The sequence below is a fragment of the Neovison vison genome, chromosome 2, assembly GCF_020171115.1.
Source record: "Neovison vison isolate M4711 chromosome 2, ASM_NN_V1, whole genome shotgun sequence".
Lineage (NCBI taxonomy): Eukaryota > Metazoa > Chordata > Mammalia > Carnivora > Mustelidae > Neogale > Neogale vison.
The window spans coordinates 171,650,752-171,722,840 of NC_058092.1; the positions used below are offsets into that span (position 1 = coordinate 171,650,752).

Genomic DNA, 72,089 nt, shown 5'->3' on the forward strand with positions numbered 1-72,089 from the left:
TCTGAGGCTGGCCTTCTAACTCAGTGCACGCTGTGTAGTACAGAAGGCCTCTGTGGCAGCCTTGAAAGAACTTCACCTCTACTTACAACCAAAAAGTAGAACATGTTACACATGAAGATGACGACTTTATCGCCAGAGTGAGACACAACAAGGCTGAACTAGCTGCAGTAAGTCACCCGTGCGAAAGAAGACTGAGATGGCGACATCTGGCAGGGGACATCTAAATGGCTGCTTCTGAGAACCCCAGACAGCTCATGAAAATAGGATGGCCTGGTTCTAGCATGTACTTTATCACCCGGAAACTTCTTTCCCAGTGGAATATTGGAAGTTTGGAAGAGCTTCATTAAGGTACAGCTAAGATGAGATGGCCGGCTTAGAAAAGACACCTGTGAGGTTGGAGTCCTGTGCATCTGGAACAGAAATACAAGGGTCAAAAAACCAAAGAGTGGCTCATCTCATGATCATTCTCAGTTACCCAGCACATACTCCATACTTCCTGTCCCTCTAACATCAGAGTCTATGAAGTCAGGGTCTGTCTTAGAGGAAGGCTGGGTGGGGGACATTCCTCCCAGAAGAGGCTTGAGTTCTGATAAACACAAAGCTGTGACAACAACTGAGTTATCTGAGCTTCTCTTGCCAGTAGAACCATAGGGGGCCAGGAGATACAACACTATACTACAGGAAGCAATGAACCCTTCAGGTCACGAGACGGGACTGTGGCAACCAAGGGCGAAGATGTGTCTATCTTGAGCTCAGGAGACTGAGGGGGGCACTCATTGTGACATCCAACCTTGGTGATGACCTTCGGTGGGCAACTGCAGAAATCATGGTCTGGAGGAGCAAAGACCCCAGATGTTCATACACTTGAAGGAGGCATATCTTGATTAATTTGCTGAGCAAGCAACCAAGATGATCAGATGTGTTGATGCTGGTTAAGGTAAATCTGGAATCTGGTATGAAGGGAAAAGTGATTATTAACAATATAATCTAAGCTAACTGCAGTTGGGAACAATGAGTGAAATATGGGATCTGTGTTGTTTCTTAAAAGTCCACAAAATTTTTTAAAATTACTATTTCAAACAGAAAAAATGTTTAAGTGTATATGTCAAATCTTGATGGGCAATGATGTTAAAGCAAAGATGAGATGTGAGGAAGAGAATGAAAGGCACAGATGGGTTGAGGAGCACGAGCAGAGGCCATAGAAGAAATCATGTTTTCATTCGTGTCCTCGCACTGATTTGTCTCGTGCTGGACTCTATCAGCTGCCTCCAGCTGGAAGCACATACTCTGTCCATGCATAGGGCAGAGGGGAAGCACCAGGAAGTTCATCCTCTAAACAACCTAACCCAGGGCAACTGAAAAATGCCCATCTACCCTGGCTCTCCTGCTGCCTAGGACAACTCTAAACAGGTCCTCAACCATCACCCAGGGATCACAGCAGTGGGACCCGATCACCTACAACAGTAATGTGCTCCTTAAACACTGGGTATTGACTTCCTTCCTTTCCATCGCTATGCATTTCACATTCAAAGCCGAAACTTCCTAGAACCACTTGAACAAACCACCTGTGCTCAGACCTTTATCACAAATCTCTTTCAGGGATTGAAGCAAAGACAAGAATGCAATGAAATACTCTGAGGGGACCTGGTTTTACCTCTAATACTTCGGGGAACATTTGCCGTATGAGACAAGCATGTTTTACTGCAAAGCACATTAGGAAACACAATGAGGAACACAGCACTGTGGCTTTATTCCTACGTCCAAGCAGGTGCATGGGAGTCAAGAGTACACCCGTCCTCTGTGAAAGGTCCCAGTTTTGTGGAGATTTGGGCCACTCTGAAATCTGCAAAGGGTCCAAACCCTCTGCCATGCCCCCCAGCTGAGCCACCCTTTATTCTCAGTCCCCGAAATCTTCAGTCACCATGACGGCGATCTCTGCTCTCTCTTGAGAAACCCACAGGCTGCCCAGGAATCACTTACTCTGTGGCCCACCCTCTACTGGAAACATGATCCCAAAGGTATCTCCAATGTTGATAAAGGGAATAGATCCTCATTATTTTTGCCAGCGTCATTATATTATCTCCTTCTTCTATTCTTTCTGTCCAGGCCAAAAAGCTCCTTATCGTGCAAAATCATTCCTTCATGAGATTCTTGTCCCACTAAAGTCCCGCAACTCTAAATATCTGCATCCATCACCATGAATTGGTTTAATTTCAAATAATATTTCATCAAATCCATAAAATTATAGGGTTGGAGAGACTACTGATTTCCCCAGCATACAGATGAGGAAGAGTGCAGTTCTGACCACCTGGTTTATGAATGAAGAGTCTGACGCTCACAGAACTTCAGGGACCTGGATAAGGTAGGACAGGAAGTTAATGATAGAGCAAAGACCTGGACAACTTGGTTTTGCTGTGTTCCATGGACAACAGACAGGAATGTAAAAACAAAGGAGTGAATGACATGGCACACACATGCAAAAATACAGTACTTTTTTTTTTACTCTAAGGCAATCAAGAAAGAGGACAGCTATTAATTTGTCAAGATGTAACATTTCTAGTTGCACTGGTTGTAAGACTCATACTGATTATAAAGACATTAAGCTGTACAAGGGAGCATGTTAGAACCATGACATCCAAGTGACACACATAGATTACTGGACCCTCACAACTCCTGTCACTCTGCTCTATTATGATATTAATTCCTTGTCCATACCAGTAACTCAATACTAAACTACTTGGGAATCGTTTCTTTACTCTTTTTAAAGAGTCCAGAAAAGTCTTACCTCTTATTTTGCTACAGGGGAAAACAAAAACAAAAACAAAAACAGAAACAAAAACTGAACTACTGGTTCACACATTTATTTTGTGTGAACATTACCTGTGGTATTTATTAAAACACAGATTCAGGGCCTTCCCTCAAAATATTTGATTCAGGGGATGCCTGGGTGGCTCAGTTGGTTAAGCCACTGCCTTTGGCTTAGGTCATGATCCCAGGGTCCTGGGATCGAGTCCCACATCGGGCTCCTTGCTTGGCAGGGAGCCTGCTTCTGTGCCTCTGCCTGCCAATCTGCCTACTTGTGCACTTACTCGCTCTTTCTCTCTCTGACAAATAAATAAATAAATAAATAAAATCTTTAAAAAAAAAATTGATTCAGTAAATCTGGGGTTGGGACCCAGAATATTCTTTGTAAGAACCACCTTGGGGATGCTGCTGGTCTTCAGACAATGCTAATGATGACTGGCGCTTCACTATCCTTTTATATATATATATTTTTATATTGGTATTTTAAGAGTTAAAAAGTCATATTGTATGACTAAATCATCTAACCACACGCTCTATAATTTATACAGAGTTTGAAGACATACCAATCTCTGTTTTCCTGCCATAGTAATAAAAGTTGTGCTACAGGCAATGGTTTTTGCAGTGTGAGTGGTAGCCTGAGTAGAATGGGGTATAAACTGATAAAAAGTGCAACCAAATTTGAGCCTGGAAAGTGCTGAAGCATGACCATGGAGAGGAACAACTCTGGAATGTCAACAGAGCAAATGAGCAATGCAGAGAGGAAAGATGCTATTGTACTTTTGCCACATTTCTAGAAGTAACTCCCAATACTTCCATTCATTCATGATTACTTACTGAATGAATACAACGTATTCAATAAGTTGCAAGTACGATAAGTAACTTTGTCTTATTTCCCACCTAAGATATGCAAAGGGAATTACATAGTGGAAACCAGGCTGTCAGTAGAATCACTGATCTAAGGGTGGGAAAGGGAAAGGGTTCACCTCAAACTCTAGGAGACCCAAAAAACAAAGAAGTCTCTCCTCCACAAGGAAAGATACCAGCACACTCCTTATGCCTTTTAGCCTCCCTGGACACCTGCCTGCACCTCCCCCCGCCCCCCCCACACTTTCCAAGACCACAGCAAATGATTTGCACTCATTACATTAGATGACTTCATTATTTTTTTTTTTAAAGTGACAAGTAGAATGCAAAATGGGTTTGAATAATTTGGTCATGTCTCCAGAGTGAACAGTATAACACAGCCTTTTCCATTTGCCATATCAACAACAGTTCCAAATGGTCTCCTATTTATAAGGTCCTCATAACTAGTGCATGAATAAGAGACTTAGTGACAGAAAGTTTAACAGTTTTAAAGTTAGGAATAAGATAGGAAGAATGGAAGTAAAGGAGGGAGGGGAGGGAGGAGGAAAAGGGAAGGAGAGAGGAAGAGGAGGCAAACACCTGGACTGAGTCCTAGTTAGGTCATATGTTCTACAGAAGTTCTTGAGAAATTGAAGACTCATAACTTCAGTCTCTGCTTCTTAAAAATAGCTGTTTTTCAAGTTTGTTTTAAACCTTAAATAAGTTCAACATAGCTATCATCTGGCGGCATTCTAACAAGAGCAATTGTTTCAAGCTTTATGGTAGCATACAAATATTAAATAATATAAGATATTTGGTGTATATTAAATACTTATTAGCAGAAGCCGTTCTAATTATTTGATCGGATGTCGGACCACTCCATGACTTTCATCATTTGTCTTTTTATGTAATCTAAGTGTCTCTTGTATATGTCACAGATCATTTTAAAATTCCTTCTCAGAACTTCTGTATTTTATCAAGTAAATTTAATCTATATAAGCTTTTATTAGCAATTATCCAGACTATTTCTACCTTATTTTATACACTCCTTTAGTACATATTTATTTTTCTTTTCAGGCTTCTATTGGATTCCCCCCCACCCAGGGACAAAGAACTTTAGTATTCATATCACACTGCATAGCAAAAGCATCATGCTTCTGTTGGTTTCCCAGGCCCTGCTGAGTCCCAGGGGGCCAGTAGGGAGGCATCGTCTCTATGCTACACATGCAGTGGGCTTGTGCCACATCTGAGGAGCACCAACCATGGGGAACCCACCTCTTTTATAGAAAGCAGTAAGCAAGTCTGCCCTCTCTCCTGGAGGGGGGCTACTAATTCATTTCTCAGGGTTGCCTGCTGCATATATAACATTGAGACATAGCCCCAAGAAAGAGTGGTTGGGTCTTTGTATTCTTGGCACGACCAGCAATAATGTGCAGGAATGCTCAGAGTCTACGGCAGTTTGCCTTCCCAATATCCGACCCTACATTTTCTTGGTTGAACTTGAATATCTACATGAGTACATCACTCCATCTGCCATTCTGATAAATCTGACCAACAGACTGAAGCTATGTTTAATTTGTCCTGTACAGAATATAATTAAGGCTACTCTCAACAGAACTTCAAGTAGCAATATGAGGCCAATGCATAGTATTGGCTTCAACCATGTTGCCCAGGGCCCCAAACTTCATCACTTGTGAATAAGCCTCCAACAGGGAGAGTTGGTCATATTTCAGACATCCCAGGATATAGCTTAAGTCAGCAATCAGTGATCAGAACACAGAAGACCCGTATTGAGAGGATGGGTCCTTATTGCTCACCCGGGCCTACAAGCTGTATGCAATGGGCTCCAGGAGCGTGTGCCTGGCTGTCTGCCCTGGGGTTGGGGCCCAGAGATGAAACTGACTGCAATTAATCACAAGTCACCATCAAAGCCATTGCCCGAAAGCTGTAACGTCTCCAAAGTTCCAAAAGAGTTACATTAGACAGATTCTAGCAGCATGACTGGTTGCATGGGTTGGGAGACTGTGTCCTGGCACTTCCTCTTCTGCCTTCTTCCCAGAATCCTCTCTTTGAAGTGTCTTCATCAGTGATATCTCACAAGGGCTTGAGGGAGTCATGCCTGACTGAAGGAGAGAGCCAGAACACCACGACCACCACCACATTCCTCCATACTTGGCTCTTTTGTATTTTGCCTGAATCCACTTATATAGATGCTAGGACCAAGTATCTTGACCAAATTTACTAGTTTTTAACTCACATTAGTGTACTTCATTTTTATGAAAACCTTTGCAAAATTCATTAACTTTCACCTACTTCTGAACCATTTTATTCACACTTTGATGGACTCTTCATCATTTTCATTATTTTTCAGGTCTCTTTTCTCTATCATTATTGACAGTCATGAGCAGAAAAAAATAACATAAATTAACAGTATCGTAAGTGTGAAAATGTGAACTGAAAATAATGGAAGATAGTGACACTGCACATTTTATTAATAGCATAAAGAACATCATATAAATAGCAATGCACATTAGACATTTATAAAGTGTAACCATCTTCAGTTATGTATAATTTATAAGCAAACAGAAAAGCATACTACCCAAAAGAAATATTTGTAGCTATTATTCACAAACATTACATTTTACCATCTAAAGTAAACTGTTTATAGAATTTTGTTTTTAGAAGCCTCCTCAAGTATATTTTGTTGTATTTTCCATGCTATGATTTCTGAAAATAAAGAAAAATCTCCTTCTGTGTACACAGATTTTCTTCATGGTAGTGTTAAACAGGTCTCAAGTCCTAAAATAGCCAATAATAATTTTTTAGGCAAAAAGCAATATTAAAGCAATCTTATTTTCTCTCATATTTGAATGGCCAGTTTGTGCAAGTTTTCTGGGTGGATCTTACATCCAAATACCATATGGTTTCTTCCATCTTTATGAACCAAAGTTTCCTTTTCCTTTTTTTAAAGATTTTCATTATTTATTTGAGAGAGAGCAAGCTAGAGAGAAAGAGAGATCATGAGCAGGAGAAGGGACAGAGAGAGAGAGAGAAGCAGACTCCATGCTAAGCAAAGAGCCCAATGCATGACAGGACCTTGAGATCATGACCTCAGCAGAAGGCAGACACTTAAACAACTGAACCACCCAGGGGTCCCCCAGTTTCATTTTCTATTGAAACTGAAGTTGTTGCTATTTTCTTTTTCTTCAATATTTTTTTTATATTTCAGCAAGGGTGGGCTTTTTCTGTCATATTCTTATAACCCCTTTTATTAAGAAACTTGAACCATATTCTCTTAGGACAAAATCAAAGGGTATTGGGGGTGTATCACACACCGCTATTCTCACAAACATCTTTCCTCCCGGAAAATATCCAGCAATGTGTTCTATTTTACCCCCAGGGTAAGGTTCACAGACAACCTACAACATTCTCTGAAAGGCTGGTGCAGGCACATCTTGATTTTAGAGTCTGATTCTGTTTTTTTAGGTCGCAATAATTTATCTCAGTGCCCTCTTCACTATTTTTGTAAGGGCTACCTGTTGACCTAATCCAAAGCATTTCAGATAGGTATACTCCTGAGTAGGTACACATAAAAATATTCTTGCACTCACTTACATTGTTTCAAAATTTAAATTACTATCTACATTACAGAAATAGAGAAGTAGATATAAAAGAACCTTTAAACAGCATTTATTTTAACATTCTCATTTTACATATAAGACAACTGAGTCACAAAAATACAAGTGCTGTTTATTACCAGATTTGGAACATGAATCCATGCTTCTCCAAAAGCAGGGTCATCACTCTCTGGACTAAGACATGTGCTTTCATGTGCTTTAATCATGCATGGCAAGGTCAGTGATATCCACTAAGCACTGATTTTAGTGATGCAATCGTACACATGTATCAGTGCAAAAGTGAGCGAGAACACTTGCTGGAAAACAAGAAAAGAAAAGCTCTTATTACATGAACCATTTTGTAATACCACTAATGATTTATAGGGCAGTAACACAATGTAAAAAGAATTCAACAGACAGTGATGCCAGCAAGATGGTAGACCAAGAAGTTCCAGGTCCTAATTCCTTAATTAAACATTAACACACAGACAACCAAGACTGAATCATGAAGAAATAAATCTGAATAAATCTATAATTAAATTTGATTCAATCAGTAATCAAAGCCTCCCAACACAGAACCACCCAGGACCAAATGGTGTCTTCAATGAATTCTACCAAACATTTAAAATAGGATTAAGTCAATCTTTTTCAACTTCTTTCAAAAAGTTGAAGAGGAAAAACACTGCTATAGACTGTTCGTATCCCCCCAAAATTCACATGCAGAAATCCTAACATCCAATGTGATGGTATCAAAAGCTGGGGTCCTTTAAAGGTAATTAGATCATGATGGTGGAGACCCTGTGAATGGGGTTAGTTCCTTTATAAAAGCAGACCACAGAGCTCCCTCATCCTTCCATTACGTGAGGACATACTGAGAAGGTGCTGGTTATAAACCAGAAAGAGGGCTCTTGCTAGGCACTGAATCTTCTGGCACCTTGATCTTGGATTTTCCAGCCTCAGGAACTTTATGAAATAAATTTCTGTTGTTTACAAGACACCAGTTTATGGTATTTTTGTTATAGCAGTCTGAACTGACTAACTCCTTCTATACAGCTAGCATTACCCTTCTTTCAAAGCTAGATAATGAAAAAACAGCAACAAAACTACAGACCAAATACTTCTCATGAACACTGATATAAGAATATTCAACAAAATACCATCAAACCAAAATTCCAGAGTATATTAAGAGAACTATTCACAAAACCAAGTAGGATTTAGTCCTGCAACGCCAAAATGGTTTAGCATATGAAAATCAAACAATGACATACATCACATTAACAGAATGAAAGCAAAAAACCCATGACTATCTCAATTGATGAAAAAAAAAAAAAAAACCTTTGCCAGAATAAAACAATCCTTCATGATAAAAGCACTCAACAAACTAGGAAGAGAACCTTCTAACATAAGAAAGGCCATATATGAAAAACACATGCAACCATCACATTCAAAGGTAAAAACCTGAAAGCTTTTCCTCTAAGATTAGGAATAGGGCAAGAATCCCCACTCGTTCCACTCTTACTGAACATAATAATGTAAGTCCTAGCCAGAGCAATTAGACAAGAAAAAGAAATAAAAGGCATCCAAATAAAAGAGGAAGAAGTAAAACTATCTTCGTTCACAAATGACATATCCTTATATAAAGAAAACCCTAAAGATTCCACACAGAAAATATCTGCTGGAACTAGTAAACAAATCTAGCACTGTTACAAAAACAAACAACCAACAACAAAAAACCCCTCACATGTATGGTAAAATATTTGACAATGGTGCCATGACCACTCAAAGGAAAAGGACACTTTTCAACAATTGGTGTTAGCTAACTGGATTCCCTCATGTGAAAAAGAATGAAGTTAGACTCTTAGCATGTACCACATACAAGATGACTCAAATGAATCAAAGGCTTTACCTAAAGAACTAAAACTATGAAACTTTTAGAAGGATACATAGGAGAAAAGCTCTACTACATTTGATTTGGCAATGATTTCTTGGATAAAACACTAAAAGCAGGTCAACAAAAGAAAAAAAAAAGATAAACTGGATTTAACAAAATTAAAAATATTTGTGTATCAAGGACATAATCAAGAGTAAAAAGGTACGGGGCAGCTGGGTGGCTCAGTGCGTTAAAGCCTCTGCCTTCGGCTCAGGTCATGATCCAGGGTTCCTGGGACTGAGCCCCACATCAGGCTCTCTGCTCAGTGGGGAGCCTGCTTCCTTCTATCTCTCTGCCTGCCTCTCTACCTACTTGTAATCTCTGTCAAATAAATAAATAAAATCTTAAAAAAAAAAAAAAGAGTAAAAAGGTAACCCATAGAATGGGAGAAAATCCCTACATATAAAATAAAGGATTACTACCAAGAATATAGAAAGAGCTCCTATAATTCAACAACAACAACAACAAAAACAACCTGGTTAAGAAACAAAGGACCGAATAGACATTTCACTAAAGAAATGATCAACTTGTGTATGAAAAGATGCTCAATACTGGTAACTGATAATTGATAGGGAAATGTAAATCAAAACCGCAATGAGATACCACTTCATACCCACTAGGGTGGCTATTACCAAAAACAAACAAACAAACAAAAAACAGAAAATAACAGGTTTTGGTGATGACATGGAATAACGGAAACTTTATGCTGGTGGGAGGTAAAATGGTGCAGCCACTGTAGAAAACCATACGGTGGTTTCTCCAAAAATGAAACACAGGCTTACCTAATATTATCCAACAATTTCACTTCTGGAATTTCAAAATAAGTGAAAGCAGGGAGTCCTCTGGATATCTGTATACACATGTTCATAGCAACATCATTCACAAGAGCCAAAAGGCAAAGCAACCCAAGCATCTGCTGACAGATGAACAGATAGACAAAATGTGGTATATTCATCCAGAATGGTTATTCAGCCTTAAGAAAGAAGATCTGACATTGAAAACACTGTGCTAAGAGTAAACCATTCCCTAAGAAACAGGTTTTACATGCTTCTATTTATATGAGGTGCCTGAAGTTGATCACTGGTTCATGGGGAAGGAGTTGCAGCCTGGGAACATGGAAACATTCTGGAGGTGGATGGCGGTGACGGTTGCACAACAGCATGAATGTACTTAATGGCACTTAATTGTACACTTATAAACAGATAAAATGGTAATTTTTTATGTAGGTTTTTCCACCAACAACAAAGAACTGCAACATCTATTTCAAAGTGTTACACTGTAGTGTGAAGGAGCCTCCTTCATGCATTTGGAGATTTCCTTGAAGGCTCCATGTGCCCCAGGTCATTTGTATATCTTGACAAAGTCCCTGGCTTGAACGAGTCCAAGCTCCTGAGACATAAGGTTCAAGAGTTATAAAAAGAACAAGCAAAGAAACAAGTCGTGGATACCTACCATGTAATAGGCACTGTTATTTTGTAGTAATGATACATAAATTCAAAGTGTTAGCACAAAATGAGCAATGTTAGCACTACTTTCCATAAAATATGGTACATGCCAGGTGGGACCCCATGCTCAGTGTGTGGAAGGAGAGGAGCAAATCTTGGTTTTCTGCTCTGAAAATGCCAAAGATAGCAGGTAAGTACAACTATTCAAAGTAGTGCAGATATATTTCATATTTTTAAGATGAAAACTATAAAGTTGTAATAGTTAAACTCTATAAAGCAACTTCTAACTGCTGATAAATATCTACTCCATTAAAGTGTTATAAGAACATCAAATGGAAATAGTGGAGATGAATGAGTACCAATTAGGAACAGACACGATTAAAACATTTCTTGTTTAAAGTTTTCTTGCATTTGTACATCTAATAGGTTACTATGGCAACTCAGTTATCTTGAGATACTTAGAGATTAGATTAAAACACCATACTGTTGAAAATCCACGTTTTCACTTTTACTAATTATACTTTTAAAAAAAGATGACAATTGTTGGAGACTAAATTTTTTTAAAAAGACAATATTAAAACATGTTCTTCACAGGTGAACAGTCTTCAAGATCAGTAAGTTCAGGTAAAGAAATGATGAAAAACGGCCTCCCCCAAACTCTTATCACCCTAAACAGCTCTCACCCCTGTGTGTGTGTGTGTGTGTGTGTGTGTGTGTGTGTGTGTGTGTTTGACTGGGGTTGGGGAAGTAATTACAAACTAAATATTACAATGTGAGATGTGACATATGGCTTCTGAAAATTAGAAAACAGGTAAGAGGAAATCATCACGGCTTTAAAAAAAACTTCTCATTGAAGCCCAGGAGCACTTGAATTCAGAAGAGCCACACGGATTTAGGCTGCTGCAGGTACCGTAAGAACACCTTCTGAGAACCGTTCGTAACAGCGGTCCCCCAGCCTCTCTTCGCTTCTCGGGCTGGGAATGAGACAGAAAGCCCCACAGCTGACAGCAGAAGCAAATGGGCACAAAGCTCACACAAGCACATGTGATCGTCTCGCAGCCGAGGAAATACAGCAACCGGGCCAACAGGAGACATGAGGCCAGAAGCGGACAGTACTCCCAGCTCCGAACGACATCCAGTGGTCTGCTGCTTACAGGCTACCGCTGGCATATTGCAAACTTCCTGCCTGGTGTTCAGAGCCACGCCAGCTCAGGGAGGACACATCAGCTGCTTGAAAACTCACGTTAGGAGGATTTATAATCTTTGGACTCCTTTCCAAGTGGGAGGCAAAATGATTCAAACTGTTCAGCTTTCCGAAAACACAGGGAAATGCAGGACTTGTAGGTTTTCTGCTCCGAACGGTTTAGCAGTCGTGTCTTCAATCAGGCAGGTCTTAAGGTTTCAGCACCAGCGAGAGACTGCTAGGGCAGTAACTATAGGGTGGTGAGTGAAGCTCATGGTGACACACCTGCACCTTTACTGTGAATGGTGGGCAACTTCATCAAGCTACTACCCTGTCCCTGACCAGCAACCATTTGCTGCCTACAAACTTTTATTTACTTGACATGAAGATCTTCCAAGAAGCCCCTTTTCTAGTCTAGCGAATGTTTAATTATCACCACCAAAACTTAAGGGGTTTTCCTGGCAAGTTTGGTGGCTGATCCTTAAGGTGTCAGATTCTAATAGAACCACCTCCAAGCCTCAGTGGCTTCTTCGAATATAAAAGTCTGTTCCTGACTCACAGCTGACCCCAGGAGCCAGGCCCCTCCAACTGTCATCTGCACCTTCCCCGCCACCTGCGTCCTTTTCAGCCAGTGCCAGGGTCTTCCCCAGCCAGGCCCGATGTCACACTGCTGTCCCCATCTTAGGTGAAGTCCAGACACAAGGGCCTCACCAAATGTGACAGGACAGTAAAATGTGCTCAGCTATGGGCCTGAGGCTCAATTCATAAATGTCTATTTATAATTAACTTAGGCAATTTATCTCTTCATAGATCAACATTTTCAGTTCCAGAGTTCACTTTCAGTTCCAGAGTTTACAAGAAGGGATATGTCTGCCCTCCAGGCTCGTGTGCTGGACCGCACAGGTAGGCTGGAACCCTTGACAGCACACGTTTGCCTTTAGCCCTCATTGCTCTCCCCTCTGCTGCTCACACCTCCCACTACAGACTGTGCCACAACACAGCCCTCCCATCCCCACATCACTTCCAGTTCATCCAGGTACCCAGCCCAGTTCAAAATGGGTGAGTCCACTGTTTCATGGTCTCCAGGATGACCTCCAAGCTGATAATACGATGAATGCTAAAGTCTTGGTGGGAAAGAGCAAAGTGTTCCTGATAAAATGGACCCTAAATCCATTGGATCATAATCACTGGAGGTGTTTGTTAAATTTGCAACATCTAAACCAGGAACTGGGAATTAGAAATCTTCAAAAACAACTGAAATCAACATTTTAAGAAACACCTCGAGGTGACTCTACTACACATCAAATTCTAAGAACTAAAGGGTTACCCTTACATCTTCCCTGATAACATATCTGGGTCTGATTACAGTGAGTCACTGTGTGTGTGTGTCAATGACGTGGGGGAAGAAATGGAGCATACTAGCCCCCAACACCACGGCTGTTGCTGGAATTGTTTTTCTTTAGGGATAGCACCCGATCCTCAGTTACTTAGTCTACAAACGGTAACAATACTATTTAACCAGTTACTACCTGAAAGCATTGAATATTGACCTATGGATTGACAATCTGTTTAAAAGTTGCAAACTGACAAAAATCTGCTTTTTCCACTAAGAAGATAACCTGGAAGGTGACAAAAATCAATAGGAAGACAAGCAGATAAAAATTCACAGTTTCAACATCTGCATCTCTAACCTTTGAGCATCTGAGGATGTCATTCAGTGCTCTCTGTCCAACCACTGGCCTCTAACATCTCCCGGGGACACCACATATACCACAGCCTTCCTGCGGCCCCACATCGGGCTGTCACAGCTCCTCCACACAGTCTCATGTTACACTACTTACCCTATGTGTGGAATTTTGCTTAGTCTACTTTACTCTAAAATTCCCTGACAAAATGTACCTTTTAAAAAGGCCTGGTTCCTTTGTACCAGGAATAAAGAACTATTTCCAAATATCCCCTGGGTTTATTCCAGGGAATTAGCTCCCTACCTCACATATTTCTGGAGCATGCTGATTTCAACCTATTTTAGGAGGCAGAGCAAAAATAGTTTTCTTACATGCCAAGGTCTATCAATCAGGAGTGGCTCAACAGGGTGCTGGGGTGGGGTGGGGGGTGATCTACCATATTGCGTGCGTCTGGGAAGAGCCAAGGTTGACTGGACGTCCATTCTGTGTAACTTCTACACAGAACAATTCAGACCCACAGGGCTCATAACCAGTTAGAATCAGGGACACCGAACAGTGAAGCAAGCTTTCATTTAAATTCACATCATAAAACCCACTGTCATAGATTGTCAGTGATGTCTGTGCTCAAAGGATACTTGAATTGTTTGTTATGATTAAACCACAGGAGTTTCATTTGCTTCTCTCAGTCCTTCATTCTCTTGGTCCATGAATTTCAAGTGGATTTTTGAAAGATCACTTCATGAAGGCAAATGCAATGTTCAAAGCGCCTCTGGGTGCCTTCACAGGGCTGTTCGCATGCCAGATATACTTAGGATAACAGAGGTTAAATAGAGATTAGCAGGTTCAGGTTTCTCTGTTTTCCCAAATTTCAGTTGTTCAGCAAAAACCATCATTAAAGAAGCAAGCAACCACTGCTGATGAAGTCTGAGCAGTAACAGTTTATAAGAAGAATAAAATCAATGAGACAGTTGGTCAAAGAAACATGTGAAGTTCAATGTTAATACAAACGCCGCAAGGGGTTAGAGACATTGCAATTTAAGGGACTGAGGACTTAAAGTATGAAACTTTTTTTAATTCTCTGGAGGATTTGTTACAAGGAAGGAGATTCCTCATGCACATTTCTGCCAGGCATATATACTTCTGTGAAGACAATAATGCCTGGAGGAAGACATTAGATTTTTAATTTTTCTATAATTTGTATTATATATCATTTCATATACTTAACCACCTAGGAAATATTAGATAGGCTTCAAATGACACTAAATAAAATAAGTGCACTGTTCTTGTCGCAGAACTTTAACACTGTCCAACTAACAACATCCAAGAAGCAAACATCTCTTGAGTTTTTTGACAGCGCTAAATTTGAACTCCACTCCTAATACAAAATTTAAAATGAGCCAGGATGTCCATTCAACTTCTTCATAAATAAACTGAACACTCATAAAAAACAGCAGACCACAAACAGTGGTCAGTACTGCAATAAACTGAGAAAGATTTCCCATAGTGTCCATGTGTCTTCATGACTCCAATAAATGACTCCTCAAAAAATAACAGAAAAGAAAATTAAATTATAAAGAGAGAATAATACCTGTTTTCACAGTTAAGAATATATGTAAATGCATATATATTTTACAAATGTGATATTCAGGATACCTAGCTAGAAAAAACAAAACACAACATTAAGCGGCTTTATAACTTAAGTTTTCAAACAAAAATTAAATATTATAACATATCTGATAGAAAATACATTTTGTGGAAGGGTCATTTAACAAAGGTATTTCCTCTAAGTGACCCCCTAGTGACTGGGAACTAAGTTCTAGAGATACACAGACTGCAAGGCTAAGGCCAACACCCTGTTACTGGTCAGGAGAATGACGTTTGAGGCAGCTGTCCAGGCTGCAGCAGGAAGGACCCCTTTCTCCCCAGCAGCACCTGGATTTCTGAGGAGGAACCTGTGACTGAGGGGTTGGAGAGGAAAGAGAAGGAGGCAGTCAAGAATACCAAATGGGGGGGAGCCTGGGTGGCTCAGTGGGTTAAGCCGCTGCCTTCAGCTCAGGTCATGATCTCAGGGTCCTGGGATCGAGTCCCGCATCGGGCTCTCTGCTCAGCAGGGAGCCTGCTTCTCTCTCTCTCTCTCTGCCTGCCTCTCCATCTACTTGTGATTTCTCTCTGTCAAATAAATAAATAAAATCTTAAAAAAAAAAAGAATACCAAATGGGGGCGCCTGGGTGGCTCAGTGGGTTAAGCCACTGCCTTCGGCTCAGGTCATGATCTCAGGGTCCTGGGATCGAGTCCCGCATCGGGCTCTCTGCTCAGCAGGAAGCCTGCTTCCTCCTCTCTCTCTGCCTACTTGTGATCTCTCTCTGTCAAATATATAAATAAAATCTTTAAAAAAAAAAAAAAAGAATACCAAATGGGCTTCCTATTGTCTGCTTCAGGACGTCAGCAGGACTGCCCATGGGCCTCTGGATATGTCACACTTGCTCTCACGCCAGGCCCAGTGACACCCCAAAACCCAGCTGCCAAGGCCAAAACACCCCCTACTCTGCCACCAACCAAATGCATCCACAAGAGTCAGCTGTTAGAGGAGAAACCACAAACGAGCTATAGCGCCACCTTCCAAAATAGAAAAGAAAGGCTTCTAATGGCCAGCCTGTTGAACAGTAAGATCCAAAGTAAACATAAAACGCTACCTCAAAGGCTAAAGCAGATCTGCATGTTTTAAAATACCACAATCAATCAAGGAAATACGGTATCACAAAAAAGAAACAAATTCTCCAGCAACCGAACTCAGAGGCACAGAATACCGCACTCTGACAAATAACTTGAAATAGTTGTCATGAAGAAATTCAACAAGCTATAAGAAAACTCAGAAAGGTCATTCAGGGAACTCAGGAACGAAATTAATGAACACAGCAGTTCTTTACCAAAGAGATTAAAATTATATGGAAGAACCAAACAAATGCTAGAATTGAAGAATTCGATAAATGAGATGGAGAATGAACCCTGAGTAATCAGGCAGACCAGATGGGAGAGAGGATAAGTGACTTGGAGGATAGAAATAGAGAAATAGTTCAGTTGATGAGGAGGGAAAACTAAGATTTTAAAATAGTGAAGAAACCCAGCAAGAGCTATCAGTTTCAATCAGAAAGGTCAAAAAGGCAAATATAAGAGTAACTGGTATACCAGAAGGAGAAAAGGGGGAGAAGCAGACAAAAGAAATAATAGCTGGGAACTTCCCAAACCTGGCAAGAAATTGGTATGATTCCACAAAACGACTAAAACAGCCTATTATCTCAATGCAAAAAAAATTTTTTCCAGAACACATTATAATGAAAGTGTTGAAAACCAATGATCAAGAACCTTCCGGGCACCCAGGGAAAGGAAAGTAATCTTGCAAAAAGGAACCCTAGTAGGCTTTCAGCAGATTTCTCAGCAGAAACTCTGCAGGCCTGGAAAGAGTAGAATGACACTCAAAGTGTTGAAAGATAGAGACTGCCAGCCAAATATACTTTGTTTGGCAAAACTACTTTTCAGGTATGAAGGAGAAATGAAGGCTTTCCCAGATAAAAGCTAAAGCAAGGTTACTACCATGAGGCCTGACTTGCAAGAAATGCTAAAGGGAGTTCTTCAAACTGTAAAGAAAAGATGCTAATCAGCAACCCAAAAACACACTCTGCTCTGCTATAGAACTAGAAAACAGTAACTCTGTATTAGCACTGTTGTCACTTAACTAAGGTATAAAGGTTAAAGGAAAAGAGTATTAAAACCTACAGCTACTATAATTTGTTAACAAATTAAGAGCATAAAATCAGTGAACTGTGGCATTAAAAACATAAAGGGGAGGAATAAAAGGGCCAAGCTTTTATATAGGAAGAAAGAGAAGCTGCTTTCAGCATAAAATGACCTGTTTTATCTCGGAGATATTTTACATAAACCTCGTGGTAACCACTGCAAAAATTCAGACTAGATTCACAAAACCTTCAAAATAGGGGTGGGGGGGAGAGAGCACAGAGCAAATCACTATGAAAAAGAATGAGAAGGCAAACAATAATATGGCAGTTGCAAGTCCTTACATATCAATAATCACTACAAAGTAAGGACTGAATTATTCAATCAAAAGGTGTAGAGTGACTTAATGGATTAAAAAAAAAAAACTAAACTAAAACAAGACTCAAGTTTATGTTGCCTACAGAGACTCATTTTAGCTCTCAACACATAGAGGTTCAAAGTGAAGAGATGGAAGAAGATATTCCATGTAATTGGAAATCTAAAAAAAAAGCAAGGGTAGCCATACTTATATCAGAGAAAATAAACTTCAAGCTTTGTCTCAATAAGAGACAAAGAAGGCTGTGATTGTAATGATAGAGGGTTTGAAATATCAACAAGATAAAACAATTGGAAACACATACCCACTTACCCCTGGGACACCTAAATACAGTAAGCAAATACTAACAGGTATGAAGGGAGAAAGAGACAACACTACAAAAGTACTAGTGAACTTCAATGCTCCACTGTCAGCAATAGATAGATGATCCAGACAGAAAATCAACAAAGAAACACTAGAATTGAAGCACATCTTAGACTAAATGGTTTAAATGACATATATTAATCATTCCAACAAACAGCAACAGAATACACATTCTTCTCAAGTATACATGAAACCTTCTCTAGGATAGATCTTATGATAGGACACAAAACATGTTAGCAAATTTAAGGAGACTGAAATCATACTAAGGGTCTTTTCTGACCACAATGGTATGAAATAGGAATCAGTAAAAGTTGAGGGGTGCGTGGCTGGCTCAGTCAGTGGAATGTGCAACTCTTGACATTGGGGTTGTGGGTTTGAGCCCTACTTTGGGTGTAGAGTCTACTTAAAAAAAAAAAAAAAAAAAAGTGAAAATTCTACAAATAGAAGGAAACTAAGGAACACACTTCTGAACAACCACTGGATCAAAGGAAAAATCAAAAGGGAAAAAAAAAATTATCTTGAAACAAAGGAAAAGGAAATATATCAAATCCTATGGGATGCTGAAAAGCAGTTCTGAGAAGAAAGTTTATAGTGGTAAATGTATATATTAAAAAATTAGAAAAATCACAAATTAAAAAGACTGATTTTATACCTCAAGGAACTAGAAAAAGATCTAAGTCCAAAGTTAAAAGAAAGAAGGTAATAATGATCACAGCAGAAATAAATGAAATACAGACCAGAAAAACAATGGAAAGGATCAATGAAATTAATAGCTCATTTTTCAAAAAGATAAACAAAATGGACAAACCTTTTGCTAGACTAATTAAAAAAGACTCAAATAGATAAAATTAGAAATCAACTTATACTACAGAAATATATAGGATCTTAAGAGACTATATTAATAATTATGTGCCAAAAAATATAACCTACAAGAACGGATGAATTTCTAGTAACACAATATATACAAAGACTGAATAAAGAGAGGGAAAAAATCTGAACAGACCAATAACTAGTAAAGTAATTGAATCAGTAATCAAAAACCTAACACAGGAAACTCCAGAACCAGAAGGCTTCACTGGTGAATTCTACCAAATATTTAAAGAAGAATTAATGCCAAGTGTTCTCAAACTATTCCAAAAAATTGAAGAGTGGGGAACACCTCCAAGTTCATTCTTTTTTTTTTTTTTTAAGATTTTTATTTATTTATTTGACAGGTAGAGATCACAAGTAGGCAGAGAGGCAGGCAGAGAGAGAGAGAGAGAGAGAGAGGAGGAAGCAGACTCCCTGCTGAGCAGAGAGCCCAATGTGGAGCCTGGGACCCTAGGAATCGCAGGACCCTGGGATCATGACCTGCGCCAAAGGCAGAGGCTTTAACCCACTAAGCCACCCAGGCGCCCCCTCCAAGTTCATTCTATGACACCAATACTACCATGCAACCTAAGCCAGAAAAGAACCACTACAAGAAAGTAAAATTATAGACCAATATCCCTGGTGAATATAAATGCAAAAAATGTCAACAAAATATTGGCAAACCAAATTCAAGAATACATTAAAAAAATTCAAAACAGATTAAAGCACATAATGATTATACACCATGACCAAGCGGGATTTATCCCTGGGATGCAAGAATGGTTCAAACATACACAAATCAATCAATGTAATAGAGCACAATAGCAGATATAAAGATAAAAAAATCATGTGATCATCACAATAGATGATGAAAAGGTATTTGACAAAATGCAACATCCTTTCCTGATAAAACCCTCAAGAAATTGGGCATGGAAAGAATACAACCCAACATAATAAAGACTGTATACAACAAACCCATAATTAACATTATACTCAACATAGAAAATTTGAAAGCTTTTCCTCTAAGATAAAAAAAAAAAGACAAGGATACCCATTCCCCCACCCCACCCCTTACACCATACACTACTGGAATTCCTACCTAGAGCATTTAATCAAGACAAAAAAGGCATCCAACGTGGAAAGGAAGAAGTAAAACTGCCATTATTTGCAGATGTTTTGATTTTGCATATACAAAATCCCAAAGCCTATCAAAAAACTGTCAGAACTTAATGAAAGTTGCAGGACATAAAATCTGCGCATGATGAACAGTTGCATTTCTGTATACTAATGATGCAACATCCAAAAATGAGATAAAGAAAACTATCCCATTTACAACATCTTCAAAAACAATAAAATACCTCGGAATAAATTTAATCAAAGGAGTGAAAGATCTGTACATTGAAAAGTACAAGACCTTGCTGAAAGAATTTGAAGAAGTCACAAGTAAGTGAAAAGACATCTTGTGTTCATGGAGTTCATGGACTGAACGAATAGTTACCATGTCCATACAGTATACTACTGTATACTACTGTGTATACACAGTAATAAAAACAATATGCCACTAGCATAAAAACAGACACAGAGACCAAGACAATAGAACATAGAGCTCAGAATTAAACTTCCACATATACTGTCAATTAATATTCCACAAGGGACCAAGAACACCCAACGGAGAAAAAGTCTCTTAACAAATGCTGCTGACAGCACTGAAAAAACACATGCAGAGCATAGAAATCAGACTGCTCTCTTAACAGCACTCACAGAAATTCACCGAAAATGGATCAAAGATTGAAACACAAGACCCGACACTGTAACAAGAAAATGTAGGGAAGAAGCTCCTTCACATTGGATTTGGCAATGAATTTCTGGAGATAACACCAAAAGCACAAACTCTGAACAAAAACAAAAATCAGCAAATGGGAGTACATAACACTTAATTAAAAGGTTCTGCGCAGCAAAAGAAACAAGTAACATAGTGAAAAGGCAACCTATGGTGGGGGTCATTTTTGCAAACCAGATATTTCTAACAGGAGTTAATATCCAAAATACATAAAGAATTCAGACAACTCAATAACAAAACAAACAACATGATTAAAAAAAAAGTAGATGGGCACAGGAACTGAACAGACATTTCTCCACAGACATCCGAATTGCAACCAGGTACATGAACAGATGCTCAACATTACTCATCATTAGGGAAAGTCAAAGCAAAACCACCATGAGGTATCAAGTCACACCTGTTAGACTGACCAGAATCAAGAAGAGGAAACAAGTACAGTGAGGATGTGGAGGAAGGAGAACCCGTCCCACTGCAGTCAAATGCTCTACCACTGAGCTATATTCCCTGGACCCTTCCCACTGTGTACTGGTTCAGCCAATATGTAAAACAATACAGATGTTCCTCAAAAAATTAAAAACATATCTACCATATGACTTGGCAACTCTATTGCTGTGTATACACCCAAAGGGAATGAAAACAATGTATCAAAAATATATCTGAACTCCCATTTTTGCTGCAGCATTATTCACAATAGCCAAGATACGGAAACAACATAAATGTTCATCATTGGAGGAACTGATGAAGATGTGATGCATATATATTACGTTCTATTTATTACCCATATGTATCGTATATATTCACGTATATACACATAAATATCATCCAGCCATGTGAAAGAAGAACATCTTGCCATTTGAGACAACGTGGATGGACCTTGAGCAATCATGTTAAGTGAGGTATGTCAGAAGAGAAAGGCCAAGTAAAATATGGTATACTTATATGCGGAATCTAAAAAAGCCAAACTCATGGAAACACAACACAATGGTGATTACCAAAGGATGAGGGGTGGACTCATCTAAGGACTGCTTAGAGTCCTATTGCTTAGTGGACAAACTTACAAGGAATAGTAAATAAGCCCTAGAGATATAATGCAGTGTAATACTGTAGGATCACCATCAAACTTGCTAAGAAATTAGAACTTAATTATTCTAACCACTAAAAGAAATAATAATTAAATAATGTGACAGAGGTGCTAATTATGGCACCTCTACATTACTATGGCGATCACAGTATATCAACTATCAAATTAACATGTTTTACACCTTAAATTTATGCAAGTCAAATATATTTACATGTCATATATTTACAAACATATTTATATGTCAAATATATTTTTATTAAAAAATGGAAGAGTAACTGGCACATAGGTGCTCAGAAAAGTTTGCTGAAGTGCACCATTAGTACATACTAACAGAAAAATTACCTGGTAGTTAGTACAATTCTGAATCTGCATGTAATTATCAACTTAACCTCCAACTATAAAGAAGCACCTTATATGAATATGACTGGGTATGCGCATGTGCACGCCCACACACACACTTTCAGAAAAAGAGCAAACAGGGCAAGAAATTTCCCAGAAACTGTAAACCTCATATGGAAATCCTCACTACTATCCACCAGACTATCCCCTGTTCGAGCTGGACAACATGAGTGGTAAATTACAGGTAGATTCACACCAGTTACACTGTTGTAGAATAACCAGTAGCAAACAGAACCCATTTCATTACTTAGAAAACAAAACTGCTTCCTTGAGGCACATGGAACCCCACAGTTTTAGTCATTCTTCAATACAAAAGATACTCAATGTATAACAATGATAATCAGAACTACATAAATATCTAATAGCCCTTCCTTTTTGTTGTTATAAACCTCAAGTTTGTTTCACTACCTACTTCTTCAGACCACCACCACACAACAGAGTTAAAGTTAGTGAATTAGTTCCCGAAAATTCCTGAGATGGGATAGAGATAGTGGAAGGGGTAAAACAGAATAATCTCTTAAGATCACAACCACTTTTTTTTTTTTAATTCAAATAAGATTTCTCGTATTCTTTTTCAAGAGTAAGAACAGCCTGTTGCTACCACCAAAGGTGATTTGGGAACCTCATGTAAAGCTCCTCTCATCTGTACATTCCAGTATCTCTGATACCTTTCAACATAATTATTAAAACTAAAGTTATTATGGTAGTCATATGGTATTTTTTAAAAAAATTACTCATTTTGCAAACTGATGGGAAGTTGGTCACCAATCCTTATCATAAACATTTTAAATCACAGCTGATTTTTTCTTTTTTTTTTTTTTTTTTTTAAGATTTCATTCATTTATTCGACAGAGAGAGAAAGATCACAAGTAAGCACTGAGGCAGGCAGAGAGAAGGGGAAGCAGGCTCCCCACACAGTTAAGTGTTCGGCCCTAAAACCTTGATAAGCAGAATATTACTCAGCACAATAATTCTGCATTGTTGTAAATGCTTTCCAACATTCTCAGGAAGTCACGAGCTTTCAGCGACTCACATACCAAAAAGCAGTGAGCTGCGGGAAAGGCAGTTCATCAGTTTCTAGTTGGTACACATTGTTCTGATGGGTAACTACCACCATCCGGGAATGCTAGTGTTACTGAAATGCTTTTATGATGGCTCTGGTAGGTATAACATGCACTTGCTCATAATTGTGATCACTGTTCTACCTATTTTTTTTTTTTGGAAGATTTTATTTATTTACTTTAAAGAGGTAGAGAAGGAAAACCAGACTCCCTGCTGAGCAGAGAGCCCAACATGGGACTCCATCCCAAGACCCTAAGCTGAAGGCAGAGAGCTTAACTGACTGAGCCACCCAGGTACCCATGGAATTAGTTTCTTAACAGAGTCATCCTTCCTGTCTTCAAATTTAAACTCACATTGTCTTTATCATCTTTTTTCTTTCTTTCTTTTTTTTCTTTTAATTCTCTAAACTTATGTTCAGGACATAGCTAACATTCAATAAATGATGAAATCAACCTCTGGATAATTTGTTTGAAATTGAGCTCAAGAGGCAGCTCTTTGGGAAATCTTCCCTGAACATAACCCAGTGAATATTTACTAAGTCCTTTTAAAGTATGAAGGCACTGCTGGGTGTTCACCTGGGGATGGAAGTTATGCATGCTCCTGGACAGAGGAGCTAAGAGTGCCAGTGGTGAGCGGCAGGATCTGGAGCTGAGAAGAGCAGTGTAATTCCTTCCTCCGTCCAATCTCCATGCTCTCTGCCTGGTTTATGTGTGTGTATTTTGGGGACTGAACTTGCCTTTCTCATGTTGATAATGACATACAAAGTGGCGTCTCAGTCATCACCAACAGCAGAGTCTCCAAACACGAAGCTGCACATGCTCTTCAGAGTCTGTCCTCATGGAGTGATCCAATCAAACAGCCAGAAATAAAGCCAAACTTCACTAAACACATTACTTTAAATTCCTCTTTTATTTCTAGAACATCTGAGCCAGATAATCCAGACCTCACAGATATGGAGAGGGTGGACTGGCCTTAGTCCCTGTATTTCTTTCCCTCAAAGCCACATAAAGCATAACTTCTTTTTTTTTTAAGATTTTATTTATCTATTTGACAGACGGAGATCACGAGTAGGCAGAGAGGCAGGCAGAGAGAGAAGAGGAAGCAGGCTCCCCACTGAGCAGAGAGCCTGATGCAGAGCTCAATCCCAGGACTCTGAGATCATGACCTGAGCTGAAGGCAGAGGCTTTAACCCAGAGCCACCCAGGTGCCCCTAAAGCATAACTTCTTGTCCACTGAAAAATTACATGAAAAACTGGATAATTTAATATACCTACTTTTTAAACTTGTATTTTAATTAATGAAACTGATATGCTTACTATTTATGATTGGTTATTAAGATTAGACCTGAAATCTTTGCAATACAATTTCATAACACAAAGAATCTAAAGCATAATTTAAACTCAATCCTTCTTTCATAAACAAACCCTACTTTGATGATTCCAACTCACATTGTTTTTTTCCCATCATTTTTTTATAGTATGGTGTAAATAGAATAAGTTCTTATGCACTGGATTACACATACATATACACACATATATATTTTTTCTTGGCTTATTTCTTTTATAATGCTTACGTGTGATAATCTCTTATTTCTAATAGTCTGGTCATCCTCTGAAAGCACAGTTCTGGGTTTACCCCTGTTTTCTATTTCAAAACACTATTTTAGGCATTTAGTAATTATCCATTTAAATAATTATCAACTCCTTCACTATGGTTTAATAACAAAGAAATGCAGGGTGACATGAAATCATGGATGCCTTGTATGTAGGCCTCTACGCTAAAGTCCACCGGACAATTTAAAATTTAGAAACATATGGGAATATGGTATCTGACAACTAATTTTTGTTTATTTCAGAGCTCCATGAACATTAACAGGTTTATTTTAAAAACTGCATCAACAGTTATATAAATTCAACTTAACAACATAAATAAAAGAATGTACAATCCCCCAAAAACTATTTAAAAAGGCCTGAAACAAACATAAAGGACACTAATTCCTGAGACTGACACTTAATGCCTAGGCTACCCTACATTTCAAGAACAAAGTATATCAAGACCCAAATACCAAATTCCTCAGTGTTCAAATTAGCGAAAGATCCATTTAAGTACTAGGCTAGGAATAATAATGAAATTATTTAATTTCACACTTTGTATTTCAAAATATACACAAATTGCCTCAAAGATACATACAAATTGAAATACGAAAAGGTGTATAAATTGTGTAAAATAAGAATGGGGTATACTACCATAGATCCTAGAATGGTTATAATAGCTTTCTTTTCCAATCATATAATTTGTCATACTAGAACACATATATTTTATATTATTCTTTTATTCTAGTATAGCTTTTTTTTCACAGTAGGGTAGAATATTCAAAGTGAAACCTTAATTTTATAAATCTTAGCATCGTAAAGAAAGAATGAGGGATTAACTTTGCTGAAACTATCCAAGGGTTAACAAGACTATCTTCCTGGAAGAAGTCAGTCACATAAAAATAGAATTCAATAGAGAATTGCAGGATGGTACCTTGGAAAGGAAAATAATAAAAGAACATTAAAGCAGTATTAAAATAATGCCAAAAGCTTGTGATTTTGAAAAACAGGAAAAAACATATCTTTGAGAAATACTAATGAAAAAGAAAAAAAATCTTCAAAGAGCAGAATGAAAATGAAGAAAGCCATAAAGAACATTAACATATATCTTGAAACATTTTTTTCTAAAGGTTGTATTGCTGCTATCTACAAGTGACTGACAGAAGTAAACACAAATATTCTCAACTCTATAGCCAGCCACAAGAATTCTCAATAGAGCTCCAGCAAATGTGACCATGCAAAGAAACAAGGAGTGTGTGTGATAAAGGATCCAGCCCTACAAAGATGGAAATCATGAAGCTTTCCAACACAGACAAAAGGCCTGTATATATTGTATTACGGTGAGAAAAGACAAACTCAAAGCGTAGCCCAGAATAACAACAAAAATCCAAATAACATAGACTGGGGTCACTGTATCTGCTTGAAAATTAAGAACAAAAATTAAGAAATGAATGATAAAACAAGAGATTAGTAACAAATGTATGTGACAAATGTAACAATTAACACACAAATTAGTAACAAAATAAAGAAAAGCATCTAAATGCATTATAGAGAGAAAAAATTACAAATATAAAACAAAGTTTATATAACATGAAGAATGAAGTTAAAACATCTAACTGATGTCTAATTGGTGTGGAAGAAGACTGTACAGAAGAGGTAATACCATTTTTTAAGCAACCTGAAAAAACTCCAGAACTGTTGAAAAATTGGGACTGGCAATTTCAGATTTAGCAAGGCCAACTAACTGTAAGCAGAACAAATGAATGAATGAATGAAGCAGAAGTATAGGAAGAGCCTTTAACAGGTAGCTGACTTCTGTCAGCAAAGTGAAAGCAGATAATCACAGAACAAGATCTTCAATATTTTATTTTTATTTTTCATTTAGATTTTATTTATTTATTTGTCAGAGAGAGAAGCGAGAGTGAGCACAAGCAAAGTGATAGGCAGAGGGAGAGGGAGAAGCAGGCTCCCTGGCGAGCAAGGAGCCCGATGTGGGACTCGATCTCAGGACGCTGGGATCATGACCTGAGCTGAAGGCAGCCACTTAACCGACTGAGCCACCCAGGCATCATGGTCTTCAATGTTTTAAATGAAATTACCTGTCTACTCAGCATTCTCTACATAACAAAAACATCCTTTCTTTTTTTTTTTTTTAAAGATTTTCATTTTATTCTTGGGAAAAAAAAAAAAAAGGTGTCACTGGTTATTCAAGTGAATATACAATCCTCTGATGTAGTTTGTGTTCTCTTAAGACAGCGCCCAACTCGAATGTAGGTGTGGTAAGTGATCCTGAGAAGTACGAATAGAGGAGAAAAACTGCATACAAATACACAGTTGTCAGTGTTGCCGTGGTAGGTAACATGGACTCATTTCCTCTGGAACCATTGGCAAGTCATGGCTTCCCCCCAGAATTGTTCATCTCGTGGATTGTGATCACCTCTCATTTCTCTTCTTTTTTTTTTTTTATTAATTTTTAAATTTTTTAAATGTTTGTATTTTTATCCCCAGGGGTACAGGTCTGTGAATTGCCAGGTTTACACATTTCACAGCACTCACCATAGCACATACACTCCCCAATGTCCATATCCCCACCACCCTCTCCCTCCCCACCTCCCCCCAGCAACCCTCAGTCTGTTTTTTTGAGATTGGGTCTTTTATGCTTTGTCTCCCTCCCAATCCCATATTCTTTCATTTTTTTCTTTTCCTACCCCTCAAACCCCCCATGTTGCATCTCCACTTCCTCATATCAGGGAACTCATATGATAGTTGTCTTTCTCTGACTTATTTCACTAAGCATAATACTCTCTAGTTCCATCCACGTCATCGCAAATGGCAAGATTTCATTTCTTTTGATGGCTGCATAATATTCCATTGCATGTGGTATATATATATATTTATCCCTTCATCTGTTGATGGACATCTAGGTTCTTTCCATAGTTTGGCTATTGTGGACATTGCTGCTATAAACATTCAGGTGCTCGTGCTCCTTCAGAGCACCATGTTTGTATCTTTAGGGTATATACCCAGTAGTGCAATCGCTGGGTCATAGGGTAGCTCTATTTTCAGTTTTTTGAAGAAGCTCCACACTCTTTTCCAGAGTGGTTGCTCCAACTTGCATTTCCACCAACAGTGTAGGAGGGTTCCCCTTTCTCCGCATCCTCGCCAGCATTTGTCATTTCCTGACTTGTTAATTTTAGCCATTCTGACTGGTGTGAGGTGGTATCTCATTGTGGTTTTGATTTGTAGTTCCCTGTTACCTTGAACTGGGCACAGGCTGGGTGAGCTCGGAGCGTAGCCAGAGACAAGGGAGACAGAGTAATTGAGAGCGCGGCTGGAGGCGAGGGAGACAGAGCAACCGAGCGCTCCTCTCCAAGCGCCAATGGCTGGAGGCTGGGGAGACAGAATAACCAAGTGCTTTTCTCCAAAAACATCTTTTAAGAATGAGAATAAAAGGGGCTCCTGGGTGGCTCAGTCAGTGAAGTGTCTGCCTTCAGCTCAGGTCATGATCTCAGGGTCCTGGGATGGAGCCCCACATCTGGCTCTCTGCTCAGCGGGAAGCCTGCTTCTTCCTCTCCCTCTGCAGCTCCCCCTGCGTGTGCTCTCTTGCTCTCTCAAATAAATAAATAAAGTCGTAAAAAAAAAAAAGAATGAGAATAAAATAAAAAATATTTCATAGTAAGAAATAAGTGTTATAGAGCCTCTGGACCCTAACTATAAAAGTCCAATACATGTATTTCACATGGGGCCATCATGCCATATGAAAGCTGACTTCTAAAAATCAAGTAGGAGGAAAAAGAAAAAAATCAAAATAAATGAGTGAACATTAACACAACACTGTAGAGAACAGGAAGTCTCATTTGTGAGAAGAGAACAAGCTAGAAGTAATAAACTGGACAAAAGTATCTTATAAAAGTTTATAGTATGATCAATGGTCAAGTCTTCTCAGCGTCAGTACTTGTTACATTTCACTGCAGACTTTATTAACAACCAAAGCTAAACTGGGATAATAATCAGGAAGAACTTCAGGAGAAAAAGATAAAAATAACGAGAACAAAATGATAATAAATAAGTAAATAAATAATAAACGAAACCAAAGGCAAAAAAGGAATATATAAGAAACAAGGAAAAGTGAATAAAAAAACTGACACAAATACACAGTCTTAGGCAAAATAATTATGAAACTGGATCTTTAAAAACACCTTTAAATGTGGTACAAAAGTGATCAACATAAGGGTAAAGAAATGTTGAAATTCAGAAGGTTGTAGGAGAGACGTAGCAGGCGAGGGATCAACCACGGAGCTGGCTAGGTTGTACCAGTATCCACCGTATCGCAAGCTAAGGAACACTCACCTGGAGATAAAGGAGGCCACTACGTGACTGTCCAGTTCCATTGAGAAGAGAGACACACATGTAAATGCATCGTGGCTTTAAGTAGCCACAGAGCATGTAAAGCCAACTTTACCAGAACTGCAAGGAGAAATAAACTGACCCACTGTCAACACTTGGAGACCTGAACACACCTCTCAGAAGGTAATAATCAGAAAACAAAAAATTAAGTATACAGAAGATTAACCAAACACACAACAAGTATCACCTAAAAGATATATAGAAAACACCAAACACGACAATTCCAAAACAAATATTCTATTCAAATCCACGTGAAACATAAAACAAAACAAACAAAAAAAAGAGACTACACTCATGACTGTAACTGCTCTCTACACCAAATTCCAAAGTTTTTATCATATAGATGACATTTTCTGACCAAATTAGAATAAACTTAGAAGGATTATCTTCCCACATAAAGTAGAAAATTTCAAAATTATTCTTCTAAGAAACTCAGGAATCAAATAATGGGAAACAGAAAATTCTGTGAATTGAATGACCATGAAAATACTTAGAGAAAACCAGAAAAAATGTATACCCTTACATGTTTGAGAAAATGAATGAAGAACGAAATGCACAAGCCTATCAACCGATACATATTAGAAGTTTACAAAGAAAGTACATCATCTTCACCGAAATACAGAAGGTAGGAAATGGCCAAGAAAGGACTACCAATCGATGAGTCAAAACAGACATATGACAGTGGGATCACAAAAGCCAATCTCTGACTCTTTTGATATTTGCAACTGAATGAACATCTGAAATAGGTCAGAGAGAAAATAAAGTAAGGCACAAAAATATCAGGAGTCCAACATTAGGCCATTCTACAACAGACTGCAGACATTAAAAGGGTAAAAAAAAATCATAACTTTATACTAATAACCTTAAAAAATTAGAAATGAAAAATTCTTAGAAAAATGTGACAGTAGCCAGGAAATATGAAATTACAACTCGGGAAAAAAGCAAAATGTATTTCACCACAAAAGAAAATTTTGTTTAAAAGGAAAACATTGTTTTTATGGATATCAGAGAGAGTGTTTCTGTAATCGGACTAAGCCTACCGTCCATTTTGTTTATCAAGGATACTCCTGGTCCTTACTAGTGTCCATCCCTCCCTGTGCCTTAATGGTCTCCGTGTCTCTTCACCAGATGTTAAAGAGGAAGAGGAAATACTCAGCAGGCAGCAGAGACCACAATTTTCCAGGGGGAGGCTCCCACCCTAAACAGGGGTGCCTGGTGCAAAAATAGTGAACAGGACAGTGTTTAGGGGAACCTAAGTGAGGACAGAGTAGCTATCCTATCTGAAAACAAATCCCAATTCCTGAGCTTGTCAGTGCAGAGCACCAACACCATGGACCACATTGGCCAACAGAACACTCGAGCCTCCCCTCCCCTTTGGCCTCATGTGTGCACTGACTCCTTCGTACTCCCTGAGAGAAAGCTGGTTCCCAGAAGTTCCTCAGATGTCTAAGTGGGATTACTGGTCATCTACCCAATCTCCTCCTCTGTCCCTTGACATGGAGCATCTCAGAACATTCCTTGACCTGCACATGCAGGCTCCACAGAGTATCCTGTCTCTACTGACTCTCTGGCAGCCACCATGTGTGCAAACACATGGTGAGTCCACGCCAGCCCAACCCATACCCCAAGCGCCCCCAGGAGGCCCTCCTTCCTCACTATGGATATTTCTGTTCTCCCCTACATACCGTAAAAATTTCAGGGTCTACAAGACTACAAAAATAATCCAGAATGCAGGGGAGGGGAGCCCACCCAGTGGGAAGCAGAGGAAGGACTAGACTGCTATGTGGGTTGCTAGAAGACTACATTCAGGACCGCGTGTGAGTGGCTAAATGGGCAGATGGAGAGCACCCCTTCAGGTATCTGTGTGCTCCTTGGAGAAAAATCCTCAATCCTCACCACCCCCCTCACTCTGTCGCTATGGAGTCGTCAAAGACCTCTGGTATCTGTCCCACTTCATACATACACAATGGGCAAACACATTCAAAAGAACAATTAGAACACTTGGGACCTCCGAAAGGCAGAGGAAATGACCAGCATGCCCAAGGATCTCAATCTCTACCTGCTAGGAGGCACCCTGGTCAGAGACACAGCAGAGAGCAACATCTCTTGAAACTCTCACCTCAAACAAAGCCTCACTGTCTCTTTCTCAGAGATGCTTGAGTCCTACTCACAGAGGGTCCTGTTTTCAATGGGAGAATGGGTTTCCCACTGCAGCTGTCACTGGTGCCCGTCCCTCTCTTTGCAAGCAGCCTTTCGCTCCCAGTCGGAGAGGTAATCTCTCCCAAGCAGCCATATCCCCACTGTTCCCATGCCCAACAAGAGACCCGTGGAGGAGAGGGGGAAAACAGACAGAGAACACACACCCCCCTGCAGACGAGGGTCTCTCTGTTACTACTGCTCTAAATTTACCATACTATTGTTTTCAGTTTGTTTTCCCATGTTTACCACACTCTGCAATCAGGTATTGACCTGTTTACTTGTTCATGATCATTATGTTCCCCACAGCCAGCCAAGGACTAGTCAGATAAGCCCGCTGCTATAGCTCCAGTTCATAGCAAGGGCCCTGGCACAAAGCATGGATTAAATCGTTATTTGGGTCAGCAATTAAAATTATCTTCCTGTATCTAACCACCTGCACAAAGCATTCTCCTCTTCACTGAATTAATCAGCTCAGCATGTTTGATTCATATGAATTTGGACGAGCAACCCATGAGGCTCCAGGCCAGGGCTCCTTTCCCATCTGCACCCTCTCTATTCACACCAGTCCCAGTACCTGTCATATTGCTGGCTTCAAGTGTGGCTCTTCCCACCAACACAGAACAGGAAAAAGATAACAGACCTCTAGGGCTTTTAATCAACAGAATCCAGAGCCCACCCCCATCTAGGTCATGGTCAGAAACCAAACTGGTCAGGAATTCCCACCTGCAATAGGATGGGACTAGGGAGTTAGGAAGAGAGAGGGGTTAGCCCAAGGCAGCTGGGTACAGGATGTAGCGATAAGCTTCAGCCATAGATTAATCCTTGTTCCTTCCCATCTTCTGCCCCTCTGTGAAAACAGAGCCCAGAGACAGAGACCAGAGGTCCTCCTTCCTTCCATACCTGCAGTCCAGGGACATCAAGAGTCCAGAATGTGACCTGCTCTAGGTTCCTTTCCCATGTTGTTGTCCCTCAGGAAGCCCAGGTGAGCTCGGATCTCCAGCAGGCTGTGGGCCATCAGCCTTGGGAACAGAGACAGGGTACGGGTGGTGGGTGAAGCCTATCTCCCAGCTTCTTTCTCCACCTCCCTGGCTCCCAGCCCATCTCTCATTCACCTTGGACAGCATACTCCTGTCTTCCCCTATGGTATCCCCAGGGTTCTGTTTCTGGGGCTTATCCTTAGAAAGATCCAGCATCTGTGGCAGCTCTGTCTCTGCCTCAGGAAACGGCAGCTGCCCCTGCAGAGTGTATAACAGCTGGAGGAAGGTTTGGTGCCTGGAAGGAGAGGGATAAAAAGAGTTGTAAAGAAGGGAAACTGGACCGGGCTGAATCTGTAGCTCACACTCCCAGACTCACCTGTGAAGCGTGTCCCGCTTCTGCTCTGCCTGCTGTTGCAGACTTCCAAGCTCCTGAGACAGTTGCACAAGCTCCTGCTGAGCTCCTCTCTGCCGCTGCCTCACCTCTGCAGAGGCTTCTGCCAGATGCTGCAGAAGCTTCTCCTACCGGGAATGAGAAGGCAAACGTGGCTCCTTGGATGTGCAGGTCTTACAGCCATTTTCTTAACCCCTCCAGGCTAGACCCGACTTGGGGCTCAGAACCACAGATGGAAAGGGGAACCCTAGCCGCTTTAGGCCAAACAGGGGCCCTAGAGAAAAAAGAGCTATTCCAGTGGAAAGCATTCTGAAGGAAAAGGGCACAGATAGGATAACTTCTCTAGCCTGCTAAGTGCCATGTGGCCATGTAAGCACTTGCTCTGCTAACGACTTCATCAACTGAGATCCATACGGTAGGTGCTAACCTCACTTCCACTCCAGACAAGACTCAGATGCACAGGACGTGAGGGAACTGCCCAAAGTCCTAACACCGGATGTGGTGATGCTGGCCCCTGTGCTATAATGCTTCACAAGAGAGGAGAGGAAAGGAGGTCCTCCAGGCAGATTTAGCTCATGCAATGACATGGTGGTGGGGAAGGGAGATTTTCCTAGGGATGTGGACCCACCTGTTGCAGCTGCCACTGCTTCTGGGCTGTTCTCAGTCTCTCCGTGGCCACTTGCTTCTGCAGGGAAACAAAGGAGAAAAACAAGAAGAGGAGGAGTGTTTTTCTGGTTGGATTCTGGGAGGTGGCCAGTAAGCTCAGCCCAGCATGTGTGCCCTTTCCCTCCTCTCTGCCTAACCTTCTCTCCCCTCAGCCTGGCTCACCTTGGCCTGGAGCTCTTCCAGGGCTCCAAGGAGCTGCGCCCGCTTCCTCTGGGCCTCCACCATCGTGGGCAAAGCCTGGGTCAGGGCACCTGTGATGGCTTCCACATGCTCCTGGTAGGAGGCCTTCAGCTCTTTCCACTGCTCCTTGGCTGCAAGTGCCTTCTTCCCTGAAAGGATCCACCAAAGATAAGAACATAAAGGAGACTAACCTGCCTGCCTACAACACTGAGGCCTCTGCTTTCCCATCAGCTGACGCTACTGACAGCTCCTTCCTTCCCCATCCCTCCCCCGCTCCCGCCCCCACTCACGGCTGGTGTCTTCAGAAGCCAAGGGGTCTAGTCCCTGGACAACGTCCTCCTGAGCCAAGAAGTTCTGCAGGAAGTCTACTACCTGAAGCTGGCTGCAGAGCAGTTTGTCCTTCTTCCGGGAGTCCTGTTTGGAGAGCAGGCAAAATCAGGGAACATCATTACCTGTGTGCCCTGGCAGGCTGAGACTGCCTTCCTGGGTGATCACCATCCCCACCACCCACTGGACCCAGGAGAGCCCCCGGTGGCCAATCCTGCACGTACCATCACAAACTCCGCCAGGATCTGGGCCGGCAGCTCTGCCTCTTCTTGCCGGCCGATGGGCTCCATGATGTCTGCCAGCTTGGCAAGGGCCCTGAGGGAAAGAAGACGAGGGAAAAGGGAGACTCCTTGGGTGCTAGTCCTGGCCAAATGGAGTGCAGACACATACACAGACCAGTACCAATGATGAGTCTTGCCCTGACCGGTAGGCCTGCAGAGCTGTCTGGAAGCAGGATCGGCGTGTGTATAAAGGCAATACACACCCTGAATAAGTTAAGCAGAGCAAGGGGAGTCAAGGCAGCACAGGGACAGAAAGACAAGGGGCCCCCGCTCCGACGCGCAGAGGGAGTCCCAGGCAGGTAGCAACCTCGGGCAGGTAGCAACCTCGGGCTCTCCCTGGACCTTCCCCCCTGGGGGCTAACGCGCCCCCAGGCAAGCAGGGGTGGGGAAGTGTGTGTGGACGGAGGGGACAAAGAAGCTAAGTGACCCTCCCACAAGCGTCCTGCGTGGACGCAGCTAACCGCGAGGGGACGTGGAGGTGCGCGGGGACAGGCCAGGGTGTGCGCGCGCGGGGAGAGGGAAGTCCTTCCCGCAGTCGCCGCGGCCCGCACAGCTGGATGCCGGGACTACCGGGGGTCCGCGTGGTGCAGCAGGTCCTCCCCTCCCACTCCCGGCTGTCACCTAGCTTACTCTAGCGCTGGGGCTCGCACCCCGGCTTCCGGCCCCTCCATGTCTGCGGCCGGTGGGCTTCGGCTCTTCCGCCGCCAGGCAGCTGTGCCCTTTGGATTCGCCGCGGCTGCGCGCCTGGGCAAGCGATTGGCTGCGGGGCCAAGGGGCGGGAACCAAGGGCCAGCGTGCACTCTGATTGGTAAGGGCTGACGAGCGAGCCGTTGGAACGCCGGATGTTTGCGCCGGCGCCCTGGTGGCCGGCGCACCGAGTTCTGCGCCTGCGCGCTGCGCGTAGTGGGTGCTGTAGGCTGCGAGTGTTCTGTGGGCGAGGTCAAGGGAGGGCGGCCGCTTCCTATTTGACGGGACGTGGATACTAAGTCTCTGAGTTCGGGGTTTAGGGGAGTCTTTAAGCCCTGAGTTCACTTTAAAAATTATATCGTGGTAGAGGGAGAACACTGGGCGTGCTTTCCCACGGACGCTTGGCATTCTTAGGAAAGAACAGGGATCCTAGAGGCGCAGGGGGCCGCCGATCGCAGCGCCGGAACGCGTCGCTGTCTGACTGACGTGTCCGAGGATCCGACTCCCGGCCCCACCAGTGCCTGCTCGCCACTCCGGGGCTCTGCCCGCCGGCCGGGATCCGCCCCGGATCGCGGCGGAGAACCTGTTCCGCGCGCTGCTCTGGGTTAGCTGAGTGCCTGGCACCGTAGGCCCCAAGGGGGCTGCGGGGAAAGTACGTAAGGAACTGGAAGATGCTGAGAGGCAGGAACCATGATTGGCTCCTCCCGGTAAGGCCGAAAGCTGCACCAGCTGGGGGCCCTGGGACCCGCTCAGACCCGCATGCCTGAACAGCAGCCTTCAACGTACAGTTTACAATGTCTGGCATCCAGTTAAAAACCACAAAGTTTGCAAAAAAAGGAGGAAAAGAAAAACCATAATGAGAAGAAAAAAAAATTACTGATCAGAACAGAAATAAATGTTAGAATCAAACAGGCAAGGAATACAGTTATGTTCAAAAAAATAAGCAGAGGTATAAAAAGTATTAAAAGGTTAGGATGTGCAGAGTGTGGAATGCTGATGTGGCTGGTGGGAATATAAAAATCATGCATCTGCTCAGGAAATGCCAGTTCCTCAAAATGTTAAACACCGGGTGACTATATGGACCCCACTTCCACTTCTAGGTATATATCCAAGAGAAATGAAAGCGTGTTCGCAGAAAACTTGTACACGAGTGTCCACAGCAGTGTTATTTACAAGGGCCAAAAAGTAGAAGCAACCCAAATGTCCATCAGCAGGTGACCTGGAAAACAAAATCTACATCATTCAATGGGGTATTCTTCAGTAAAAACAGAAAATGAGGTATTCTTCAGTAAAAACAGAAAATGAGCACAGATGAACTTTGAAAACATTGTGCAAAGTGAAATAAACCAGTCACAAAAGACCATATTCTATGATCTCACTTAAACGAAATGTCCAGATAGGCAAATCCAAATGAGAAAGTAGACTAATGGTTGTCCACGGCTAGGACGGGGATGGGAGCGGTGGTGGGGCACAGGTTGGGGGTGGCTAGGGTATGCAGAGGGTCTACAAAGGGACATGGCGTTTTTTGTAGGGGATAAATTAAAATGTCCTAAAATTAGATTATGGAGAGGTTACACAATTGTATACAAAAAGCAATTTGGTTTATACTTTAAATGAGTCTCCATAAAGCTCTTTAAAAAGTTAATCAGAGGGGCGTGTGGGTGGCTCAGTTGGTTAGGCCTCTGCCTTTTGTTCAGGTCCTGAACTCAGGCTCCTGAAATAGAGCCCCACATCTCTGCTCAGCGGGGAGCCTGCTTCTCCCTCTCTCTCTGCCTACTTGTGATCTGTGTCTGTCAAAAATAAATAAAATCTTAAAAAAGTTAATCAGAGTTATGAAACATATAATAAACACCTAAATCAAACTTGTGAAAATTACAATGACGAAAACTACAATGTGAAAGATGAAATAGGTGAGTAGCAGACTAAACATTACATAAAGAAAAAAATGAAATTGAAGACTTCAACTTAGAAACTAAGATAAATTATAGAAAGTTAAAATGAAATAAAAAGAACAAAATAACAGTAAGCTGTGAGACAGTTTGTAAAGCTTAATATACTTAAAAAGGAAGTCCCTGAAGGAGGCAAGAAGACAAAAACTAATAATGACCAAAGAATTTGAAATTTGATGAAAACTGTAAATTCACAGTAACATGAAGAAAACTAACCAAGACCTACATAATTGTGTAGCTTGAAACCATTGATATGAGAAAATCTTTTTACTTTTTTATTTTTGAAAGCAGCTTGGGTAGGGTGGGGGGCGGCAGGGAGCCAGGGAAAGGGCACGTTATAAAGAAAGACACAAAAATAACGATTATAGTAACTTTCCTATTGCAAATAATGCAAGAAACACCAGAGTGAAGCAACATATTTAAAGTACTGCTAGAAAATAAATTAGTAAACATACAAACAAATAAATAAATAAACTGTTGCAAAACCTTCCAGAAAACGAATGTTAACTAAAGACACATTCAGACATACACAAGCTGAAGGAATTTATCATTAGCAAATCCACAATACAAGAAATGTGAAAGAAGTCTATTAGGCAGAAGGAAACGACATTAGATTGAAATCTGAATATATACAAAAAAATGAAAAACACCAGAAATAGTAACTACATGAATACAAATGTATTATTTTAAATCTTAAATCTTTTTTTTTAAGATTTTATTTATTTATCTGACAGAGAGAGACATGGAGAGAGAGAGAACATAGGCAGTGGGAGTGGGAGAGGGAGAAGCAGGCTTCCCGCTGAGCAGGGAGCTGGATGAGGGGCTCAATCCCAGGACCCTGGGATCATGAACTGAGCTGAAGCCAGTTGCTTAACAATGGAGCCACCCAGGTGCCCCAATACTTAAATCTTTTTTAAAAAGATAATGAACTACAGGGGCACATGGGTGGCTCAGTTGGTTAAGCCTCTGCATTTGGCTCAGGTCATGATCTCAGGGTCCTGGGATCCAGCCTGGCATTGGGCTCCCTGCTCTTCAGGGAGTCTGCTTCTCCCTCTGTCCCTCCCCCTGCTCATGTTCTCTCTTGCTCTCAAATAAATAAATTCTTAAAAAAAAAAAAAGATAATGGACTACATTAATACAAATAGCAATAATGTGGGATTTATAGCATACGCAAAAGTAAAATGTAGCACACAAAAAGGGTGGGGGGGCTAGAAACAAAAGTAAATTACACATTTTTGTCATTTATGTAAAGCTGCATATTGGGTAAAAGTGGACTCAGATAAAATAAAGCCATGCATTATAACTCTTTTAGAAGTGGTGCTAATATCCTCCAGGGTGACCACCAATAAGTCAGTCTTGTGTAATCTTTCCCAGTGAAACCTAGGACTTGTTTCTACATGATAGAATATAGTACTGGCGGCGGGGTATTCATCTATTGATCAGGCTACATTAAACAAAACAGGTCACTCTGATGACGTCATTTCATGACATCATGCTCCTCAGCAAACCAGAGAGGGAGCCCTCCTGCTGGCCTTGAAGAAACAAACTGCTAGTAGTGAAAATGGAGGCGGGGCGGGGAGTGTCTAATAGATTCTAGTCCATGGCTGGTGAGCTGGGGCCCTCCCTTACACAACCACAAGAGGGTAAAGTGGTTCCTGGAAGCAGATTCTTCCCTAAATGAGTCTCCCGAAAAGACTCCAGCCAGGTTCACATCTTGACGGCCACCTTATAAGCCTCTGAAAAGAATGCAAAAATCCTGTCCTATGGAAACTGCCTGAAATCCTGACCCATGTGGGAGATAACAAATGAGTGTTACTTTAAGACGCTAAATTGTGTGGGGCGCCTGGGTGGCTCAGTGGGTTAAGGCTACTGCCTTCAGCTCAGATCATGATCTCAGGGTCCTGGGATCAAGCCCTGAGCTGGGCTTTCTGCTCAGCGGGGAGCCTGCTTCCCCCTGCCTCTCTGCCTACTTGTTATCTCTACCTGTCAAATGAATAAATTAAATCTTAAAAAAAAAAAAGACACTGAATTGTGGTGATTTGTGTGCAGCAATAGGAAACTAGTACAAGCAACTTCTAAAATAAGGAAGTAAGAGTTACAGCTAATAAGCCAATAAAATAGATAAAATAAAATCTGAGTAATAGTAACAAATCCAAATGAAGCAGAAAAAGGGAATAAGGAAGACAAGATGAGGGAAATAAAAAACAAATACCAAAATGATAGACTTTAAGCCTAATTATATGAATAGGTGCATTAAATGGTGCCTTAAGTACACAAAAGGCAGAGATTACCAGATTGGATCTAAAAGCAAAGCAATTACATTAAGAGAAGCACCAGGGGTACCTGGGTGCTGCAGATGGTTAGGCATCCAACTCTTGATTTCCACTCAGGTTATGATCTCAGGGTCTTGGGAGGGATGCAACTGGCCGGGGTCTGCTTGAGGATTCTCTCTCTCTTACCCTCTCTCTCAAACTCTGGCTCCCTCTCCACTTCTATGTGCTCTTTCTCTCTAAAATAAATAATCTTTAAAAAAGTGCACTAAATATAAAGACAAATTGATCAAGTAAAAGGGTGGGAAAAATTTTGTCATCCTGACGCTAATTAAAAGAATGTAGGGTGGTTATTTTGGTGTATATGTGTATATTCAGAGCAAAAAAATACTACCAGAAATAAAGAAAGTGATTTCATAATCATCAAGTGGTCAGTTCATCATGTGAACTTAACACTCATAAATGTTTATTCACATCAAATCAGAGACCATCAAAATATGTGAATCAAAAACTGGCTGATTTGAATGGAGAAATAAATTTATAGTTACAGCTGGGATTGCAGTAAGGAATTTACAATATTTGATAGAATACTACACAAAACAGCAGAATACTCATGCTTCCCCAGTGCACACCAAATGACCCAACAAGCCCTTATTATGGGTCATAAAATGCATCTTAATAAATACAAATGAACAGAAGCATACAAAGTGTGTTTTATGTCTGTAAAGGATCCAAACAATTTCCTCTACATGTTTTAAAAATGATGATGTGCTCTCATGGAGCAGTCTTTTTTTATTTTTTTAAAAAGTCAAGTTAACTGTTAAGCTGTCCTTAGATTTCTGCTCAAAATCCTTTACCTATAAGCCTAAATCAAGCCTCTTTATCATAGGTTCACAAAACTGTGGACTTTTTAATACTGATGGTAGTCGCATTTTTACATTCGATTATACAATTACTTTAATGATATATTTCTCCTTTTCTAATCAGTAAACTCATTGAGGGCACGAGTTGGATATATTTTTGCTTATAACCAATGGTAAGCAATTAATAATAATTTGTTATATACATGTTGTAAGAGAGAGAATTTTATGCAAGTTCTTAATAGGCCATTTTAAGGATGTTGGTTTTATCATAAGAGTAATTAATTACAAGCTACTGAAGGTTTCTTGGTTATTAGATGGCAAGTCAGATTTCAGTATAGTAAAATTAAACCTGAATTCTGGGTGGAAAAAAAAAAAAGACTGCGAAGTGATACTGTTCCAGTAGTCTTAGGAAGAAATGAGAACATTTCTGGAGTGTAGGATTCTGTTTGGTGAAGTGGCAGTGGAAACAGAAATAACTTGATGTATCTGGATGGAATCATCCATAGATGTTATGATTGAGTGGATCTGGATATACTGAAGTTGCTAAACTGCATATCAAACATGAGCTTAGATTTCTGACTATGCAACTGGGTGAATTATGTGGCCATTTCTTGAAATAACCATTTCTGGAAGAGAATCCTGTTTGGGGAAAGATCCTTGACCTGTCTCTGTTGAACTTCTCAGTGTTTTGGCTGAGTAAGTGGATGTTTTTAAGATTCATAGACAAGGAGGTTTAGAATGTAGAAGAAGGGTAGAACAGGAAATATGCATTTCCTAGTTATAATTGTATGGGGAACTGAAGCCATCTTTGATGGTATGTACTGAAAAAGGAGAGGTGGCTGGAACCAATACAGCTGAGTAACTCTGATGTTTTATGGATTTATAGAGAAAGGATGACTTTTAAGAAGAAAGAAAAGTCTGCAGTGATTAAAAAATACATGCAATCAAGTGTGATATGCTGCGGGCGAGGGAAAAGAAGGTTTCCAAAAAGAGAGAGATACTGAGCAGTGAAGTAAGACAGGATGGAAATTATTGACTGGAGTTAGCAACAGGGTGATTATTAGTACCCACTGTGAGAGATATTTGATGGAGTTCTAAGAACACAGAAACCAGGCTATACAGAATTTAAATGAGGCGGATTGCATAGAAGCATTAAAGCCAAGAAATGCAAGTATGTTATACAAAAAGTTCTTAGGAGAATTTAGGCAGAATACATTAGAATGTGGTCATGCCAACTCTCAGATCAGTTCTTCAATGAAGTTTTAATAAACTCCACTGTAATTTGTATTATGTACATACTTGTAATGAGATATGCCTCTGCTTTCAGTAAAGAATCCTCCTGCCTGATTCCTAAGAGTCCTTCCTGCTTGATGAATCTATTTTTTAACACTCTAAATATTCTACATATATAAAATAAATGATTCTTTTTTCTTTAAATGATGCTTTCTAGGGACACCTGAGTGACTGCCTTCGGCTGGGGTCATGATCCTAGGGTCCTGTGATCAAGTCCCGCATCGGGTTCCTTGTTTCGGGGGGAGCCTGCTTCTCTCTCTTCCTCTGCCTGCCACTCTGCCTGCTTGTGAACGCGCTCTCTCTCTCTGACAAATAGATACATAAAATATTTAAAAATAAAAAAAATGATGCTTTCTAAAAAGACACATTTGATTAGATGAGTATTGATTTTGTTAATCTGTTTGTGATTGAGGGTTTGGGTCCCTTTTATCTATTTATTATAAACTTCCATGGAAATACTGACTTTTGAATCATTCTTTCCCAAATATATTAAATGACCTCATCTTACATCTAAATTTAATAGTTAGGGTAAACTAGCTAAAATTTTAAAAATTAGTTTCTAAATCACATTAGCAACATTTCAATGAGTGGTAGCAATGTATAACTAACGTCTGTCATGTCAGACAATGAAAATTTTAGAATATTTCCAGAGATAGGGGAGTTGAGGTGGCTCAATTGGTGAGTGCAGAATCTTGGTTTCCTTCAGATATGATCTAAGGGTCCCGAGATCCCGCCCTGGGAGCCCCATATCTGGGTCAGAGCTCAGTGGCGATTCTGCTTCTCCTACTCTATCTGCCCCTCTCCCTGCTCCTGTATTCTCTCTCTCTCTCACACACACATAAATAAATAAAATCTTAGAGAGAAAGAATACTTCCACAGATGGAAGCAATGTTTCAAAGATAAATTATAAGTATATTAGACACGTATATCCTGTACTTCGAGTACAAAAGTTTATATGTACATTAGTTTCAACATAAACAGGAGGTTAAAAAGAATTCCATAGTTTAAAAAATGTTACATTTGCAGTAAAGAAGTTCCCCATAAACAGACTGTATGTGTTTATAATTTTAAGGAGTGCTTGTTTGAATCTAATCCAACCCTAAAGCCATCCATAAATTATACATAGAAATTTTGTGTTCCTCAACCAATCTTCATTTGTTGCAGAAGTAAGAGCATGACCAGAGAGGAAGTGGATTCCCTTAAGTATATAACTGACATGGGAATTATATTTTCCTTATTAAGATGGTGACGTCTATTCAATCACCAAACAAGTGGCAAGTAGAAAAAATAAAGCATACGCTCCTGAAAACAGAAAATTTCCTCACTCATTTTGAAGCTTTTATTGTATACCACATGTGAAATGGTTTCGAAAGTAGCACTTAGGCTAGCATTCAAATGCAATATTAACTGTTGTTTCAGGAAGCATGAAGTGATTGTGGGGAAGATTCATCCGAAATTCATAGCGCGTTAAGCAAATATAAGTAATGATATAAGACGTGTCTTTGCAACTGACCACAGAAAAACTCCTCCAGTACTTTATAAAAGATTAAAGACAATAAATCATGTTTTGGGCACTGATTTCCAACTGCACAGAAACTTCTATTTGGTATGTCCACCTCTCCCAGCATTGTTTTAGGATTTGAAGTTGCATTTCCAGACCTTCTGCGCCCTGGGACAAGTTCCTCTAAATAGATCAAGGGAAATCCAATGAATAAAACATTGCATATAAATAGGTATGTATATTGTAATTATTTATCTAACTATCTCTATCTTCACACACGTCTTTATGCGTGTGTTTGTGTATCTTACACCATAAACATCAAATGAAAAGTCATATTTAAAAATCCTATTTATTTTTACCTAGAACTTTAAAGCTAGCCTTTTTTCTCTGCAGAATCACTATTTTTTTTTCCCTTTCCATGTCACAATCATGCACAGATTACTAACATGTAATTCCACTGTAATTTTTATTAATTCAGAAGCTAAAGCAATAGTGATTTGTGCCAGGACATTTCAAAAAATGTATTAAATTATACTCATTATTGAGATAAAACTGTCAAAGTATTTCCTCTTTCCTAAGGTCCTCAACATAGGAATATTTTTCTATGTTTATATCATTTTTTAAAATTTTTTTTTATTTATTTGACAGAGAGAAAGAGAGAGAGAGATCACAAGTAGGCAGAGAAGCAGGCAGGAGAGAGAGAGAAGCAGGCTCCCCGCTGAGCAGAGAGCCCGATGCAGGGCTCGATCCCAGGACCCTGGGATCATGACCTGAGCTGAAGGCAGAGACTTTAACCCACTGAGCCACCCAGGTGCCCTGTTATATCATTTTAGACCTTTGGCTGATGGATTTTTTTTCTATATCTCAAGGTATGTGGTATAGTTTCTATTTGCCTTTGTGTTTTTCTTTTTTTTAATTACCTTTATTTTTACCACCATATGGCATTTCAAAGGTTGGCTGCCAATAATTTTTAGAGAAGACTAAGTACCAGACTAAGTACCAGACTTAGACACTGGACCAACAACTACTGGGTGTCTCCAGAATATTCTGGAGCTGGCAAGACCAAATTCTAGGCCAGTAAATTCTTCTTTCTCTAGATAAATATCTTAAACAGAGAGATGGCCAGTTAGACTTTTGGAAAGAATTTTATATTCAAATAAAAGAACTTGACACAATAACTCATCTTATTTAATTTACTTTAAATACTTACTTTACTTTTAGTTTACTTTCTTTACTTTTAGTTTACTTTCTGTTTAATAGAAAGTAGGCACGGAGATTAAATATTTCATTAACAGGACATGGTAATATATTGATAAAGTGAGATAATTTGCTCTGACCCATTAGGTACTTTTTTCCCCTCATAAAAATATAAGAAAACATACACTCTCTGAAAATTTCAGGAGCCAATCATCTTAGTGTTCTGAAAAGAGCAATAGCAAATTCTCAACGGAGGTGCTCATTCTGAGATTTGGAAAAGAAAATGACCAAACCTGGCATCTATGGAAACTCTGTGCCTGATGGACGAAACTCACATTTATTAATCCCAAAGCACTCTACTAGGTTTTAAAAAAAAATAAACACATTCTCATTAGTTGCCACACAGATGCTGTCTGAACTAACTTTTATCATTTCCAGACTAAAAGAAAGGAAACAGAAGCTCAGGAAAGCGTAACTAGTCAAAGTAATTTAGCCAAGGCCACAGAGTAGTAAACTGCAAAGCAACAGCTGAAACTCATCTGTGGGACACCGAAGCCGCTCTCTCTCTTACCTGCACCCGAGTGCAGTTGGACCTGAGAGGTCTGGGCAGTGAAACTTCATGAAAGGCCTGTGTCCCCTTGAGGCATTATCATCTCCCTTGCTCCCTGGTTCCCAAGGTATTTAAAGCTGAGTTGTGGTGGTTTTGCTATTTTGTCCCTGTCCTGTTCTATCTACGTGCAGTAGTAGAGCGTTACCCTCCAAAATGTGTATGCCTTATATGTGTGGTTTCTGAAACTTTACAAACATCACTGATTGGTAGTTTCAGACACTGAGATAGTCGAGAGGGGGCATACATCAGTACATACAGATATTTAGTTACTCTTTGTTACGACACTCCAATGAATAGCTTGTTCAATAGTTTGTATCTCAACTATCTTTTGTTGGACTGGGGAGTTCTGGGGAGTGCAGGGTCAGTAGGAACAACACCCCTGTTCTTCCATCTCCACACACTCCGGGCTGCGTAATGAATGGAGAGGCAACAAGGAATAGAAGGGGTAGACAACAGAAGGAGAAAAGGAGAGAAAGGCAAGGAAACCTCTGCTCTCTCTGACTGAGGGACTGGGACATTAGACATCCAGCAGAGACCGAGGGGATCACAAGCTCTCCAGCAGGGCCTCTGCTGGTGACCCAAACCACCAAGAGCAGTCACCACAGCAAAGGCCTAGGCTGCAGCCCCTGCTTCATGCCCCAGGCCAAGCAACAGAGACACGTGGCTACCTTACCCCTGGTCCAGAGCCAGGCCTGGGGCCAAAAACCTGAGGGTCCCTGACCTCCCCCAGGTGGGATGAGGGGACCAGGACCATCCGTGGCTTCTCTCTACACCAGAAGGCTGTCTGGGGACCCCCCACATGACACTGGTGGGCCTTGAGCAGGGGTCCAGCAGTACCTGAAAACCAAGCTGACAAGCATGACATGGCAAAGGCTCAAAAACGAAACTCTGATGGGAATTAAAGTTCAGAGAATTAAGTAGAACTCACAGCCTAAACATAAACACGGTTGCTGCCTTTGAGGGATACACAGGGATATGGCAGTTAGATAAGAACAAGAGTCCCGACCGAGATAAACAGAGTGCCTGATGTAGAACAGAAATCACTCCTTATACCAGCAAACAGGACAACCATCATTTCATGAAAAAAGACAACCAATAAATTCTGATGTGGAGTTTAATCCAATGTTGGAAATATTTAAAAACAACTCTCTTATAAAGGCTTTATAAGTCAATTCCAGAATGTCTTAAAACACATGAAAATAGAAAACCTCAGCAGAGAAATAGAAGTTCTATAAAAGAACAGGAAGGAAGCTAGAGAACTGAAAACTGCAATAACTGAGGTTTTTGGAGAACGCTCACTCGCTGTTCTCAACAGAATACTGATGCAAAGGCCGGAATCACTGAATGGGAAGGTGGGTCAACAGAATTGATTCTGTCAACAGAATTGACAGTAGCAAATACTGTCTCAAGTTTCTGTAGAAAAATTAAAAATTTAAAAATTTAAAATTTAAAAATTTCTTCCGTGTTCAGAACATGGAAGAAGAGAGAGTGTGGTACTCAAAAAAAGTATTTGAAGGAACAATGAACACTTCCCAAATTCGGTAAAAAGTCATAAACATAGAGATTCAAACCAAAAACAACTGGAAATTCTATATCCAGTAATGAAACTATCCGTCAGGAATAAGGAGGAAATGAAGACATTCTCAAAGGAGCATGAAAATTTGCTAGCAAGTCTACCCTTAAATGACACCTAAAGGAAGCTCTCTAAACTCAGAGGAAATGGTGACAGAGGCAGAAGGGATCTTCAGAAAAGGAGAAAGAATGATGGATGGGGAAACATGGGAAGAAGTATTGTTATAGGAATTTTTCTCTGCCAGTGCCCAGGGTTCTTGGTCACACCTCTGTGAAGAATAAAGAGGGAGACCAGACAGAGGGATGGTCAACGAAGTGATAGCAAAGTGACAGTACAAAGCTCTGAAGAGGGAAAGGACCCCAGAGGGTTGCCACCAGAGTTTCTAAGTCCAGGGGGTTTTATGGGCTTGTTGGTGGGCGGCTTTAATCTGATTAACCCTCATGCACCTGTCACCCACTCAGGTTTCTGTCACCTGGGAGAGAGTGGAGGGCTCCTTGCAGGGTGGTGTAAAATCTTTAAAGGGTGGTTTCTCTTAGGACGGGGACCCCCTGTCCCTGCCTGCCTTTCTTCCAACTATCTACTATTAATATAAAGTGATTTATTGATATAATAATGTATTATAATGTATATAAATTGTATTATGTTTATATATAATATATTTATTATAATTTATATAAAATTAATTATTAATACAATAGGCTATTCTTCACTGCATGAGAGCTTCTTTCAAATATTTTGGCTGGAACAAAAGGTATAACTTATGTGGTGCTAGTTATATTTTAATATAATATAATAATATTGAACATTATTTTATTAATATTACTGATATTGAGTATTAATTAATAATATTTAAATTTTAATAATATTATAATTAAGACAATTATATTTTTAGGGTAGAAGGGAAAGGGACCTAAAGAGAAACAAACATTCTGCACCCCACTCTAAGTTGTGAAACACTGACACCAATAGCTTGCAATAAATTATACACATCATAGCAAGAACTATAACAACCACTCAGAGAAACTATACAAATAGATAGACTCGAAATCATCATAAATAAATCAAAATGTAACTCTAAAAGATTTTTAAGGTACCTAAAGATGGACATGAAGGAAAAAAGAAGGAAGGAACAAGAAACACAAGGGAAAATACAAACAAGGGCGCCTGGATGGCTCAGTGGGTTAAGCCGCTGCCTTCGGCTCAGGTCATGATCTCAGGGTCCTGGGATCGGGTCCCACATCGGGTTCTCAGCTCAGCAGGGAGCCTGCTTCCCTCTCCCTCTCTCTCTGCCTGCGTCTCTGCCTGCTTGTGATCTCTGTCAAATAAATAAAGAAAACCTTTAAAAAAAAAAAGAAAAATACAAACAAATAAGACAAAATTAAGCCTCAGCATATATAAACCTTAAAAAAAAAGAAAAATACAAACAAGTAAGACAAAATTAAGCCTCAGCATATACAAACTTAACTTATATATTAAAATGTCTAAATTTACAAATTGAAAGGCAGTGATTAGCAGAATAGAGAAAAAAACTCAAGACCCAACTATACTCTGTACACAAGAAAATCACACATAACAAAATAGATTGAAAGTAAAAGAATGGGAAATGTGATACAAATCACATTTCGCAAATCACAAATCACAACAGTGCCTATATGAATACTAGAAGAAACAGTTCTAAGAGCAAATAAAATTACTAGGAATAAATATGGACATCACATAATGATGAGAACATCAGTTCCCCAACCAGCAGCAATAGTCTCAGATGCGTTTGCACCAACCAGCAGAGTGTCATCGCCATGAGGAGAAAGGCCTGAGCTGAAAGGAGGCGGGTTTCAGCGGTCCACCTGCAGCCAGTCGTGGGCCACACAGCAGGAAAGGATCCAGAACTGGGCCATCTGAACTCTGCCACCAACCACAAGCTCTTTCACATGTGTGGGATCCTCCAGAGAGTAACGGACATACAACCCTACTTCGATGACCCTGACAATGAAATCTATACAGAAAAGTCAATAAACCCAAAGCCATTTATGAAAAAACAATCTACAAACCATTAAAATTCCTGCTAAAGGAATCGAGAGGCGTGGAGAGAGAACACCATTACAGATGCCCAAGACATTAAAAGATAGTGAAAAACTGTTAACACTATTATGCCAACAATGTACATAACCTAGAAGAAATGGGGAAAACTTTTGGAAGTGCAGGAAGTGTTCCTGCCAAGTGTTGCTGGAGTAACTGCAGAGCACATGGATAACCAGGCAGTTGCCTGTGTTCCTGGATTTGACGAGTCAATGCTGTTAATATGGGATCCTCACCAACTTCATCTAGACATTGCCATGTAAACACAATCCAAATCTAAGGAAATCCTTTAAAGACAGTGATGTCAATTATACCATGGAAATGGAAATTTACAGCACCTGAAATAACCAAAACCATTTTGAACATGAACAAGTCTAGTGGGTACACGCTAACTCATTACCAGCATTAATAGAAAACTGCAGTAGCCAAGACTCCAGGATTGGCATTGGAAGAGACCAATGGATGAAGTGGAATATAAAATCCAGAATCGGACCAACATAGATATGATCCATTTCTTTCTTACAGAAGTGCCAAAATAATTTGAAGGAGAAAGATAATCTTTTCAACAAAAAGAGCCAACTTGTTTGGATATTAACATGAACCAATGAACCTCAGCCCTTACCTCACATACACACAAAAACTTACTTGAAATGGATCTTAGATATAAACAAGGGTGTCAAACAAATTTTCTGGCAGAATGTTTGAGGAAAATCCTTGTATCCCTGGCTTAAACAAATATTTCTGGAGTGAGACATATGAGAGCACAGATCACAAAATAAAACATTGATAAATTAAACTAAGACCAAGTTGGATTTTTTAGAGTATATTCTTTGTGAACGCCATTAAGAAACTGCAAAAATTAGCAACAGTTGAAGAGAAATTTTTTATAAAACATACATCTGGCAAAGTTCTTGTGTTCAGAATATATAAAGAACACCTACAACTCAGTAAGAGGAAGTCAAACCCAACATTTAAAAATGGCCAAAATATTTTATCAGACACTTCATGAAGGAGATTCTACTTGTGTCCGTCAGATATCTTTCATATTCCCCAAATTCTTATGCTAAGACTGTTCCTTCAAGGAGGCCTATAACTTGATAGAGACTTTAACTGGCTCTTTGGAAAACAAAAATCATTAATAGAATTAAGAAAAAAATTGGATTTTACTAGATATCCAGGGAAATATAATTAAAGTAATACAATAACTTGAAAAGTTTTAATCAGTGGAGGTTTTTTTTTTTTTTTTTTTAAAGATTTTATTTATTTATTTGAGGGAGAATGAGTGAGAGAGAGCATGAGAAAGGAGGAGGTCAGAGGGAGAAGCAGACTCCCCAAGGAGCTGGGAGCCCGATGTGGGACTCGATCCTGGAAGTCCAGGATCATGATCTGAGCCGAAGGCAGTCGCTCAACCAACTGAGCCACATAGGCGCCCCAGTGGAGGGGTTTTTGATGTACTTTTATTCAACTGAAATTTTACATGAAATGTAAAATTGAAATACATGAAATAATACATGAAATATCTTTGTACACCTTAATTTAAAAATATTTATATCCATATATTTAAAACTGCCAAAATAACTGAAAAAAAAAATACCAGTAAGTAGCTACTTTTAACAAACTATGGAAATGATCCCTGCAAGTATAGTCTTAATAGCCACTTTTAAAACGGTACAGTACATTGGGACCCTGAAATAGGGAGAGCCTGCATTGCAATCACCAGGACTTTAAACAATTTTTACTTTCTGGAAACTAAAATAACGGTTCAAATCATGTTGTTTTTGGACATAGTGTATCTGTGACATATAAAGGGGTTGACTATTATTTTAGTTTTTAATGCACTTTACTTAATGGAAATGTAAAGTGACCTGAAGACTTATGACTTTTTCTCCTGTTGTCATGTATAAACACAAAAATAATTTCAAAGGGATTAGTAATCTCTGTGGCAACACTGCAGTATTGTAGAGTGGATGGATATGAATGAAGTTGGGGGAACCCCTGAATTGTGTCTGCCCCCTTTCTTCCCCAGGCCACTCACTTTGTGCACCTTAGGGGCACAGTCTTTCCTGGATGAGTCTCGATGGTTGTTCAGTGATAAAAACCAAATCAACTTAGCCCTCAGTTTCGTCTACGAAGGGAAACAGATAACTCTTCTCAAACTGAAAGGGAAAGATTTACAGAAAGTGAAATTATCTCCCTTGAAAATTAGAGGGAAAGCAACAGGAACAATCTAAACATGATTATAAGTGCAACCGATCCATAAAAATGAGTTTCAGAATTAAAAATAATCCCTTTAGCTTTCAGACTTTCATCACTGTGTTCTGGTTCATTACTGTCAGAAAACAAAGAGGAAGAAGCTGGAGGGTGAGATGGTGATTAGAAAATATTCAAAAGGCTTTCATGGGCATTTGCTCCTATCAAGACATCCTTTCTCAAGGGGGTCTTGCAATTTAGTTCTGATGGTCCGTGTCCAAATTGCAAGGATGCCGAGCATTGTTAGAGGCACAACGGACTGAAATAGGGAACCGAACGGAGTCTAAGTCAGAATCTATCCATCTGGAACCAGCAAATCAAGGGAAGAATTGCTTTATGATCTGCAATTTAGATGCTAAACATGGAGATTCGCCCTCAAATGACAAATTGTGTATTGATCTGAAAATTCCAAGAAAGCTTAGCTGTAGCTAACATCAGACTCACTGACTCTCAGAATCATAGTTCCTGGGAAAGAAGTAATAACTTCATAAGCTAAAAGTTAAGTCTCAGGAAGGGTATTTCTTTCTTTCTTTCGTTTTTTTTTTTTTTCCTTCATGAGTGTGTTTATTTATTTGAGAGAGAAAAAGAGAGAGCAAGCACAAGCTGGGGGAGGGGCAGAGGGAGAGGGAGAAGCAGACTTCCAGCTGAGGAGGGAGCCCAGTGCAGGTCTTGATCCCAGGACCCCAGGTTCATGACCTGAGCCCTGAGCTGAAGGCAGACCATTCACTGACAGAGCCAGCCAGGCGCACCTTAGCTGTTAATTTTAAAGCTGTGGTTATAACTTCTATTTTTACATACTTAGCATTTCACAATGATCTGGGAACATTTTAGGTGCCTGGCAAAAAAAAAAAAAAAACAAAACTGTGAAGAGATGAATTAACAAATGAATGGTTGCCAAAATAAAAGGAAGGGAAGGTGGGAAAAGAGAGGAAGGAAAGGAAGGAAAGAACACTGCTGTCAATGGGCTATTCTAATGACAACATGACACTTTGGAAAGAATGCCTGGGGACGCCTGGGTGGCTCAGTTGGTTAAGCAGCTGCCTTCGGCTCAGGTCATGATCCCAGCGTCCTGGGATCGAGTCCCACATTGGGCTCCTTGCTCGGCAGGGAGCCTGCTTCTCCCTCTGCCTCTGCCTGCCTCTCTGTCTGCCTGTGCTCGCTCTCTCTCCCTCTCTCTCTGACAAATAAATAAAGAAAATCTTTAAAAAAAAAAAAAAAAAAGAATACCCGCTTCACTTGTGTTAATGAAGAATCATTGACTATCAATTTATATTCTTTAAACTTATGTGTTTTTTTTTTAATAAAATAAAAGGCTTTGCATAAAATTTGTGATTCTTTCCAGTCCTGCATGTTGTGGCTTTCAAACAGTGCTTCTGGAAGTCAAAACGGATGCTCTAATTAAAAGGGTCTGCTCCCAAGCTTATCGTTGTCACCATGGGGGCGACCCTTGGACCTGCTGCCACAGCTGTGCCACGGTGGGAACAGCAACAAGGCCACGGAGCTGGTGTGAAACCACAGAGATTCTGCACATTTTCCAGATAGATGGCATATGTGGGGCATGAGTCAAAGCCGCTGAACTGCCAAGAATGAAAGGTACTGGAGAGCTTTCACCTGTGAGCTGCTGGTCACATCCTTTGGTTTTGCAAATACGTTTACATATGGAGACAAAAACCACACATTGGCTAATGTCTTTGAACGTCAAGGACTAACATGTCACGGCTAATGCCCCTCCAACTGCTAATGCAGGCTGTGCCTTTGTTGGAGCCCCTGTGCCCAGCTTGTGGATATTTCATTTAATGGATAACTTGTTGATACACCATTAGCCCCTAAACTTTTTACGTGAGAAGTCACTGGGAACGTGTTGAGCTACCTATGTTTACTCTCCTGGCCCCAGTTCACTCATGGCCTGATATAAACAGTGCTATACAAAGTGAGTGTATACATCTCACGTGGAAGTGAGAATAAAATTGTCAACAGAGGAGAAATATATAAATACATCATAAAAATACTATTATGCTAATATCATTAGGATGCCTTTGGTTCCTCTGATTGGGAGGTGTTTTCCTTTTTCTCCATGTGCCCTATAATTTTGTATTGGAATCACTCATTTGAAAGAAACCCCTCTCTCATTCTTATGTGGTGGCTTCATGCAGGGAAAGACCTTCACCGGTCAGCCCAGCTAGAGATTTTGGGAGGCCTTGCAAACCTTTTCTGAGAATGCATTTTCTCTGGGCTTGTGCATGTAATTTCCCAGTTAGAACATTTACTGTGTTTTTCATACTCTGTCTCAACCACTGAGCTCTCTGTGTCCCCCAGATGTCCCGGGCATACCTGTGTGTCACAGTCTACAGCAGATGACACAGAATCCAGCCCTTTCTGCCGGCAGCACCGCAGACCTGGGACACTGGGCCTGAGCTCAGGCTTCTTTAGCTTGCCTGGGAGATACGAGGTCCCCCCGCCCCCACCCCGTAGCTTGATCTTGGATTTCCAGGCTCCTGACCTGCAAGAAAATGAATTTCTGTTGTTTAAACCACCCAGTGTGTGGTATGTTATTACAACAGCCTGAGCTGACCAATATGTACACTTTTTCAATTTGAAACAGAATGTGATTCCATTACTCTGAACCATTCATAATTATCTAGCCACAGCCTTGAAGGTCACATTCCTTTGACTATTTAATTATTGATTAGATCAGCCGTATTCTTCCTACAATGTTTAAGTATTATGATGTATTTGTTCTTTGGAAATGAAATTGCATTTCCTATTATAGATAATTACAATGCTTTTTTATCTCATTTCTCTGTCCAGAAGCATGGATCACGAAAGGACATTAAAAGTAATAGTATATTACTATTACTATTAATGGTATAGACAAATAATAGTTGTGTTTCAAGAACAAGGGTTTTAGCTTGAATTAAGAAGTTCTTTGTACTTAATCACTATTTCCTTTTATTAACACACACAGACACCTAATTACTTCACAGGGGAGCAGGAGGGGAAACTGGTTGTGTGTTCCTACATGCAGTGAATTTATTTAAATAGAAAAAAAATTAAATGCAGGATATATTTAACTGAAAATGTAAAAATATATGTAATAGCACATTTTATATTTGTGAAGCTTACTATTTTCTCATAAAAAATACATCTAGATCTGCAAAATGAATGTAATTATCACAAAATGAATGAAGAAATAGAATGAGAAGAGAAAGAGTGTTTCTCTCCCTGAAAAGTTTTCAAACTTAAGTTCTATTGTAATTATTCACTTTCCACTAGTGAAATTATATTCCTACCATGTCTGTCCTATATTTTTTTGAGATTGAGTCACATTCTAATGTATCATAATTGTATTAGGTTCTTATGTTAATGAAAACACAATAAAAAAATAAGCAGAGTGAATAAAAACAGGGCAAAATGTCTTGGAATTCAGTAAGGGAGGAGGTGGTCTCCTGCTTCTGCACTTTGTTTGTGAGGGTTAGGAAGTGGGTGCAGAGCTTCTCCCCATGTCTGGTCATCTTCTTGGTACTTTATTAAATTAAATAATTTTTTCCTTAACATGGGACCATGCTATGGAAAGAGAACTGGATCTATAATAAGAGACTGGTACCCAATCTTGGGTCCACCTTCACCCAGCTGATGATTTTTTAAACAGATCTATTCTGACCTGCCATGGGAAACACGGACTTGGTTGGTAGAGAACAGGTGTGGAAAAGGGTGTGAAGACACTTAGGGGATGCGAGCAGAGGACATGGTGGCCGGATGTTCTGGGCTCGGTGGAAACAAGGACCACCCACACCCGGAGGGAGTCAGTGAGCTAGTCTCTGGGAAAGGAACGTCCAGATTTGTCGTCCCTCTGAATAACTTTTCCTGAACCAGAGGGGATTTGGTATACTCTTTCAAATATGGAGACTGTCTCCTCATCCCTAACAAGTTGTCTAGGCTCTCTGCGTTTCCTTTCCAGTTCATGCACAAGGAACAGCAGCTGTGTTAGGGCACTCTCTCCCTGAGCTGTTCCTTTCCACTTCCAGCTCAGTGAAATCAAAGATTTCTCTTTCTTCTGTTTCCTGGAGGGAACCATGTCTAACTACCCACCACCCATGTCCCTGGGTCTCTCCTCCAAAACCTTTCTCATTTCTCTCTGTTTGATCTTACCCACTTCCTCAGCCGATTTCGATGGGGAGTGTCACTCGATTCATACCCCTTAATAAAATCCTTCTAACCACCAAGAACTGCTAATCCTGATGAGATGGATATGTCTAGTATTAATGACTCCAACTGGAATTCCTGTTTCACGGAGTTGTTCTGTGTAGAGCTATTGACAACTGGACTTTGTGAGGGTTAGGAAGTGGGTGCAGAGCTCTTCCTGTGCCTGGTAATGCATACCCCTTATGTAGCATTTTACCGGCCTCTGACAGCTCCAACAGGTGAGCTGTGGCCTACAGCCTCCTTTTCTGGGTGTAATTTCTCTCCTCTCACCATAGAGATGCTGAGAAAGCTCATTTTTTTTTCCTCTTTAAAATTGCGGCAAACAGAGAGGAGTATTCGTCAAAAAGAAATACACAAATAAGCACGGTTATGATTAACAAACTGATATTTCAACAGTACTATTCAAGCAGACAGTGGGAAATCACTATTAACATGTCAAGAAATCTCTTTTGACTGAATAATACATTTACAGAGGAAAAGGAAATCAATTTTATCAGTTGGAATATAGTTGGATGAGAGATCAATGTAAATTTTTGAATGAGTCATTTCTCATTGTCTCCGGAGAAGCTGAGACCAAAATTTTCACATTATTAACTTTTAAAAGCAAGAAAGGACATTCTTGAGATTTCCCCCTAGGAAGATGGTGACAGAATTTTAGTTAGGCGAAACACAAATATTTGCTTTCATCTTCTTACAGAAATTTCAGGAGTATTCTACTTCTAGCCCTTTGTAAATAAAGAAAATATGTAGTCAAGTATTTCTCATACTTCTGATTCCAGTGTATTTTTTTTTCTAGTGAATGAAAACAAACAAGCTCCGTGTGATAGAAAATGCACCTGTTTTCTCATCAAACAGAGGAAGTTGATGGTACCGACAATGTCACCCGTGAATGCTTATTATGATTCTATCACATGCTTACTTTAGGGGAAAACCACAGATAATAATAATAAGAGAAGCTACTGAGTTACAAATAGATTTCAGATTAAGATGTTGAGATGCCACTGGAACAAGGACAGCAAAATCTGAAACACAGAGGAGGCATCGAGTCGGGCCCCCTGTGTCTCCACCAGAGGGGGAGAACCTACACCGGCAGGTTCTTGCTTGTACCCGGGCTGCCTTGATGACAACTGGCTAAGCACCTATTCCTCCCCCTCCTCCCACGTCTAAAGAGTCCCAGTTTTGACAAGAACATATGTTGTCACCCTAATTATGGATAAAAGTATAAAAAATTATAAAACAATACCCTTAGTATGATACCAGTAACTGATTTTTTTTTTTTCATCCTAAAATGTGATGGCTAGGGTGAAAGGTAATTTTTTTTTTTTTTTTTTAATATTTGGTCATTCAACTTCTGATTCATGCTCTGGCTCTAAAGATGAGCCTCTAAAGATGAGACCTCTAAAGATGAGACCCAGTTAGTCCTTCTTTCCCATTACGAAAGTCTTTCAAGCCACACCTGTTGGTGGTAACGCACTGGAGAGCAGCCTCATCTACAGTTTTCAAGACGTAGAATGAAAGATAACCAAAACGCATTTCAAAGATCTTGTCCTTGGTCGATTCGAAATAGAAAAGTCGTGGGTTTCTCTCTGGCACTGAACACAAGCAAACAGGACACGGATGCTGTCTGTTGCAACCGAGGGTTCATGCACCTGTTAGCAGTCCTCTTCTCACCTGGGATCCTCTCCAGTCCCGTGCTCCAGCCTCCCAGCCAGCTCTCACCCCTGGGCCACACTTCCAGGTCATGTGCTCAGACTGCACCTATAATCCTCGTTGAACGTGTCAAAAAGGAATCCACCAGTCAAAATGTCCTCTCTTTCCCTGATTTTTTTTTTCTTTTTTATAGGGCCATCTTTATTAGAAGGAAAGAATTTACAAATGATTTCTTGCTTTCTTTCTTTTTATTATTTTTTCTAATCTTCCCTGACTTTTTGATTCTATTTCTGCAGTGGGCAAGAATGGCATTCTACCCCCAGGGTGTTAAAATACATGGTTTTTAAAACCTAGTATCTTGTGCTGGCCTTTTTCTTGATCTTCTGGATGTTCGAGTCTTTATTCCAGGACGTGATAACTACACAAACCTCAACTGTGATCGTATATGAGTATATCTAAGTCTTTGCTTGTTCTAAATTCCAGTATCCAGCAGCCCCAGTGCCAGCAAGCTTCAATCTGCCCTAGGCGCTGTTGCCTGCACTCGTCCCAGGATATTACTGAGGGATGTGGAATGGGGTACATGGTTTTGTATCTCCTGATTGGATTTATTCAGTTTGTCTGCTGTCAGATTTACCTGGAAATACACAGCCTTAAAAATATTTATGCCAACAAGAGGTCCATAAATAATTTGGCAATTATGTTTCCTATATTTACATGTTAATTTTTATGGGCTCAGTAAATGCAGCTAATGGCTTTTTTTTTGTCCACACTCTAATATGGAAATTTATTAGTTACATAAATGAATCAAAATACAATTTAAAATAAAAACCATGAATAACCCATCTGCTTACCCTTAATTACCCACACATTTAATGTGATTTTTTAAGAAATATTCATGGGTACGTGTTTACATGTGCTTGTGCAGAAATTAGAGAAAGTCGGTGCTGACCAAAGTGAAGCAAGTATTTAGAAGGAAGTAATGAGAAAGTGGTGCATTTATTCTATTATTTCCTCTTAGACTCCCGTGAAAATCTTCCCATAGCAGCTCTCCAGTTCTCTGCGTGCTCTTTCAAATAGCAAACAATATTTTTTATGGTTTGAGTCTATGTTTAATAAGCATCATGTTGTGTGTCTAATGGAGACAGGAGGGTAATAAAATATATAACTACAAAACATATATATATATATATATATATATATATCTTTTATGTAAAATTTAAGATCAGAAAAGGTATATTTAAAGTCTGAGCAGGGACAATGCTTTCTTTGGGGAAAAGACTTCCAATGCACACGCACATACATGTACAAATTATCACAAAAGAAAAGTTAAAATAGACGTTCAAAACTCATCATTGTGATCTTCCTACCTTCTATTTTTCCAAGTCTTTGCCTTGTCAAATCTAAACAGAAAATATATGTTTTCAGAAGATATAATTTGTGGAAAATGACTGAGCTAGGAAAGGATGACACAACTCATTAGGTTATGATACCAGTCATAGCAATACTATAAGCAATAATCTTAGAGATTCAGTGACATGAAGGGAAAATATATGAAGATAAACTGTAAGCCAGTACTTTCACAGCAAAGAATCCTCAGGAAATAAAAATTGCTATTAATTTAAAATTATAAATTTTATGAAATTATCAGTTGAAGTTTTCCTCTTAGGAAAAAGACATAGTTTTTTTTTTTCCCTCTCTCTCTCTATTTTAATCCCGTATCTAAACTACAATTTCACAGAACTACATATGAAGATTTTTTTTCCTTCCCATCCCAATGTCTTTGCACATACCACTGTTTATCTGGAATCCTTCAGGACCATAATGTGGCTGCCTGGTCTTCATCATTTCGCTTAAATGACGTCTCAGAGATAGGTGTTTCCTATTTCCTCTGTCTGAGTCATGATGGCCAATTCCTGACGGTCCACACTGAAACAGAGAATACCACTATCACTAGAGCATTGCTCTGATTCACTGTCTTTGTACTCCCTAAAAATTTTTTTAAAGTATTCACTATTATCTGTCTGCACTCAATCTCGTGTAACCACTATGAGAGTACGGACTTTGTCTCTTTTTGGCATAACACAACACTGATCCATCTAAGATATTCTGTAAATATCTTGAAAAGTTCCATCTAAGATATTCTGTAGCCTCTAAAGGTTGATCTTTCATGCCTGCTTGCAGTCGTCTACCCTGTACACAAAAATAAAATAAAGTGGAGAAATAATGGAATCGATAGCTTTGAAAATCCTGTTTCTACAGATGGAAGTGATGCTAAGGTTAGGAAGTGATTTTTTTTTTTTTAAGATTTTTATTTATTTATTTATTTGACACACACACACACACACACACAGAGAGGCAGAGAGAGCAGAGGAAGCAGGCTCCCTGCCTAGCCGAGAGCCTGATGTGCTTGATCCCAGGACTCTGAGATCATGACCTTAGCTGAAGGCAGAGACTTAACCCACTGACCCACCCAGGTGCCCAGAGGAAGTGATTTTTGAATACAGGTCAGATCCAAGTCACTGCTGGGAAATGATGGCCAAAGGTGAAGCCAAAGATTTGTAACTGTAAAATTCTTCGATATCAAACAGAGCAAAGGTGGTGCTTTGGGAGGCTATTGAGTTAAACAAAACGTTCTCTACAACGTAAAGTGAGTGATACTTGGAGCCACTCAGGCAAGCAATAGAGCCTGGATATCATCCCACAGCCTTCTCCACAGAAGCCTGATGTGAAGAAGAGATGGTTCTGGAGATTAAAGGGTCTGCACTTGTTTAGTAGAGTGAAGCCCCATAAGAATCACAGTCAGCTCAAAAAGTCTTACAGAAAATTACATCTGTACAAACTGACAGTTTGGCCGAAAAGAGATGGAGACATTTCAAAAACATTTCCCCAAATTTCTTCCAGTGGGCAGTAGGTTGAGTAGAGCCCACGGACTCAAACGTGTGCTAACCTTCACGGACAAAGTGGGATGGCTCAAAGGACAGAGAAAGAGCCTGGAGCATGGAACGGAGAGGTGTGGAGGGTCGTCTCTGGGCAGGCGCAGCACCAAATCCTAGTCAAGGAGACTCCAAGAACTCTCATGGACCCAGGCCTTCTGTATGCCTCTCATGCTCCCTGGTAGAGCTAGAGTGCCCAAGGGGATTATTCTATGCCCATTCACCATTTTGTGATGGAGGTGGGAGTAGGCGTATCTTCAGTCTCCTATGCCTTCAGATTGAAGGAAACTCTACTCAAGAAGTGGTACCCAAAGAAACATTTATGCCCCTGCACTTGCCAGTAAAAGACTCTGGGTTCCAGCAGACTCTGTGAAGGAATAAGATTTTCAGGAACTTGCAATGCTGTTAGTGGGGCATGAAGATTTGAGGACCAGGGAGCAGGCAGTATTGGCTGGCTGCTGACAGGGCTTCCCGTGGTCATTACTTCTGGGCATTCACACCTGTGTGTAGTTCCCTCCCATGGCATAGCAGGTTGGCGTATGTGGCCAACAGTGTGAGCCAGAGTGATGGCATGTCACCCCTAAGATGAGGTTAGCCTTTGGGGGAACATGGGTTTTGGGGTATGAAAATTTAGAAATGGAAATAATTTTGCTTTGGTAGCTGAATGCTCTCATCACTTATTTTCTCTCTCTGTTTCTGATTGGGTTATAAGAAGGATCTTCTGATTCTCTCCATACCACTTTCTTTCATCTTCTACTTCCAAAAATTTTTTTTTTGGCTACTAAAGGAATCGATTATTATGCATCTAATCTTTCTATCCATTTGTATATATGGGTGTGCTTATAAGTTCATAGATTAATACCGAAGCTTCCAAATACACAGTTTAAATTATTCAAAAGGTAAATAATTCATTTTTGGACTATTTTAATCCCTCTTTTCCTGTGAAAAGACCCAATGGTCCATGTTAATTTCCATATTAATCTATGCTCACACACATTATTTTTAATAATCCTTGATCTGTACATATTTGTTGTATTGTCCCCCTGGTTTTGTGTTTTTAGATTACTGGGCTATTAAGTTACTCCACTTACTTGTGACCCCCTCTAGAATTTCCATATAAATCCACTGGTTGGCATGAGCATATATATGACAATAATGAGTTCTTCCTGCCTTCCAAAGGAAGTAAGTGCATTTAAATTCTCTGCAGTGTCTGCTACCAATACATTTACCCAGTGAAGTCTTACATCAAATAAAGGTCTAAATTTTATTTTGCATTTTTATATCAGATCCTAAATGTACAATTATTATGTTGGATTTAGGAGAGGAGACCATCATAATCTGTGCTAGAGAGAGAAGATAATTGTTTGATTGTGGTGTCTTCTAGTTCCTCTTGGGAGTAGATTAGAGTCCTTGAAGATAGGATTCTTCTTATGTCATTTTCTTTATCCTCTGCGGTAATGCGCATCCAATACGTATTTAATGAATTGTTAAATCCACCTATAGTCATAAAAGAAGCAGCTTTCTGTGTCTTCTCAATCCTTCTCAAAAAGCAGGGAAGTCTGAAATATGAAAAGGTAAGATGCGAGCAAGAAGTGATTTCTCATACTCAGTATCAGACTCATCCTCTCTGATACGACCCTGTCAGAATTCTCACAGCCATGATGTCATCCAACCTTGTGTTTGTGACATCAGGACCTGGGGCTAGGGAAGGGGCTGGAGGAAGGAAAGTCACAGGAAATGCCAGAAGGATACAGGAATGTCCCTTAAAACCTTGTTTCTTCTACAGTTTCTATTTCACAAAAACGCTGGCAGAGCTGCCCTTTAATTTAATGTTGTATACAGAGCCTGTTGTATATCCTCAGAAGGCCTAATTAATCCAATTAAGACTTTTTTTTCTTGTTTCAATACCATTATACTTGCTTTCTTTTTGGCAATGAAGAAGACAGCAGCACTCGATGTGATCTATCATATGCATAAATGCTGAGGATGGTCATAAGCCCTTCTCCCTAAATAACATCCTTATTAGCAATACCACTCTCCACAGCCTCCCCCAGTTCTGTAGCTTACTTCTTACCTCTCCCTGGAATAATAACACATTTAAGAAGAACATCATCAAAGAAAAAGTCAAAGTTAGCACTGGAAACCTACTGTAGCTGTAGGATTTGTATCCCAATTTCCTCCAGTATTCACAGTCCTAGGGGAGGAAGATAATCCTTCAGCCTAAAGGCCACGATTACCACTGTCATGGCCATTAAGTTAGGATGTGCGTTGAGATTGCAAGAACTTGCCAGTACCCTTTTCCTCCTCACTACTTTTTAAGTAATCACAGAGAATTTGGGGGGAGGGTGCAAGGCTCTTATTCCTTATCCTGATTTGTAATCTGAGGATGACTACTTGCCACTTGGTGGATATCATACAGAGCCAGTTTGAATGCCAAGCATTTTTTTTACCTTCACATACTTAAAACAACAAGTTTGTTCCTATTATCCCTGCACGATTACAGGTAGCAGGGGGCCGGGGTAGAACTGAGACCAACAGAAGGGTTTAAGGGCTTATTTAAGTAAATAACAAAGCCACTTGCCTAAAGGCAAAACCAACCCTGGGAGCCAAGCCCCTTTACTAGGGATTAGTGGCTACAAAAATGTGCTCTCTCTGAAGCAGCACTCTTCAAGGAAATATTCAAATTCACTTCTGTTGTCCTTCTGCTAAAAGGAATAGAGTTCTTGCGGTAGTTTTAACCTCCTTACAACAGATGCTGTATGAACTCAAGAGGAGCTCTGGCTGCCTTGAGAGCTTGAAGGACAGACATCCTGCCATCCATGGGGGCTGTGTCCCATCTTCCAGGAGACAGAAAGAGGCGCAAGTTCAATGGCGTGGAGGAAGGGGTGGCACACATGCCACTGATGTATGTCACTGAAAGAACAGAAAACCTGGGATGTCTGGCAGCTCAGTCACTAAGCGTCTGCCTTTAGCTCAGGTCATGATCTCAGAGCCCTGGGATCAAGCCCCGCATCAGGCTCCCTGCTCAGCCAGGAGTCTCCTCCCTCTGTCTCTGCTCCCCCTGCCTGTGTGCTCTGTCTCTCTGATTAAAAAGAACAACAGCAAAACACATAGAAAACCCAAGGCTCAAGTAGGCGTCTGCTAAGACTGCGGCTGATTGGCAGCCGATTTGTAAGAAACATCATTTAGAACAGGTGACTTGCAGTACAAAGCATGACCTCTGTTTCCTTTCCTGCCTCAAACTTGTCAAAACCTCAAAACCTTTGACCAATTTTCCTGTGAACATGAATGACTGCTACAATATTTCATCATTGAATTCCCATATTTCTCAAAGCAGTAATACGATACTATGGTATATTTTAGACATTAAGTGCACGATTGCTTACATTCAAGTAATTTTTGAGGAAGCTATACCAACAGGGTCAGAGTACCATATATGATGCATCTCCAAGGCTAAAAAGCAAAATGCTATTCATGCCTTTATAAACAGCCAGAAAGAGCCATGCACTGTTTTCACAGAAACCTCTGTTTCTAGAGATTATTGCCGCATGAGAACCTCTGCCTTTGTGAAGGAACAAGAAAATAAATGAATAAATAAATAACTCACTCTGTGTTAGAACATCTGTGTTCTGTGACAGAAAAAGTTGCTTTTGTAGTAAAATAACATCACAAGTCCCTAATTAAATCCTTAAAATTAGCATATGGATCAGGGAGGGACTTCCTCTTGTCTCCTAAGTGTTTTGTTATTTAAGAACTCAGCCTCTGGGACGCCTGGGTGGCTCAGTTGGTTAAGCAGCTGCCTTCAGCTCAGGTCATGATCCCAGCGTCCTGGGATCGAGTCCCGCATCGGGCTCCTTGCTCGGCAGGGAGCCTGCTTCTCCCTCTGCCTCTGCCTGCCTCTCTGTCTGCCTGTGCTCGCTCTCTCCCCCTCTCTCTCTGACAAATAAATAAATAAAATCTTAAAAAAAAAAAAAAAAAAAAGAACTCAGCCTCTGACAGATATTAGGACCTTCCAACAACAGAGGAGTAGAAAGGGGGTGTATCCATCCCAAAGACTCTGGGGTTTTCCTTGAGGAGCTTGCAAACCGTGAGTCTCCTCTTGGGCTGTCCACAAGTAGACCTCACCTGTTCCCTCACTCATTCTCAGGACAAGACACTTCCAGCCTCTCCACAGGGCTCAGAGTAGCCTGTTCCTGCCCTTTGTCTCTAAGTGTGCTGCACTGCTGGCCTGTCAGCTCCGGGACGCTATATTCTCTCTCCACCCCATTAACCTGGAAGCTGTCAAGACGTGTGTATTTCCCTAGAGATAATTGTTTTTTAAATTTCTAAGTTCTGGAGATCTGGAGTCAGGGATCTGTCATGTTCAGATCTGTTCCCCAGGACCTGATGGATTAAACTGAAGGATTTGTGCTCTAGCTTATGTTTCCAGAATCAGACGAATTAAACAGACTGGACTATTGAAATTATTCCCAAAGATCAACAGCTACAGAATGAAAATAAACTATGGAAAGCAGGGAACATGAGTAATTGTTTATAACAGAGTCGGACCCTGCCTGTGCCAATTTATACCAACTATTATCAGAAGGATCGTTCTCCTTTATACCTAGAATATTTTCAGACAATCAGGTTATTATTCATCATTTCCTTTAGGTAAAAATAAAGAAATATTCAAAATGTACAAACTCCTTTTCAAAATTTAGTTTTCAGACCCATTCTAATGCATGGGGGGCAGAGGGGGGCTCACTAAGGGTGGGTGTAGAAACCATTAATATATGCGTGTGAGAATATGGACCATGATAGGATATCACTCAAGAAGACAGTGAATTAGATGTCAAAATTGTATTTATTATGCATTAAAGTAAAATTCAGCATTGTTTATAGAGGGACAATGGAACCCCTCACCCTAGCTACTTAACTCTGGAAAATTTTACAAATTGAGCATGTCATCGCCTTGGTATGAGTTCCTTCATGTCGGCTACCATGCAGAGGTGTGTGATGGGGAGGAGAGAGTGAGCAGGATGAGGAGTTCTGGGGTATGGAGGAGAGTCCAGGGGAGTTGTCTTGCAAAGGAAGGAGCCAGGTGATGCCACAAGCAACAGAAGGGCCGGGAGACACTGAGTATCCACACGTGACTGTTTAATGATTAACATGTAGCGTGTAGTCTACACAACTGAGATAGAAATTCTGATCTTCTGGGGCGTCTTGGTGGCTCAGTGGGTTAAAGCCTCTGCCTTCGGCTCAGGTCATGATCCCAGGGTCCTGGGATGGAGCCCCACATCGGGCTCTCTGCTCAGCGGGGAGCCTGCTTCCTCCTCTCTCTCTGCCTGCCTCTCTGCCTACTTGTGATCTCTGTCTGTCAAATAAATAAAATCTTAAAAAAAAAAAAAAAGAAATTCTGATCTTCTGCAAAATGACCTTGGGTAAGACATTCAGCTTTTCTGTTAAATGATCATTTAAATGGTAGGTAATAACAGAATGCTGACAATTAAACTTATTTTTTTTTAAAGGTTTTATTTATTTATTTCACACAGACAGAGATCACAAGCAGGCAGAGAGCCAGGCAGAGAGAGAGAGAGGAGGAAGCAGGCTCCCTGCGAGCAGAGAGCCCGATGTGGGGCACGATCCCATGACCCTGAGATCATGACCTGAGCTGAAGGCAGAGGCTTAACCCACTGAGCCACCCAGGCTCCCCTGGCAATTAAACTTATTAATCCATGTAAAGAATGGTGGCATTTTGTTTAATAGGAGGGCATTTAGTCAAAATATTAACCCACTTTTGTTAGCTAGCAACTCACAGTTTTGCCTGAAGCTAACCCTGTCCCTAAGGTTAGGTTTCATAAGAAACTCTTATTCATCAGAGGCATATCTGAATGTTATCAAGGAACACCTACAGAAATACCATACGTGTGAGTACTCAGCCCAGGCGGGGGGCGGGGAGGTACCTGTGTTGCTTGTACACATGGGTCTATTCCTAGAAGGCTACTGTATTGTCTTGTTTTCAACATTTTCGGGGAGGGGACTTTTCTATAATTACAGTCACACTGACAGTCATGTCTACTTACTAGCTAAGTGCATTTCACTTAAACTGAGTGCATTTCACTTAAAATGGAGAGGGTTTATAGCATCCACCTGTTACAGAGGGAAAAATCACTGACTTTGTGACCAGGCAGATCCTATTTGCATTTTGGTTCCACCACTTACTAATTTTGTGATGCGGGTAAATTATCTCTTTTCTGAGCCTGTTTTTCATCTACAATGTGGAATAATAATTTCTGCTTTGCAGGAGTGTTAGGAGGGTTAAGTATAAATTACTTTTCGGTTCATAATGTTGGTACATAGTACTCAGTGAATAACAGTCAATATTATGAATTTGATTTTAACAGTAAGCTATAGGAAAAAGTAATGTCACACAGATTCTTATAATCCATCAAAACAGGTTGTAAAAATGACTTACGGAAACATCTACCGTGGCAATGACTAACATTTTGAAAAGCTTTATTTTTCCTTTGAGAACCATAGACCAACACAATGTCTGTGCTTTCTTTTCCTCTTGCCAAGAAGGATAATATCCATGATGCATGGACTAACTCTAATGAAAATTTTTATTCTTAAGACACAAAGTATTTCCCAACACAGAACATAAGGTCTTTGTGCTATTGTCAGCATCGGAGACACATTTCTGGGAAAGAAATCAAGAAACCCGAGCATTCTGCAGGCATTAAATACCAAAGTAAAAATGAAAATAAAAATACACACGGAATTTAAAAAAAAAAAAAAAAAAAAGCCTGAGATGAAAAATACGCCGATGAGGAAACATCCAGTTTATGCATTAGAAATGTTTAAAAACCAGTATTTTTGCTATGAACTAACAGACCCATGCAGCTTACCCGATGCTCCCCTGTGTTAGCTTTGAAGGTTTAGTGCCATCCGTGGAGACACAGGCAGGAAAAGGCTTTCTTCTTCTGTACCAACAAGAGGAAAACAAATGGACCCTTCCCCCATACACGTTAGAGGCCTTCCCACTGTGGGCTTCTGATCAACAAATCATGTCAAAGAAGCCTTTTTGTTATATTTGACACTATAATGTTCCTAGCTGGAGGTACCTGGAGCCCAGGGACTGGGCTCTTGCATACATTCAAAATACTCCTTTGTTAAAACAGTCAAGCTGTTTATCCCCAGAAGTTACTGATTGAGTCTATGTTTCATTTTCTACATGTATGTGGATTCAGTGGCCTTTTCCTCTGAACTACTTAAAAAATAGTATTCATTAAAAGTCCCATGTTTAACTGAGGGTTAAACTAAGGGGAGGGGAGGAGAGGGGAGGGAAGTATGGAGAGGGTGGTTGGGTTAGGGACATTGGGGAGGGTATGTGCTATGGTGAGTGCTGTGAAGTGTGTAAGCCTGACGATTCACAGACCTGTACCCCTGGGGCTAATAATACATTATATATTAATTAAAAATTTAAAAAATAAAAAATTTTATATATATATATATAGAGAGAGAGAGAGAATATAGATACCATATTTTTTTTAAAGTCCCATGTTTACATGTTTTATGCACCAAAGGAGATTAATCATCAAATGAACAAAATTTGAGATGATGAGCTAACGTTAGGAGGAGTCAAAAAAGAAATCTGAATTAAATCTTTTAAGTAATGAGGGAAAGGTTATTATTTATTTATTTATTATTTTTTTTTAAAGACTTATTTATTTATTTGACAGAGAGAGATCACAAGCAGACATGGAGGCAGGCAGAGAGAGGAGGAAGCAGACTCTGCAGAGCAGAGAGCCCGATGCGGGGCTCAATCCCAGGACTCTGGGATCATGACCTGAGCCGAAGGCAGAGACTTTAACCCACTGAGCCACCCAGGCGCCCCGAGGGAAAGGTTATTTTAAAGTTACTTAATAAAAAAAAAAAAAAAAGGAAACATCACTGTTTTGGTTATGTTTTACAATTAAATAGCTTTGAAATGCATAATTTAAATATATATAAATACAATCTAATTAGGGATTCGGACAAGTTTCCTCTCTGTTCCTAGGAGGTGTGCAACAGTCACATCTGTGACTTTCCTGACTGTAGCTAACCAGCTGATCTATCTGCCTGGCTCTCATGCAGACCCAACCCTTTTCATTTTCAGATGGTTCTAAACATTTGCGTGTTCTTTCTGACTTTAGCCAAAACACACCTTTCTGTAAAATTTATAATCTCTGGGCTTACCTTTTAAATGATCCAAGATGAGATCAAACAATTCCTCCACATGATGGACTTCCTAAAATATAATGGAATTTACTTGCCAGAATTATCCTCCCTAACCATCCCCCATTTGTAAGATAAAAACACCTCCATGGTTTTTTTTCATCCACAATTGACAATATTATTATTATTATTATTACTACTACTTATTTAAGAGACAGCATGCACCCACAAGCCATAGGGAGGGGCAAGGAGGGAGAGAGAGAAAGACTCTCAAGCAGACTCCATGCCCAGCATAGGAACCTAACATGGGGCTCGATCTCATGACCCTGAGATCATGACCTGAGAGAAACCAAGGGTTAGAGCACAACCCAGGCATCCCAGCAATATTATTTCAAACCTCTGTATGGCTATGGTATCCTGTTTTTGGACACCATGTACTTTCCTCCTGTTAAAATGTGCATGGAAACTATGCTTCTAGTACAGTCTAAGTAGAGAAAATCATGGGCTCTCACTAACTTTCTCCAGACACCAAACCTATAAGAAACAGTCATCATTTGCCTTGCAGCCAAATCACTGTGCTGAGATGATAGACATTTACCATAAAGGGCCAGAGAATAAGTATTCCAGGTTTTGTTAGCCAGAGGGTCTCTGTTGAAATTACCCAACTCTGCTGTTTCAGTGAAGGACACCCCTGTACGCAACAGAGAAACAAAATGAAATGTCGACAGTCAATAAAATTTTATTTATAAAATCGGCTGTTGACTGGATTTGGCTTGCAGGCCACGGTTTGCCAACCTTTCGTTTCAGTCTAGCGAGGTAAACGCTGCTTGTCACAGTGACCTCCGGCTTTTGAAATGCATCCTGTAATGGTGCATTGTGTATTAGTTTGAGTGCATGATATTTAAGGGTCTTCCCTATTCAGCTTCATTTAGTAAAAGCTGGTTGATAACTGTAATCCACTCACGTTTATTTTGTGCTTTATTTTATTATTCATCCTGTTGGCTGGTTCTCAAAGTTCGGTGTGGTCCCTCCTACCTGTTTGGCAATTCAATCACAGATGAACAATTACTACCAGAACGTGGGCAAGAATGAGTTTTTCAGGTTAAAACTTTTTTGTTAGTGTTTCATGAGTGTCTCTGCTGACCATTTCATAACATATAAACTGATTCCATAACCTGGTCCATACTGGTCCTTCTCACCCAGTGGAATCTCATCAGGTACATTTCCAAAGAACAAATGGTAATGTTAGTGGGTATTTCATGTGTCACTACAGGAACCAATGTCAGTGGTCCTTAGAGAACTTAGATCCCAAGTGTTTACTGCTTCATCTAGCACCATAATTTGAATAAACCCCAAGATTAACTACTCGAATATATGAAACGATATCAGTCTGGTCCCAGGCATTGAAGAAAACGCATGTGTGTTCTTTATGGAAAGTCCTAGGAGAACTTCTGTCAGTGGGGAAGATGGCTCCTGGCATGATGCTATTCCCGGCACATCGCTGGCTGCCTCACGCCCTGACAAGACACCTTGCAGCAGGTGCTTGCTTTGTTTATGAGCATAATGGTTAATGGCTTTTTCTGCTCTCAGAATTTTTTAAGCCATTAATTTTATCTCAGCCCTTTTTGCATCCCACAGTCTGCTGCATACTAATCGAGGGAGTACATTTCTCTTACAAGCACGTCTCCTCACCTGCTCAAACCAATCCATCCCTTCCCTATCACACGTCTTCAGGCTCGGGGCCTTCTTTTATTGCCTTGGTGACAAGTTGACAAAATGCAAGGTTTTATTCCTGCCCTTTATTTCTGGTGGTGAAGTAGGGATATGATGGCTTTAGATCCTCATTTTCGCTGTCACTCAAACATGGGCGTGGACGCTCCACAAAAGCCCGGAGGGCATTCCCTGCCCAGCTCTGCTGCGGGCGTAAATTCCACTAGAGGAATGTTCCACAAGCACTCAGGAGCTATAACAAGCACAAACTCAGCTCTTTTCTATTAAGTTACATTCTGCGTTAACTATAAAAGCTGATTAGGATTAAGTCAGTGATTTCATAATGTAGCTGCCTTTATAAAAAGATGCAGTCTGATGACAAGGATGAGTCACGAAGCTATGATAATACAACCACTCTGCACTGCTCTCAAAGCCTTCTCCATCCTGATCCTATATTCCATCATTTAGCTCAGGGACTTTATCTAACCTCCATTGTCCAGACTGTATGAAGCTGCAACTAGAAGCTCTTCCTTTCTCAGTTTTTCCCAAACAGGCTTAGGTCCTCAGTCAAAAAGTACTGTGCAGTTCCCAGCATAGAGGGAAGACTACATAGCTATGCTTCTCTACCAACATTCCACTAAACAAGAGTAAAGACATAGAATAGTACAAGTCTTCAGTTAAGAAGAGAAGGGAGGGAAGACATCAATGCAGCAAAAATGTCAATGTTTCTAATGGACAAAGAGAAGAATATGGTAATCGATAAGAATAGATTAGAAAAATGTTTAGCCTGGAGTATGTGAAGAATAAACTATAATCTAGAAAGAGCAAGACGGTGTGGCAAAAACTTGGAGGCTCTTGGTGCTCAGAACAGTGAGGCACTAAGTAGACAGGAATGAAATTTGTGACTACAAATACTGCGATTTTCTTCTCAACAATACATGAAAGATATGGAAGGGTTTATACATAAATTTGACCTCTGGGATCCTGCATGCTTGAGTGGGTAGGAAATACAAAAGCTTCTGATTTCTGGTGTTTGGGATCCCTCATCATCAGTGAAACTCACTCAGTGAGAAGCCCCCATGCTGAACCCAGTGTTGCCAAACACCCTCGCCCCACAACTGCTTTTTTTTACCCCTTGAAATGCAGAAAAAATATGGTAGAAAAAACTATATTGTATGCATGGAAACGTATGAATACAGCGTTCAATCCACAAAGCAAGAATTCGGTATTTTGAAGAAAAAAATACCAACAGAAAACATAAAAGAAATTATCTAGAAAATTTTTTAAAATGCCGAAAAAATATTTAATTAGATGTTATCATAAGTAATTTTGACATTCCATTGAAAATCATGAGAAAGAGAGAGAAGGAAGAAATATGAGTGAAAGATCAGCCCAGGGAGTTCAATAGAAAGCTAATAAATGTTTCATTAAAATGGAGAACATAGAAGAAACAATTAAAACAAAAATACAGGAGAATTATAAAAACTTGTTCTTTAGAATGAATGTGTTCATCAAATACCTATAACAAAGTTATACCCACAGAGTCACGAAATTACAGAATATTAGATGTGAAAAATTCTAAATGCTTTCAAGGAATACAATAGCAACTTTTACTTTGATTAATGCTTGACTAAATTTACATGGACCAAACTCGTCATAAAAATAACTAGTCAGTATAAAGAAATTAAAATACATATATAAGAGTTAAATTGATAGTAAGGAGTTAGATTACATTTTCACATAAAACCAAACAAATCAGTAGCAAAATGGCAGACAATTCACAAAAATAGGTAAAACTTGAAATTTCACAAAAGGAAGAATCCATATGGCAGTGAACATCTGAAAAAGCACTTCACTCTTTGAATAATCAGGGAATTCAGTATTGTGTATCTGGTGATTACAAAATATGCCTGAAAATTCTTTATGATCCTGACATTAAGTCTAGGAATCTATGTATCTGATTTTATCTACATTAAAAAAAATTCTTATCTTGCTTTTATAAAAAGCTAAAAAACATTATTCTTATTTTTTTTGATTTTAAGGTGTTCTAATATCTACTTATAAATGCATGCGGAATTAATTTTGGAGTAAACTTCTTGGTTTGAAATATATTATCTTCCGTTTGGTACATTTTATTCCCTTACATCTTTAATTATAGCTCTTGTTTCACTTTCATCAAAGCAGACTATCTGGAGATTGGTTCTCTTTTCTCCAGTCTGTGTCCATGACTTTCAGTTTCTTTGTTTTTATATCTTCGTTATCTCCTGCTAAACACTACAGAGCTTCTTAAGATTTTCCTTGACTCTTTCGAATTAGTTTCTGTACTTTACCAATTTTTCTCCCTAATGAAGTTGCCCAAACTGGCCATGTGAATGGGTTTATATTCCTTCCCCCTCTTACTCAGTGCCTTCTTATCTCTTCTCTTCAACCTATTCTGAAACCACAATAAAATACTTTCTAAATTTTACTTGTGCTTCTTACATTGGATCATTTCTAAACTGTGAATTCTGTCTTTATTTTGACTGCAGCCCTACATGGTCCAACAAACACAGATTGTTAACCAAGGGGCCTTAGAAAACCCAGACAAGCAAGGAGCCATGGTTGTCAGTGTTATTAGCTGCAGGATTACTCCTGAAAGTTCAGTAATGACCCAAAACAAACAAACAAACAAATAGCAACAACAAAAAACGGGGCGGGCGGGACGGGGCGGGGGCGCAAATAATACCTTCCTGCCTTTTGTACATTGATCATAATAGAGCAAAGCAAACAGCAGGGTGTGCAAGTTTTCCATACCTTTGATGTGAAACTACTTTCTGATTGAAAAAAAAAAAAAAAGTTGGTAAGTGGATCACCATCAGTTTGAAAAGAGGAAAATAGGAATAGAAATTAGGCTGATAA

General features: G+C 40.1%; 1 protein-coding gene across 5 annotated transcripts; it reads right to left on the minus strand.

Moving 5' to 3' along the window:
* Positions 1-6,338: 6,338 nt before the first annotated feature.
* ZWINT (ZW10 interacting kinetochore protein) lies at positions 6,339-34,943 on the minus strand. Of its 5 annotated transcripts, XR_006383299.1 has the most exons (10): positions 34,861-34,943; positions 34,174-34,264; positions 33,913-34,036; positions 33,605-33,771; positions 33,405-33,461; positions 32,762-32,904; positions 32,521-32,680; positions 32,309-32,427; positions 7,406-7,582; positions 6,339-6,447 (listed from the first exon to the last, which is right to left on the minus strand). XR_006383299.1 is itself a non-coding variant. In XM_044239527.1 (9 exons), exons 1-8 carry the CDS (start codon positions 34,899-34,901, stop codon positions 32,350-32,352), a joined length of 861 nt encoding a protein of 286 aa, XP_044095462.1. In that variant the 5' UTR covers positions 34,902-34,943; the 3' UTR covers positions 7,317-7,582; positions 32,309-32,349. The 5 variants fall into 5 exon arrangements, 4 of the variants coding, with proteins under 4 accessions (XP_044095462.1, XP_044095463.1, XP_044095461.1 ...); XM_044239527.1 differs by lacking the exon at positions 6,339-6,447 and having other exon boundaries at positions 7,317-7,582; XM_044239528.1 differs by lacking the exons at positions 6,339-6,447; positions 7,406-7,582 and adding an exon at positions 14,065-15,044.
* Positions 34,944-72,089: the final 37,146 nt, after the last annotated feature.

Coding starts and splice junctions, on each gene's coding strand:
- ZWINT (XM_044239527.1), bottom strand. CDS start 34,901: ATGGAGGGGCCGGAAGCCGGGGTGCGAGCCCCAGCGCTAGA. Junction 33,462..33,604: donor TGGAAGAGCTCCAGGCCAAG/GTGAGCCAGGCT, acceptor GTTTCCCTGCAG/AAGCAAGTGGCCACGGAGAG. Junction 32,681..32,761: donor AAGCGGGACACGCTTCACAG/GTGAGTCTGGGA, acceptor CTCTCCTTCCAG/GCACCAAACCTTCCTCCAGC.